Below are 72,089 nucleotides of genomic sequence, written 5' to 3'. Positions count from 1 at the left end.
ACGTGTTTGAATTGAATTAACTCGAAAAACTGCATCAAATTTTGTCGAAATTGATTTGCAAGTTGAATTGAAACTCAAACCGTCTTTTGAATTTAAGACAAAGTGAAACTGAAAGAAGAGTTTGTAAATGTGCTGATTTTCGAATTTGCGAAATCGAGAATCGAATTTGCGAGAGCGATTTTTGACATTTGTAAATCGATTTTGCGAAAAAATTTCATCAAGGAAACGATCTGTCGCGGATGGGGGTGACTAGACCTTCCCCCCCTTTTTAAAAAAAGAAAAGGAAACTCGTATGTTTAAAGGTGAGTCGTGAAAACCGTGCCAGATTTCGTAACACGTGAATCCAAGGAAATATGAGTGTGAGAAAACACAAAAAAATTTATGGGCCAGCCATAAGAGGCGCGAGCATTATGGCGGGGAAAAAGAGGTGTCAGGAGAAACACAACTTCAAGGACAAGTCAAGCTGTGAATCCTTAGAACCAACCTAAAGAAACGCAAGCATCTTGGCGATCCAAGGGGACTCTCCTTTTTTCTGAAAAAAGCGTTGATTTCTTTGCATAAATAGCGAGTTTTTGCTTCATTGCTTCATCATCCAAAACACAAAAATCTATACGAAAACTTCCCCTCTTCTTCCCTAAAAATACATGGATACTTTTGAAGGTAGGTTGCGACATTGGTCTCGAGATTTATCGCCTCTCGAAAAATATCAACTCGATGTAATGAGAGTTGGTCAATTGTTGGTGCTTCGCCAAGTCAAGGTTCAATCTTCAATCCTTGATACATACTCTCGGTTTTGGGATACGAAACATCATGTTTTCGTCTTCCCGAAGGGCAAAATTTGCCTGCGTGCCGAAGAAGTAGGTGCTATTGAAGGGTGGTCGGGTTATACTCCGGTGCTTCCTCGGACTCGGTTGTGCTATAAGGAGGCATTCTGCACCATGCTTGGCTTGTCGGTATGCCAAATGAACTTCCTTCTTGCCCCTCATGGTGTTGACATATTGTCCTTTATCAACATCTTTTCCAATCGGTTGGATGCTAATGTTTCTGAGGTTGTTAGAAAAAGGACCATTGCCTTTTGCCTAGTGCATGTTTACCTTCTTGTTGATGTTTTGAAGAATGAGGGACCGAAATGGTATGATAGAATGGCCTTCATTCACATTGTTGAGAAAATGGAGCATAGGCGGGACCCGTCTTGATTAGTGCTTGGTGAGATCGTTCAAGCCTTAGATAACAAGGTGCCTTGTGGAAATTCACCATCATTTGGATCTCCTAGAATCCTCCAAGTATGGCTTATGAAGAGGCTAAGGTATGTTGAGCCTCCAATTGATGCTTCTTCTTACTCCTTCCGACATCTTACCATGAAAGAGAAGTTGTATGCGGATAGCTTTATATGCACCGAGGCCTATTCGACCTCGAAGTTGGTGGTGGAGGGCGGTTTTACGTCCGTTGGGTGGTGTCGTGGTGGTGCTTGAGATCCTTCACGGGATTGCTCGCTTTGGCCGCTTCTTCCCGCTCGTTGATGATTGTTAGTTTGAAGGTTGCTTCCTTCATTTATTTGAAAGGGTCATGAGGCAAATGAGCCGCCAAAAAAAGGTGCTCGCTCAAGATACTCTTTTCCAAGAGACTATGCTCAAAAACTCCAAACTAGTGGAGGCTTTTGAGAGGTGGTGGGCCACTCGGCCAACTTAGGAGGTGTTGAATCCCTCTCTTACGACATGAGTGACTCCTGCTTATGCTAAATGGTCAAGAGCTTCCACCTTGGAAGAAAGGTCAAAGTTCAGCAAGGATGAAGTCAATGACTTGAAATACCGAGATGCGGCCAAGGCAATCGTGCTTTAATTGATGATTTTGATAATGATATGAGCACGAGCGTGATGAGGCAGCCAAAGAAGAGGAGCTTGGGTCCCAAGGAGGCTTAGGGCCGTGTGTGGGCTAGACTTGGGCCATGTAGCAGCCTGAGTGCGGTAGTTATTACGGATCCATTGAGGGTCTGTTCCGAGGAGGAAATTCGTGCTAGGCGAACTAGCAAGAAGAACAAGGGGGAGATGTATCCGAAGGCAAAGGCAAGGGTAGAATGGAGGAGTGAAGATCTCCGTCCCCCTTTTTATTATTATGTTGTATTAGTATTTGTGTGTGTGTGTGTGTGTGTCATTATTATGTCGTATTAGTTATGTTGTGTGCTTGTGTGTGTTAGTTTTACTATATAAAATGTCCTAGTCGGCGCTTTGGCTTTGGAAGTCGGTGACTCGCTTAGCCTCTTATTGTTGCCAATTTGTAATTCCGCCTATTATTAATTAAATAAGGGAATTATACGTTCCAGAAAATGTTGTGAACATTTGTTGTTCCCTCATCCATTTTGTCAAGGCAATTCAGTTTGAATTATCCTAAACTTGCACATGTGAAGGGGAGTTTGTTTTGGAAAGGGAGAAAGGCTTTCTTTGTTTGTTTTTTTTTTTGCTTTTTTTTTTAGAGAAAAGGGTGTATGTTTTTTTTGTTTTGGAATTTGTATTGGTTGTCGTTTTTTGTATGTGGGAGTGGTTGTATCCTTCTTGTGTAAGAATGGATTGCCTACATATTCGCCTAAAAAGGCGAAATCAAACCATGCTCGTAGTTCAAGGGTTTCTTTTTCTTGTTTGTTGATGTTTGGTTGGTGGGATGCTTGTGTCCTTCTTGTATAAGAAAGGACTGCCTACGTATTCGCGTGATGCAAAATCAAATCATGCTCGTAGTTCAGGTGTTTTTTATTTGTTTGTGTAGATGGATGATGCTTTTGACATATAAAAAGCTGCTGGAAACATGGCATGGTGTCCTAACTTAGACTCGATAAACATGCAATTTCAAATCAGAACTTTTAAGGAATTGACTTGAGAGTTTGGGTGCGGTCGTTAAAAGGTTTGTTGATGCTGAGTTGTGGCCACTAGTCGTGAAACTAGGCCTCGTTGTTGGTGCTAAGTTTCAAAGGTAGTATTTCTTGAGTTGGTCTAGGTTGGTTAGGTTTGTGAAGTCTTCCCTGTCTAGGCCACTCAATCTCACTGCGCCCCCCGAAAGGATTTTCTTGACTAGGTATGGTCCTGCCCAATTGGCTTTGAATTTCCCTCTCGGATCGACAAGTAACGGTGCTCGAACTGACTTGAGGACCAAGTCGCCTTCTTTGATGTTTCTGGGTTTTACTTTCTTGTTGAATGCATGTTGTATACGTCGTTGGTATAGCTAGACGTTGCGCAAGGCGTTGAGTCGCCGTTCGTCTAGAAGGATGAGTTGCTCGTACCTTCGGCAGGTCCACTCTGCTTCCAGAATTTGGCTTTCAAGTAGGATGTGTAGATATAGGACTTCCAGCTCTACTGGTTGCACTAGCTCCATACCGTATGCTAGGTAGAAGGGTATTGATCTTATTGGTGTTTGAATGGAGGTTCGGTATCCCAGAATGCAATTGGGAGTTTGCTCGGCCAATCGCGGTAATTGTCTTGCATTTTCTTGATGATTGTGATGAGTGTTTTGTTTACTGCCTCTACCACTTTGTTCGTTTGGGGACGGTAGGGAGATGAACGATGTCGTTTGATTTTGTATTTGTCTACCAAGGCTTTTGCTTCGGCTCGGATATAAGAGCCTTGGTTGCTGATGATTTCATGGGGTACCCCATATCTGAAAATGATGGTGTCTTGGATGAACTTGGCCACTTGTTTAGCGATCAAGACTGTGTAAGATTGTGCTTCCACCCACTTTGTGAAGTAGTCGATAGCGACTAGGACAAAGTAGTGCCCTTTGGTGCCTATTAATTTGACTTTGCGGAAGATGTCGAAAGCCACGGTCGAGAACGGCCAGAGTAATGTCATGGTGTATAGAAGGGATGGTGGAATATGTTGTATGTTGGCGAAGATTTGGCAATTGTGGCAATGTTTGACGTAGTTTCTACAATCGGCTTCCATGGTGGTCCAATAGTAGCCTAACCGCATTATTTTTCGAGCTAGCATCATTGCGTTCATGTGAGGGCCACATTCTCCATTGTAGACCTCTTTCATGACTTTCTTGGCTTTGTTGTGGTCAATGCAAAAGAGAAGGATTCCTTGAGGTGTTCTTTTGTAGAGTTGATTTTGATTTATCACGAATTGTGATTCAAGTAAGCGGATGGCTCTTTGGCCCTGTTCTTTCTGGCTTTTTAGAGCTGAACTTAACTGAATGGAGCTGAACTGAACTGAACTGAGCTGAACTGAACTGAAAGGAACTGAATAGAGCTGAACTGAACTAATGCTGATAGTAGTAGTAGTAGTAGTAGTAGTAGTAGTAGTAGTAGTAGTAGTAGTAGTAGTAGTAGTAGTAGTAGTAGTAGTAGTAGTAGTAGTAGTAGTAGTAGTACTAATAATAATAAATATATTTATTAATATTAATACTATTACATTAATATTAATACTATTAGTATATTACAATTATTACAATTATTACTACTATTATTCTTGTTATTATTATTGAAGAAGAAGAAGAAGAAGAAGAAGATTACTACTACTAATAATATATATACTAATAGTTATATACTAATTTGAGTGTTTAGGTAGCCACCACAAACTACCTTCTATCCTAATTAGATGGAATAATGGAGCACCAATTTGCCATATTGTTGTTTAAAGTGTAGCTCGTGTAAGTATCATACTAATTTGAGTGCTTCGTTAGCCACCAAGAACCACCATCAATCCTATTTAATTAATTAAATAAATAAAACTTAACAAATCCTAATTTTATCTTTAAAAAAACAAATAAATTCTGAATGATTAATTAAAAATCAAAAAATAATATTAATAATTGATAAAAAAAAAAAGTAAAATACTTTATTAATTGTTAAATTGGAATCAATCTTTTGAGTCATTTGAGCAATTAGAATAAGTTTTAAGAAAAATGATGATTTAAGAGTTCATTTGGTTGGGTTTTATGTAAAAAAGGGTACTAAAGGGAATGTTTAAAAAAAATGTATGTGAAAAAATAAAGTTCGTATTTGAAAAAAAAATGTATTTATAATAAAAGTAATAATAGTAATATTTTTAATAATAATATTAGTTTATTAAAATTAATAGTAGCAATGTTATTAATAATATTATAATTAATTAATAAGATTATTCATATTAATAAGAGTATTAGTAATTGTATTATTTATATTAATATCGATATTATTGATTGTAGTAATCACAATATTCATTATAATAATAATAATTGTGTTGATTAATTAATTAATAACAATAATAAAATATTAATAATATTGATATAATAATTTTAATATAATAATAACAATAACAATAATAAATAAATAAATATTAAAATATTAATAAAATCTGTAATTTTAAGATAAATAGAAATGAAATGTGTTGAACATAGTGGGGCTGAACTGAACTGAATGAAGCTGAACTAAACTGAACTAAACTAAACTGAACTAAACTGAATGAAGCTGAACTGAACTGAGCTGAACTGAGCTGAACTGAACTAAACTGAACTGAATAGAGCAGAGTTGAACTGAAGTAAGCTGAAAAAAAGCCAGAAAGAACAGGGCCTTTGTCCTCTTGGATCGGAGTTGGGAGGGAATTCATTTTTTGGTTTTGTAGTTAAGGATGCCTTGGTACCAAGGTTCAGCATGGTTTTCTTCGTCGTTGTTGTTGGCGCAGATATGAGATGGCTCACTCCTTCTCTCGACGCACAAAGGCATGGATGTCATGTCGCTAGGTGTATTGATGAGTGAGGCAAGTTTTGCTAGGGCGTCGGCAAATTGGTTTTCTTCTCTAGGCAAGTGGAAGTAGTCAATTTGGTCAAAGAATTCGGCTTCTTAATTGATTTTTGCTTAGTAAGGTGCTAGGCTGTCGCTTTGGATTTTCCATGATCCGGACACTTAGTTGATGATGAGAGAGGAATCATCGTGGACCCTCAATCTTTTGATACCAAGTGTTATGGCTGCTTGTAGGCCGATGGGGCATGCTTCGTATTCGGCGGTGTTAATGGTGACAGTGAAGTCCAGCTTGACTGAGATCGGGTGATATCAGAAGGAATTTGAGGGGTAAAAATTTGAGGTCGAACTCAGATAGCATGAGTGTCCATCTAGATACCCTTCCGTACAATACGGGCTTTTCAAAAATGTACTTGATGGGGTCCATCTTGGAGTAGATGTGAACCGTGTAGCTGAGCATGTAGTGTCGTAGCTTCTTTGTGGAGCACACCAAAGTGAGGCATGTTTTCTCCAATTGGGTGTATTTGGTCTCATAGTCAATGAACTTTTTGCTGATGTAGTAGATGAATCGTTCTTCGCGTTAACTGTTTGTCCTAGCATTAATCTCATGGCCGTGTGGGTGACGGTCAGGTATAGAGATATGGGAGTTCCATGCTGTGGCGGCTTGATGGCGGGAGGCTTGGCTAGGATTTCCTTTATCCTGTCGAAGGCCTTTTGGCAATCATCATCCCAATCGGTGTGATCGGTGACCCAGAGCTTCTTGAAGATAGGTTCACAAATCATGGTGAGCTTGGCTATGAAACGGCTGACGTACTGAACTTGAACCAGAAATCTCCGAATCTCTTTCTCATTCTTAGGCCGAGTCATTTGTTGGAGAGCTTTGATTTTGGTTGGATCGATTTCGTTGCGTCTTTTGCTGACAACGTGTCCCAGGAGTTTTCTGGAGGTGACCCCGAAGGCACACTTCTGAGGATTTAGTCCTATGTGGTATTTCCGGAGGCGGGTGAAGAATTTTCGAATGGCGTCAATGTGGCCACCCCGTTCTTTTGACTTAACGGTAATGTCGTCGACGTATACCTCTATTTCCTTATGCATCATGTCATGTAGGAGAGTGGTGGCGGTTCGGTGATAGGTTGCTCCGGCGTTGATTAGACCGAAGGGCATGACAGTATAGCAATACGTCTCCCACTATTTAGTGAATGCAGTTTTGTGCATGTCTTCCTCAGCCTTTTGGTTTGTGTATCTGGCGTACCCGTCCATAAATGATAAAAGGCCGTGTTCGGCGGTGTTATCCACCAAGACGTCAACGTGCGGTAAGGGGAAGTCATCCCTTGGACTTGCCCTGTTTAGGTCGACCCGGATTCTCTAATCCTTTTTTGGTACAGGGACTTAGCCACCCAATCGGAATACTCGGAAACTTTGATGAATCTGGCTTTGAATTTCTTATCAACCTCGGCTCATGCGGTGCAGCTTTTGTTTCACAGGTTTGGCTCCGGGCTTAATGGGTATCATGTGCTCTACGATCTCAATGTCAATCCAAGGCATATCTTTGTAGGACCGTGCGAATACGTCCTTGTATTCGAGTAAGAGGTTGATGAATTGTTATCTTTCCGAAGGGTCGAGCGTGGTCCCTATCTTAAGTTCTTGAGGTGTTTGGTCAGTCTCTATGTTTATGGGCTCAATCTCCTCAATGATGGGTGTTCTAAGTTCGCATTTGTCGAGTTCTTTGGCTAAATGAGGTGGGTAATCACTCAAGTCAAAATCGTCATGTTCATTTAGAATTGCATTACAGTTAAAATGAGACGAGTCGTAAGCAAACTTGGCATTCATTAAGTCAATCTGAGTGGAGAGCTCGGACAGGACAGACATCTCGTTGGAAGTTAGAGGCGACGCTGTAGAGGAGGTGGCCAGTGGGACAAGCTCCAGGTTGCTACCTTCCATGGGAGTAGGAGTGATAATAGTTAACTCGGCCTCTGAGACATCCCCAAGATTGTGATAAAATAGCGGAAAAGGGACTTTGTTGGTGGACGGGGGAACGATTTCTGGGACAGCCCCCAGTTTATCGTAGAACAGTGGAAATGGAGTTTTAATAGGGGTTGTTGTGAATGTTAGGACCCATGACAGACTGTGTCTCTAACTTGTCATCAGACTCGAGTTCAAACTCATCTCCACTTCCCTCCTTGAAGATAAGGCCTTCTCCGGTCGTGATTTTGAGAATGCGGCCTCGGCGATCAGTGCATTTGATGGTCTTCCTCCAGCATTGGATAATTTTCTCTGAGTCAGCATCAGAAATAAAATCAGTAGGGTCGAATTAGTTGTGTTTGATGAGGGCGATAGTTATGATCTCCTCGTTGTTGAGGTGCTTGGTGTTGTCTTCTACAAAAAGGAGGCTTACAGCTTGCCCGTCAAGGTAAGGGGTCGACTCAGACTTGATTGGTGTAGCATTGATTTTGCTGTCAAGGATGAAGTAGCAGTCTTGAAAGACTTCTTTACCCGGATGTTTGACCTTTAACATGGGATCACTGATCGGCTCAGAAAAGCCGTTGTAGGGTTCAGATTCTCAATCAAGGACAAAATATCCGTTGAGGGTCAGATGGTATGGGCGAAGGATGACCCCGTACTTTTTGCGCTTCCTCACGAGATGGCCCATCTCCCGGATGTCTTCATCAGACGGTTCATAACCTATTCCGAAAGGGATGTTGGGGACCTTGGCCTTCTTCAGAGGAGGCAAAGTGCTGTTTAGTGGGTTGAGGGACATGTTGGGGAAGTACCCATCCGCATCAGGATATGGTTAATCGTGAGGTTTGAGAATGGGTCATAATAAAAAGATGTTGGGTCATCATTTAGGGCATTCACGGCTTGTAATCCCCACATTTCGTCGTTGAATTCCTCAGTGACTTGAGAGGCTATCCCCTTTTCCATGATAGCTTTGATAGGGGATGCAGGAATGGTGATCGTTTTTCGGTTGAAGGGGACCCTGATCTTCTGCTGAAGGGTTGAAGTGACAGCTTTGGTGGCATGGATCCAAGGGCGCCCTATGAGCATGTTAAATGATGCTTCAATGTCGATCACTTGTAAGTTGACTTGTCTTTCTAGGGTTACATTCATGACGGTTAAGGTAGTCAGACCGGTGACTTTGCGGCGAGTTCCGTCGTAGGCGCAGACTCCTTGGTTGGTTAGGACAAGGTCAACTTCCTTAATTCCCAATTTACGTGCGGTTTTGAGAGGGATGACTAAGATCATGGGTATATTCCTCTACAAACATTGGACCATTATGTATAATGCCAGGTTGTGGTTGCTTCTGAATGGAGGGATATCCTTGTCGGAGAAGATGACGGGGTTCCTCAACTTGGGAATGTCTTTTTTCATGTGAGCTACCTCTTCTTCAGGTGAGGAGGTGAAGGTGTAGGGTGTTAGGTTCATATACCTCTTATAAGACATTTCTTATTGTGAACGAATTAACATTTTAATATGAGTTCATTAAGATCTAGTGCATGCATAACTAAATAAGATATGAAAGAAAGATAATGTTCCTTACATTATATTGGTTCGAAATAAGGGCAATAACAAGAACACCTTCCTTGTTTGTTCTTGAGCTTAAGTGTAATGGATGGTCCTCCAAAATCCCAAATATAGAGATCCTCCTCTTGTTGCACCCAAAACAAAACTATTAAAATAAATCACCCACTATCCACTACAACCCCTCCATTTTCGGTTTACATATAAAATGGACTTCCATTTTATTTTGTCATTTGTCACACAATATGTCACATGTAGCATATAACATGTTATTAATTAATTTAATGCATATTTATCAAATAAATATCATTATATACATTAATTAAATTACATATAACAAATTGTCTAGTAATTCTTGATCACATAAATAAAATGGCTCATACAATTATAATTCACAACATTTTGAAATTATAATCAATCAATCATTCTTAACTTAATTGTTTCTCAAACAATAATGAATTTTAGTAATAAAATCTTTTAATTACTAAAATAAATCTTATTTAATCAAATTACAATAAGATATAAAAATTCTAACTCACAAATGAATTGTTCAAATTTAGGGAATTGATTAACTTGTATCGACATACAATTAATCAACTTATCCATTAAGGGAATTGTCCTATAGGTGTGACCTTAAGGGATCAACTGATCACCACCGTCAAACTATAGTAATGTTAAACTCTAGTTAGCTAATCATTACCGATTAATGTTAATTAGTTGACTATATAATAAATCATCCCTTACGTATTCTTATTATGAGATTTAATAATGATTTTAAATCATGTGATAGCACTATTGTTGAGGACACTTACTCCAACAATCTCCCACTTGTTCGAGACAAGTGTGCATCACCAATTCTCTTCTCCTATTATAATCTCCCACTCAATACAAGGTGTCTTGCAGGTTGTACTTGCATTTGATCATATCTTGAGTGGTTTCCTCGATCTGGAGAGTAACTGTCTGACCAGAATTATCTACCGTAGATACCTTCCGAGCGTGGCCACGCATTTTCAGTTCACTTCTCCTCGAGTGGCCCTGAGATTTTCAACAACCCTGACAAGAGGGTGGACAATTCCTATCGCACTATTCCCTTCGTATAGCCACAGTTCATCGTGACCCAAAACACACACATTTGACTTCAGTTACGACAGTCGTAGACTATAGATTAAAGCCAATCAGAAACTTGTGCCAACTTGGGCGAATAGTCTCTAGTTAAAAGAATTGACTCGTAAGAATACTATAGTAGCTCTTTCCACGACCAGGCTTATGAATTTCCAGAACTCTATAAGCGGTCACTGCCCGACAGAGTGTCTCATACAGTCTGTCTATGTGATCGACCAATCATCCCATATGACCTTATGGCACTTGAACTTGCCATCAATCGCATCACACTCTAGTCACTTCGAGACGTCACCTCCTATAAATAACCAGGGGCGAATACTATGTTAATCCAGTTCACTTCAATGGGGTTCAATATTGTCTCAACAACCCATTTGGATACAACAAAGTAATGGATGAGTTTAGAGAAACTCGAACGATAAATGCGATTATCATATATGAATAGTCAATACCCTATTACTTCTTTATATCTTATAATCTATAGTGTACATTTTACACTAGTTAAAATGCAATAAAAGCTTGGTAAGTGGATATACCAGGTATCCATACATTCCAACTTTATAAATTGCTATTTCCTTCTATTCAATGTAATTTCTAATGACATGAATTTATCTAAGTAGATGTCTAGTCTTCTTACTAGACTTGGGCTCTTATACTTGGAAGATGCTCCCACTGTTAGCATATAACTTGTGATAAAGTCTACGGTAGAGGGATCTACTCTTACTCCCTATGTTGACCATCTTATCACAATGTACTTAGATTCTATTTGTAGAACTTGCAATGGTTGAAACTAAAACATTTCTCTAGTCACTTCCTCCTAAGTCAATAAAATCAGCCTAGGATTTCGATAAATCCTTATAGGTTTGTAAACTAAAGTTTGTGTAACTCTTCAACACACAATTTAGTATATCATATAAACATAAGAACGAATCCCCAATTCTTCTCAAGAATCTTAAAGGATGTTCTTTATGGCTTTCAAAAGACCTTTATTCGAATTAACTTGTTATTGACTTATTATGCTCCAAGCATATGATTCATCACGGCGTGTACATTTAATGGCATACATAATCATTCTAATGGCGGAAACATTAGCAATCGATTTCATGTGATCAACAACTTATTAGGTTCAGTGAACGACTATGACTCTATCATAGTAATTCCACTTTCATCAATATGAATAACCTACTCAACCTTGTTGATGTTAAATAGATAAAGAATCTTATCATTATAGGATACTTATCTAAGTGCCAATCCAAAGTTCCCTATGTCATAATACATTCGGAATTTTGGAATGCAATATGTCTTCTTTCATTGCGAATTGAAAACAAAAACACTCCCTCATAGATGGTAGTGTTAGCGTGTTATTCTCAATGAGTAATATGACATCAATATGGAAACAATTTCTCCCACTGAATTTCATGTCTATACATGGCAATCTTGACTCCTGATGTGACCATAATTAGAGCATATTTAGTCCCCAAATTAGCCTTGTTCCCATGCTTTTTAGTGCATATTTGGGTCATTTATTGTCCTTAGTTCTTTGTTTTGCATATTCTTTGAGGTTTTGTGTCCTTGGTAGGAAAGGAGTGCAAACCTTGCATTTTCATGGCAAAATGAGACTAAATTGATTGAATTCAAATGACCAAGCATCAAGGAGAGACAAGATTAGAAGGCCTTTGTACATACTATAGTAGATGGGCAATGATGAGAAAAGATCCTTGCATCACCAAGGAAATCCCCAAGGATTTTATGAAGAAAAGGGAAGAAAAGAAGAAGAAAGCACGCTGCATGACAAACCGAGCGTCTTCCCAAGAAGACACCCGTCCACCAAGCTACAATCCGTGCGGCTTCCTTACAAGACGCCCGGGCAGCAGCATCCAGAAGACGCCCGTCTTCTCCCAAAGACGCCCGGGCAGAGACCGCAGAAACCGCCCGTCCCGTGCCTAAGACGCACGGATTCCAAGGCAGCACAACTTCGTTTCTTCAAGCTTCAAGAAAGATGCCCATCCTTCTAAAAATACCGGCGTTTCCTTAAGTAGGGACTTAATCGTCATTTAAGCCCTTAGTTAACCCTAATTCCTACACCTAATCCCCACTATAAATACCCCATTAGTCTAATTGGAAGAGCATGTTCTTCTTAGCAATCTCTAGTGTAGTTAATATCAATCAAATCTCTCTTTAATTTTGTAATCAACATTTAATCAAGTTTTAATACAAGTTTTATTTCCTTAATCTCTCTTTTGTTCATCCTTTATTTTCGGTAATTGAAGATTATTTGGGTTATTATTGGGAGATTGACAACCTCTCAATCAAGCATCAAGTAATTCTTTTATTCTTTGCTTTATTATTGGAATCATTAGTAGGTATAATTCTCTTAATCCCTTTTTAATTATTGCTAATTACTTTCATTTATTCATCATGTTTCACTTTGTTGGTATGATTGACAACCTTGCTAGCATGTTCAACATGATAATGAGTGAGTAGTCACCTAGCTAGGGTTAATGGGTAATTAGGGGAAACCAACATGGGGAATGATTTATGCTTAAATTAATATGCTTTCATGGTTTATTTGCTTGCTTGTTATGATCTCAACTCATGCACATGTTATGTTTGATGAAATGTGAGCCTATGAATCCTTGCATTTTTTACCCATCACCTATCTTTTCAATGTGAGTTGTAAGACATAAACCAACTCGAGTCTCATTAGACCATGCATGTTGTTGAGTAGGGAAGACTAAGTCGACTTGTAGGTGTTGTACAGTCTAATCGATTCGGCTCCAGGACCAAAACTTTCCTAGGATTGTAAGATATAACCCTATTGCTTTTTATCAATTGTTTACAACCCTTTTAATTCAACTTGCTTGTTTACTTTCATTGTTATTTAGTTTAGTGACCTTCTACATCAACCCAAATTGTGACACCCCTAAGACACCACTAGTTGCAATAGAAATCTTATCTCAATTCCCGTCCCTTGGGATCCGACCTTTACTTGCCTCTTTACTAATTGTAGAGTTGTTTGTGAAGCTATAAATTGTGTTTTGGTCTAGGTGCTCCTAACGACAAGTTACCGAAAAGACGTGTCCGACCATAAATGGCGCCGTTGCCGGGGACTGTGTTAACTTGATTTAGATTTTCTTATACTGTCATTAGTTATGTCTTTCTTTGCCTTGAGGAAGTAAAACTCCTCAAGGTTTGTTCTAATTGTTTTCGAGTTGTTTGATATTTTGCATGTCTAGAAGGTCACAAGGTGATTTGTTACCTTTTGATCGTGAAATTGAAAGAACTTTGACAACCAATAGAAGACTTGCTAGGAGAAATTTGAGAGGTATTGGTGAGGTTGTAGATATTCAACCAACTATTGAGTTCATCAACCCTTTTGCAAGAGAAGGTGAGGAGAACCCAACACAAAATACAACACAAAATCAACCCACAATGCCTAAGTTTTCATCACATTCCGTACCCACCGAGGAGAACCTACCCAATGGTACTCCCACACCACAACATCTAACCGGAAATTTTATTTCCAAATCCGCATTTATCCAATTAGTCGAAAGAAGCCAATTTGGGGGGATGCCTAGTGAAGACCCTCATTCTCATATGGAAACCTTTTGTGACTATTGTGATGCGATTTCTCAAACCGGTATAACTCAAGACCAAATTCGATGGGTCTTATTTCCTTTTTCTCTCATTAGCACCGCGAAACAATGGTTGAAAGGCCTTGATAAGGCTACTCTCGGAATTGATTCTTGGAAGAAGTTGGCTCTAGCTTTCTACAAAAAGTTCTATCCACCGGAAAAGACTAACATGCTAAGAGCTCAAATTACGGGTTTTAAGCAAAGGGATTAAGAATCTTTGTATGAAGCTTGGGAGCGGTTCAAAGGAATTTGTCGCTCATGTCCTCACCATGGACTTAGCGAGTGGTTCTTGGTACAACAATTTTGGAACGGTCTATATGAAGATTCAAGGAACATTCTCAACATGGGATCAAATGGAATGTTCACCGAAGTTGATGACAATCAAACTTGGAACAAAATTGAGGAAATGGCGGTCCATAACTCACAATATAGTAGACCTCGCAAGGCTACTAGAGGAGGAAAGCATGAAGTGGACTCCGTTACTCAATTGGGTGCTCAACTTAGTGCTCACATTGATACCATCAATTTGAAATTTGAAAAGGTTATGGCTAGACTTGAAGAAGACTCAAAATCACCAAAGCATCATGTTAATGCCATGACGGCATCTTCATCAATCCCAAGTGGGATATGTGAGAATTGTGGAACTTTGGGACATGACCAAAGTGAATCTAGGGGAACAAATGAACAAGTAAATGCTTTCCAAGCATACAAGAGTGGTACCCCTTATTCCAACTATTACAATGAAAACACCAAATTCCATCCAAATCTCTCATACAAAAGCCAAAATGTTCAAAACCCTCAAATAACATACACCCCACCTCCCATGAGAAACCAAAATCAAAGACCCTTTTACAACCAAAACCAAGGTTACCAAAATCAATCTCCATACAATCAACAAAATGACCAAGGTTTTGATGTTCAAAAAGCGGTCCTTCAAATGCAAAAGAATCAATAAGAGTTTTTCACTCAAATGCAAAAAGATAGTCAAGCAAAAGAAACCACATCAACAACATCCTAGCTCACACCAAAATGTTGGAAACCCAATTGACTCAACTAGCATCTTCAAGCTCACAAAGACAAAAGGGGCAATTACCACCTCAAAGTAATCCCCCAAGACATGAAACGGTTAGTGCCATTCACTTGAGAAGTGGTACAAGGTATGAAGCACCGAAGAAGCAAGTTGAGGATGAAATTGTGGAAGCTAGTGACAAAGAAGAAATTGTGCAACACTCCAAGGATGGAGAACCATCAAAAGAAGAAATTTCAAAGAAAAATGAAGACAGGGTCAAGGAGAAGGAGCCCATTGTGATTAGACTTCCTTTTCCAAGTCGTCAAGCCAAGCCCAAATTTGATGACCAACTTGGAAAATTTATGGAAATTGTGAAGAATTTGGAAGTCTCAATTCCTTTCACGGAATTAATAAATCACGTGCCGGCCTATGCGAAATACATGAAAGACATCCTCACAAAGAAGAAGTCGATCCGGAAGCTTGAGACTATCGCCTTCACTAAGGTGAGTAGTGCAATACTTCAAGGAAGTTCACCTCCAAAACTCAAGGATCCGGGAAGCTTCTCAATACCGTGTACCATTGGCGACACCACGATCAACAAAGCCTTATGTGATCTAGGGGCTAGCGTGAGTGTTATGCCGTACTCGGTGAGTAAAAGGTTGGGGATGGGAGAGCTTAAATGCACCAATATCACACTCCAAATGGCCGATAGATCGACGAAGACACCATTAGGGATATGGGAAGATGTTTCCGTACGAGTTGGGAAATTTTTCATCCCGGTGGACTTTGTCATTGTTGATATGGAAGAAGACTCCAACATTCCAATCATCCTAGGAAGACCTTTCTTACACACCGCGGGTGCGGTGATTGATGTGAAACATGGAGAGCTCACTCTAGAAGTGGGAGATTAGAGTATAACTTTCAATCTTGACAAGACCATGAGAGCTCCCCGTTTGCATGAACCATGTTTTATGATTGATCATTATAGCCGGAAGGATGATAGGAAGAAGTCGGAACTCTAATGGAAGAAGAAAATTGAAGATGCTCCATTCAAAGAGCAAGTGAATTGTAACAAAGAGAGCTTGCAAAACTCACCAAAGTCAAGCAATGAAGAGGATGGCCTCATTGCCCAAGACAAGAAAATGGGAGAGTTGTCTCTATCAACTCAAGAGATCTTTAGTGATCAAGTAGATGAAGTTTGTGGTCTTTGGGATGACGAGTTTGAAGGGATTTTTAATCCCTATATTGGCAATGCTATCGATCAAGATCGACAACAAGGGCAAAGATCTATTGAAGATCTTTATCATGATAATGAACAAGCTTTTGATTACTTCTTCAAGGTGTTGAGCAACATCAACAACACCTTGAACATGCCCCCATGACATCTCTATAAGGATGAGAGTTTGGTGGAGTCCTCCCTAAACCACCATTTGTAAATACTTCTAACTCCCTAACTCGCATTTCAATTCTTGTATTGCATTTTTGTTATTTTTGGATTTCTATACTTTGATCAAGATAATCATCATTTTTGAGAGAAGTGAGGGAGGGACTAATGATTTCAATTGATGTGTAGTGCTTTAGCTTAGTGTGGGGATAGCAATTGCCTAGGCTATTCATGCCTTAGTAGTGCCCCCACAATGAAGAACACGAGATTTTGAAGAATGAAAAGTGACAAGGGATATGCAAGTACACGGATGGAACTGAATCCAGGTAAAAAGGGGTAGAATCCGAGCAGTTTCAAGAGAACCCGCCCGTCTTCAGGCAATCCGGGCGTCTTGGTCAGAATCCGCCCGTCCTTCATAAGCTGATTTTTTGAAATTTTGGGACTGTTAGCAAATCCGGGCGTCCTGCAATAGAATCTGCCCGTCTTCAGAAAGACGCTCGTCCTGAAAGGAAAGACGCCCGTCTTTTTGGCTGAGAAAAACAAGAAAAATCCCTGGAAAGGAATCCGCCCATCTTCTGTGAAAGACGCCCGTCTCGCATTTACAAATCCGAGCGTCTTTACTGAAAGACGCCCGTCTTTAGGCGAGATTCCTGAAGCCCAGAACAGACAGAATCCGGCCGTCCCGAAGGAAAGCCGCCCGTCTTCCCCCTGCATTTCAAATTTTTCGGGTTTATTATAAACCCCCTCCCACATTCATTTCTTCATTTCTTCATTCAAAACACTACCCATAAACCCCAAAACTCAAAACCCTCATCCTCTCCATCACAAAAACAAGATTTCCTCAACTACATTCATCAAAATCAAATCAAAACATCCTTTTAAAAAAAAAAAATTAATCACTCCTCTTTCAACAAAAATCAAAACCAAGCACCAAAATCTTCAACCTTTGAGTCGATTTTTGAATTCATAAAGGCGAAGCCTTTCATCTTTAAATCGATTTGGGTATACTTGTAAATTGAAGATTTTCACTCTTTTCTTGGTTTAATCATCAATGGCAAGGACAAAAGGAGCAACAAAAGGCACCAAAGGCAAAGGCACTCTCAACAAGACAAAAGAGTCTTCAAGCAAAGAAAGCCTCATTGGCTATGGTGGTAGCTAGCTCAAACTTGGAAGTGCAACAACAACAACCTCCCTTGGAATAAACAACATCTACAACTCCGGAAATTGCTCAACTTTCGAACTATCCGGAGGTAATTTTCATTTCCAAATCCCATAGGGACACTTTTGCCAAGTATGCTAGAAAATTATTTCTATCCACCAAGTTTATTTGTGAAGATGCCTTAGATAAGTTGGGTGTCCTTGAGCAAACTAGAGCCTTCTTTAAAGCCATGGGGTTAGAAGAATTGTTTACAACAAAAGAATTGACATACCCCTCCCTTACCTTAGAATTCTTGAGTTCTTTGAAAGTTAACAAGGTTGAGACTATGGAAAACATCGATTTCCGCCTAGCTAATGTGAGTAGGCGCATCTCCTTTGAGGAAATAAGTAAATCTTTGGGTCTTAGTGATTCACCGAGTTATTTCAAGAATGTTGGCAAGTATGACCTCGCTCCTCTTTGGGAGGCGATTTCCGGAAGGAAATTTGAGAACTATCATGCTAGTCGCGCTCTATTAGTCTACCATCCGGGCATTAGAGTGTGGCACAAGGTCATAGGGAATACCATCATTGCAAGAAAAGACACCAACCACTTTACCAAACTCGATTTTGTTCTTCTTGAGTCGGCCTTAAACATTGGAAGGAAATTCACCAAGCCTTTCAACTCTCTAAGGCTTTTGGTGGATAGATGGTTAAATGTTGATTGTGGGAAGCAAGGCACTACCGTTATTGTGAATGGAGGTCTAGTCACTATTTTAGCTAAATACTTTGATCCGAACTTCAACAAGGATAGCAAGTATGTGGCGAAAAAGGGTGGTCACCTCATTGATATTGATACTATGATAAACAAATACAAGTGGGTCTCTCATAACCCTCTTGACACCAAGTATGGGTGGCTCACTAGTGAGGCTAGATCTTTTACTTTGCCTTCGAAGATTTGTCGTTTAAGTGTCCACCGGACCAACTATCTCCTTCTCCTCTCAAAAGAGGCCGAATACATTATCCGACAACAAAGGGATGAAATTGAAATGCCCTCCTCTTCCATTGTCACACCACCCTATCCTTTCAAGTACCAAGAGTTCAAACCCGAAGGTGTTGAAGCAAGCAAAGATTATATGACTCTTCTTATGCAAGAGATGCACAAGCAAGCTTTCAAGGACCGGGAAGATGCTTACTTAGCCCAATATCCACCCCTCCTTCACTTAGCTAGGCAAGGACTACTTAATCCTTCATGTCCTTTGCCTAGTTGGGCGGATAGGGAAGTCTTCTTTCCGAGTGCATCTAGGGGTGAGATTCCGGGTGACAATGAGGTTGTCGGTGATGAAGATGTTGATGATAACATTGATGAAGAGGCTAGTGAAGAAGAAGAAGAGGATGATGAACAAAGTGAACAAGAAAGTGAAAAGGGAAGTGGTGATGAGTCCACTTCTATTGAGGAAGATGATGCTAGTGATGATATGATGGAAGATTAGCAAGCTTTGGAGGCTCCTACCCTCTTGAGGTTTGTTTACTTATTTGTTTTATTTATTTATCTTGATCATTGTTGGAGTAGTCCTAGCACCATAGAGGACTAACACCTCGGCCCCATTGAGGTGTTCTTATTTCATTGTTCCCACTTTTGAAAATCCAAAATGACAAATTTAGTTTCATGCATTGCATCGTGTGTGCATGAACTACACCCAACCTTAGGACATTAGAAATAATGTCTAACTCGGTTTGGGGAAGTACATGCATACACAACGGGAGGTAATCTAAAATTATCCTCTCCGTCATAAACAAAAAACCCATGCATCATGTAGTGTAGATTAGTGTAGCTTGCATTTAGTGTAGAAATCATGCATCATGTTTGCATAACTTCCCATCATTTTGGCCATTGAGGACAATGCCCATATTAGTGTGGGGATGGGGAATTCTCACTTAACTTTTATTCAAAAATCCAAAAAAATTTGAAAAATTTCGAAAAACCATAAAAATTTGAAAAATTGAAAAACCAAAAACAAGTTCATTTCCTTTGTAGTGTAGTCTTGTATATATTGTTGTGTATATTGTGTTTGTTCTATCCTTGTTCACATTGATCGACTACACCACATCCGAGACATGAGGATATTGAAGACCGCATGGTATGATCTTTCCAATCTCCTTTTTCCTCTTTATGTTAATGACTATGTGGCTTTATTTTGATTGATGCGGTATAACAATGTGAACTTAGGACTTGCATTTAGTTTATATGTCATATTAGTTGGTAGAATCATTTGCATTAGGATGTTTATATGGTAGTTGCATCATGGCATGTAGTTTGCATGTTAAAAAATTTTGCGAAACCGTCTACTTGGGAAGCTTGACAAGTGTATATAGGCCCTAGTAGATGCTTTTTGTTCTTAAGACTTTGCTTGTTAGAATACTTGTAAAACACCCTAGGATGTGTCATGCTAGTATCCTTTGACCCATGGATTAAGGCCTAATCAAGAGTACCTTGTGGTGTGATAACTCCTTGGTTACCGTTTATTCCAAGGTGACCCTTGAAACCATGCATCCATCCATCCATCATCCATGTTCTACCACATTTTTGTCATCAAAGGGAATGGGCACAAAAAGAAATCAATTTGAGTTCAATGAAATGAAAAGTGAAAGAAAGTTTGCAAAAAAATGCATCAAATGAAAAGAGGAGCAAAAATAGAACTCCTAAAGCTTCAAATATAAGCCACCCTCACTACATATGGGGTGACTTTGAAAATGTTCAAAAGAAATGCAATGAAAAGTTGAAAGTTGTCAAGTGTTGAAATGCCAAAAATCAAAAAGAAATGGCAAGAAAGTGTTCTCAAATGTTATATGCCACAAGAAATTGGGGGGAAAAACAAAAATGAAAGCAAACTCCCAAAGTGAAACTCAAATGTCTATCGATCCCTTTATCCATCGTATCCATTTTTGTGCATGGTAGAGAGGGGACGACCCTTCTTCTTGTCTAGGCAAGATGGGGAATACCGCGATCCTCCAGTGTTTCTAACACCATAGGGAATATACTCTTGACAAAAGCATTTAACGATTGAGGACAAAGGTACCCTAGCTTGACACAACTTGGAGGTGCTTTATTGGTATCCTTCTAGGCTTAGTAGTTTGAATAAATTGCATCTATGAAGGAGTGTGTACCCTTGAATTGCTTCCCTTGTAGATAATTTCCGCCACTTAGATGAGGAAAGTGGCTATTCTTTTGTAGATGCATCCATTATTTGATTTTGTGTGCTTAATGTTTGGATGTGTCGCCATTTTGGCAAGACCCACCTTGCCTTGCAAGAAGGCATCCTACCTCATGGTTGTCTTGTTGTGAGTTGAAGGGGCGGAGTGAGACCCGCTAATTGTCTCATATCGGCTATGTTATTAGGTTAGTTTAAATAATGGTCCTAGTCTTTGTCACCTCTTTACTCGGGACGAGCAAAGGTTCGGTTTGGGGATATTTGATGTGACCATAATTAGAGCATATTTAGTCCCCGAATTAGCCTTGTTCCCATGCTTTTTAGTGCATATTTGGGTCATTTATTATCTTTAGTTCTTTGTTTTGCATATTCTTTGAGGTTTTGTGTCTTTGGTAGGAAAGGAGTGCAAACCTTGCATTTTCATGGCAAAATGAGACTAAATTGATTGAATTCAAATGACCAAGCATCAAGGAGAGACAAGATTAGAAGGCCTTTGTACATACTATAGTAGATGGGCAATGATGAGAAAAGATCCTTGCATCCCCGAGGAAATCCCCAAGGATTTTATGAAGAAAAGGGAAGAAAAGAAGAAGAAAGCACGCTGCATGACAAACCGAGCGTCTTCCCAAGAAGACGCCCGTCCACCAAGCTACAATCCGGGCGGCTTCCTTACAAGACGCCCGGGCAGCAACATCCAGAAGACGCCCGTCTTCTCCCAAAGACGCCCGGGCAGAGACCGCAGAAACCGCCCGTCCCGTGCCTAAGACGCACGGATTCCAAGGCAGCACAACTTCGTTTCTTCAAGCTTCAAGAAAGATGTCCATCCTTCTAAAAATATCGGCGTTTCCTTAAGTAAGGACTTAATCGTCATTTACGCCCTTAGTTAACCCTAATTCCTACACCTAATCCCCACTATAAATACCCCATTAGTCTAATTGGAAGAGCATGTTCTTCTTAGCAATCTCTAGTGTAGTTAATATCAATCAAATCTCTCTTTAATTTTGTAATCAACAATTAATCAAGTTTTAATACAAGTTTTATTTCCTTAATCTCTCTTTTGTTCATCCTTTATTTTGGGTAATTGAAGATTATTTGGGTTATTATTGGGAGATTGACAACCTCTCAATCAAGCATCAAGTACTTCTTTTATTCTTTGCTTTATTATTGGAATCATTAGTAGGTATAATTCTCTTAATCCCTTTTTAATTATTGCTAATTACTTTCATTTATTCATCATGTTTCACTTTGTTGGTATGATTGACAACCTTGCTAGCATGTTCAACATGATAATGAGTGAGTAGTCACCTAGCTAGGGTTAATGGGTAATTAGGGGAAACCAACATGGGGAATGATTCATGCTTAAATTAATATGCTTTCATGGTTTATTTGCTTGCTTGTTATGATCTCAACTCATGCACATGTTATGTTTGATTAAATGTGAGCCTATGAATCCTTGCATTTTTTACCCATCACCTATCTTTTCTATGAGACTTGTAAGACATAAACCAACTCGAGTCTCATTAGACCATGCATGTTGTTGAGTAGGGAAGACTAAGTCGACTTGTAGGTGTTGTACAATCTAATCGATTCGGCTCCGGGACCCAAACTTTCCTAGGATTGTAAGATATAACCCAACTCAATCCATCACAACAATAATTGCTTGCTTATAATTTGAGAACATGTTTGTATGATCAATTCCCATGATTTCCCTATGACCCCATGATACTCTAGTGCTTTTTATCAATTGTTTACAACCCTTTTAATTCAACTTGCTTGTTTACTTTCATTGTTATTTAGTTTAGTGACCTTCTACATCAACCCAAATTGTGACACCCCTAAGACACCACTAGTTGCAATAGAAATCTCATCTCAATTCCCGTCCCTTGGGATCCGACCTTTACTTGCCTCTTTACTAATTGTAGAGTAGTTTGTGAAGCTATAAATTGTGTTTTGGTCTAGGTGCTCCTAACGATAAGTTACCGAAAAGACGTGTCCGACCAACTCCCACTCAAATCCATGTCTACATATGGCTTCTCGACAACTCGGGTGAAACCGTTTTCTTTTCACATGATTGAAAGGATAATTGCTATCTTAAGTGATATTTAAAACTGTGTTTATGTCACAAACATACACCCACTTCTAAATACCTATTTAGAAATTGGTTTTAACATCTATCTTGATCATACACACTATGAGGTGTAACAATGATAACATGGATCTTAGCATGGTTACACGTTAACTTAGCTTTGTAGACATCTTATATGTCTGTCTATGTAACTTTTAAACATATTTACTCTTTTGCACAGATTTTACTTTGGCTCATATGGCTCTCATGTAAAATAGAATTAAATTTGCTTGATACAACCACTTTATAATCTAATATCTAAAGAACATTTTCTTTCGGTCTCTTCACTAGTCTGAAGATTTACCTAAGAAAGCTTTCTTTTGGTCTCCTCACATGACATGAGTTTCACTTTAGAACGCTTTCTTTTGGTATACCACGCTTTCTTTTGGTCTCCTCACTAGTTCCCAACTAGTTGTATGTTTGTTGCTATTTTTCTCCCACTCTATCTTTTGAAAAATACATCTATTTTTCTCGAAAGATAGCCTTATAAGCAACAAATAATTTCAGACTTATGTTTGTGAAGGAAGAAAATATTGTATATTATGACCTTAATAAATGACTATTTTGTAAAGACATTATAATCTAGCTTCAAGTTAGACTAATCCTTATAAGGTAAAGGATTGGATTTATATCCATGTCATATACAATCTTAAGGTCTTAAGCCCTCTCATAGCCCGTATGGAGTCTTATAAGTGGTGTTGCCAATTGCTTTATAAATTTTCCCTTTTAAAGTTCAAATAACTCTCTTTCACTTTACAATCATTCTTTCTTATTTCAAATAAGATGTGACATGAAGTCACAAAGGCATAAGTGAGAATCAAATTCATGGCTTATGAACTAACTACAATGATCCAATCGTTATAATTCTTTTATGATTGATTTAAGTCAACATAATTTCTGTTTTGATGTAAAGGGTGTATAATGACAAGTTTTAGAACGAAACATTTCCATAAACCGAGTGACTTGGGTTGAAAACCAAGCCACTAAAATTCAAATAAAACTTCTTGTTCTTGAAAATAAAAGGAAATAAACTAATTTCCATGTCCAACTAGGAAATTAAAAGAGTTCTAAAACAACAACTTCAAAATACAACAATAAAGCGAAGACTATCAAAATAAAGGCCAAGCTTCCATAGGTCTTCTACTATGGGCGGCTACTCTAGCTTCCCTTGAAGAGCCTCCTTAGGCTTGCTTGTCTTTGCCTTTGTCTTTGTTCAGATGCCCTTAAAAACAAATTAACAAGGGTAAGAATCACAACTTGTATCCAAATACCAAAGTTGAGATCAAAACATAAATGATATGGAGAATTTTATTTATTACCTACTGGAACAATCTTTCCAGCTTTGATATCACCAAGATGCTTCGGGCAATTCCTCTTCCAATGTCCCATGCCCTTACAATAATGGCATTTGTCTTCGCAAGTAGCACCCTTTTTAGAAAAGCTTTTCTCAATTACTTTTCCTTTTCCCTAGTACTCCTCTTAAAATTTCCTTTGCTCTTGTTGTTAATTGCGAGCACATCCTTGGTTGAGCTAACATTTAGACCTATATCTCTCTCGGCTTGCACAAGCAATTTGTGCAATTCATGGAGAGAAGTCTTCATATTTTGCATATTGTAGTTTACCCTAAACTGCACATATGCTTTGACTTTGTTCAAGGAATGTAAAACTCGGTCTACAACGAGTTGTTTGGGAATGTCAACCCCTTGGATCTTAAGAGTCTCAACAATCTCAATCAACTTGAGCACATGAGGGCTAACCTTTTGGCCCTCTTTGATGTTGATTTTGAAAAATGCGGAGGCCGCCTCATATTGGATGATCCTAGGACCTTGCGAAAACATGGTCACAAGCTTGGTGTAGATCTCATAGGTCGTGCTTATCTTAATAACACTCCTTTGGAGATTGGGCTCCATAGAGAAAATCAAGATGTTCTTTATGGTGGCCGACTCTTTAAGGTAGGCCTCATAGGCTTCCCTTACGGCGCAGGTTGTGTGGATACGGGGGCCACGGGGGCGCTTGGGACAAGCGTTTGCATTTGTGGAGTCGCCACCAATTTTTATGGGAAATTAGAACCGTTCGAATACTCGTGTCATGTCAAGACACAAAGTAGTGACATGAATACTAAGAACTCGTTACCCTTAGTATTCTATGTCTAGAATGACTCTCATGGATGCCAATGAACACGGATATTCACAGAGATCTGGAGTAAGGGGTGAGGGTACGTATTAGGAAGTCCTTTTACTGAACACCTAATCCCGCCCGCCTCGATAGCGGCCTCTACTAATGATTAGGGAAGTTGTTCGTATTTGATATGCTATCGATTATATACATGCAATGCAATATCCAATGTTTTGATCCTAGCATGTGAGAATTAACTAAGTCGGTGAACAAATAATTAGCACTTATTAATGTCGAAGTAGGGGTTAGAATTAATTACATGTGAAAAATGAATAAACATCCACCATAAATAAATAAATAATGATAATTGAAATTACAATAAATTACAATGAATTAAATGATTTACGTTAAAAATATACTTAAGACGGACAATTTGAGGAAAAGAAAGGAAAATAAATAAAGTTAGAAAATATGGACAGATTAAGGGTGATATTACGGCTAATAGTCGATTAATTACGTAATTAAGGGATTAGGTCAAAGCAAGAACGGAAATTCAGAGACAGAACTCATCCCGGAACAGGCGCAGCATTGCTGCGTCCTTTGGAAGAGGCGCAGTGGTCACTGTGTCTGTTCCTGAGGTGCGTTCTGGCTATGAAGTCAGAACTGCGAGTTGTTAATGTTCGTTGATGGATTTAATGATTGATTACTAATATTTGACTCGGATAAAAGTGATTTAACATGTTAATAACATATGAAATTGTCATAAAAGCAATAATACGAATTAAATAGATCAAAATGAATTATAGACGAATTATGACTAATTAGGTTAAATTATGAAGACGGAAACGAGTTGAAGGACGTGACAAACTGGAAATAAACGGTAAAAATATGTACAAAGGCGAATCTCGGAAACTTGAAATGAACAAATCGAGTCTCTAAAAATCCGGGTTTGATTTAATGGCGAAAACCCGCAAATATTGATTATAAGGGATTTAAACCGTAAATAAAACACGATATTTATTAAGAATATGTATTATGTTTGGAAAAAGGAAGAAAATAAGAAAAGGAATCAAAAGGGAGCGAACTAACAGAGAACTGAGGAAGAAGAAGAAAAGCATGAACTGCGGCAGCCTCTGGAAGAGGCGCAGCAGATGCTGCGACTCTTCGAAGAGGCGCAGCAGTTGCTGCGTTTCTTCTCGACGTCTGCCCACTGTTAATCCTTAAAAATAGTTTAAATAAAGGGTTTTAGAAATCGGTTTTAAGCATGCTTTTGACGTAAATCTTACATTAATTAGTACAATAAATAAAATACAATAAAAAATATGGGATTTACACCCTCAGACTTACATGTTTGACGAAATGAGATTAACTAAGTTAACGTATAGTGATTACTCGACTCGAATGTATGTAGAAAGTGTAATACCCCGTACTTTTAGAATAAATAATTATTTTAATAGAATTTCATGGGAATTGTACGATATAATAATAATAATAATAATAATAATAATAATAATATAATAATAAAAGAAAGAAAGACTTTTACCTATACTGAATATTACATACGGAGTATATAAGAAGCCCAAGTGCCCAACCCTAACTTGGTCGCCATTCATCCACCTTCTCGTTCAATCCTTACCTTGTAACCTTCAGTCCCTATCACTTCCAATCAAGCGTATATTATAGAGAACCAGGAATCGTGTGCTGCTCTCCTTTACATTGTTCGATACGAGCATCGTCACTTGTGTCTTCAAGGTAACAACTTCATCGGTTCGTTTTGGTTTTCTACGACTCAGTTAGTTTTTAAATAAAGATTTCTTTAACATATTGTTTATTATAGATTATAGATAGATTATTGATTATCAGCATTGGTAACATCACATAAACTATGGGCGTGCATTGACATCGGGTCTTGTAGGCGAGCCTGTTTTAGAACTTGTTTCGGGCTTGATTTGGTGGTGGGTTGTGGGCACTTTGTTGTTGATCGTATGTTGATAGGTGTACCTTTGAGGATGGTCTTAGTAGCAGATTCCAAGTCTTATACTAGACCTTAGGATGATCAAAGGGAGTATGTTAGTATTGTTTTCGAGTCGTTTCATCGTCATTGTGAGGGAGTCATATTGCCCTGTTTTAGGCGTGTGATGAGGGAGGTCAGAGTGCGGTTTCTGGTTAACCGAGGATTTGTTCATTGTTAGTAGTTGTGTGCTACAGTCGGATTGGTCTTGCGTGGTGTGTGTAGAGTAATAGAGGGCTAATGTTATCGTTTGTAAACTTGAGTAGTCGGTGCTGCTTAATCAAACATACACCTTGGTTGTTTAATAGGATAATAGATGAGTTTAACAATAAAAAAAGGACGTGCATGGGATAGGGATTACAAGATCATGTAGGTAGTTTAGATGTGGAATGCTAGAGTATTATTATTGTTCATTAAAAGAAAAAAAAAGTGATTAAGTGGCATTAATAAAATGAGTATAGTTTGTAACTAATTGAGTAATGCCGAAAAAGTGTTTTATAATTTGAGTCTCGTATTCAGTATAACGCCAATTTTAGTTAAGTAGATCTCTTGCGAAGGGAATCGATTATAATTGCATCTGGTATATTTATATATTATGTAGGTTGAATTTGGTAAAGCACCGCTATTACTTCACTTTGCTAATTGAATTTGCGACCGTCTCAGGTAGGGATTATCCTACTCAACTTATATTTATCTGTTTGTTAATTGTTCATATATGTGGTTGCTTATATATTGCGATTGTGATTACGGATGTGGAGTTGAGAACATGGAGTCAAGGGTTGCTTATGAGTAGTGGTGATTGTTGTATTGTGATTGAAGGGACCGAACTGCTAGTCCTTGTGAGTAATTGTTGAAGGGACCGATATACCGCTAGTCCTTGGTTATTAATTGAAGGGACCGATATACCGCTAGTCCTTGGTTATTATTTGAAGGGACCGGTCTGAGCAACCGCTAGTCCTTGTGGCGTCAGTTGATCACTGGCCGCCTCTCAGAGTCTCTTCTCTAGTAGGCTCACTACTAGGGAGATGTGCACATTCGGAGCTGAGGAAGCGTTAAGACGGAGTTTGGAGGAGTGGGATGTGATTGAGTATGTTGTCGATAAACAAAGGTTATGGGTGCTACCGTAACATGTGATTTTTATAACTGAGCTGGTTTTATTATTGTTGTGTTAACACTACCGTCTTTATTTATGTCGTTAATACTGTTGTTTGTTTAGTCCCTACTCAACCTCGTGGTTGACAGTGTATTCGTGAACACCTGCGGTGAATCGTTTTATGGGGAGCAGTTTTGACAGGTACTAAAGATTAGCCGACTTGGGAGCATTGGGACGTGAGCTCGACTTGGACCATAGTTGTTGTCTAGATCACATAGAATAATTATATAACTTTATTTATTTCCGTTGCGAGTTGTATTATTTTTATATTAAGTTTTAGTTGGTTAATTATTAATAAACATGTATTCACTAAAGTTTTAATTTAAAGTACTTTGGTTTGTTGTACTTTGTTATTCACTACCTCGGGAAACCGAGATGGTAACGCTCTCATTTACTTGGGATGTCTAGCTAAAGACTCCTGAATAAATGAGGGTGTTACAAAGTGGTATCAGAGCAAAACGATCCTCAGGCCTAACCAATGAACAATAATGAACATAGGATGTGTCTAATAAAATGAAACCGGATAGAAACTGTTAGGAGCCCACTTAAGGCTTGGGATGAGTTAGGGGCCCCCTCACACCAAACTTCTGGTCCTTTCAGTTTTGAACCGGTTACCTTGAGAGATATTACAGAGTGGGATAATTTAAAATGAATATTGTTTATTTTGTCGTAGGAGTTTTGGTTGCCTTGTTTGAATATTGTTTTCATTGATGACTGAGGTTACGGGACGTAACCTTTATTTTAAGGAGAGTGAAACGGTTGAAATGAGGAGTTGATGTTGAATTGTTTTGATCATGAGCATGATAACAATTATAAATTGATATTGAATTTGTGGTTGGATGTTGTGTGATATTAGAATCATGTCTAGTGATATGCGGTTGTGTGAATCCCAAAGCCATGTTATTTACAATATATTATGAAATGATTAAACTTCTGATATAAATGATTTAGAGTAGATACTAGTCGTGTGTGAAAGTTTACTGACCAAGTTGTGTTGGTATAGGAGTAGGAGGGTGTTAATGAGGGCGTGTGACCTAGTAAAAAGGAACCCAGAGCTGAACTTTATTCCGTCAGATTTTACCCCTATTTGATTTAGTTGCCATTTGACCTCCGTTTATCATAAAAAGTTGAAATATTTATGAGTAATAACCCAGTGAGTTAGCTTACCAATGCCGTTGGTTTCATGTTTAAAAGTTTTATGGTTTGGGAGAAATAAATAATTTAGTGGACAGTGGTCAGAATGTTCCTGTGCAGTTATGTTTTTGACAAACAATTTTGTAAAATTTCTTATTTAATACCTACTTAATCTTTTTGCTTAATTCCAACTCCACTGTTTAAAAGATTCAAATATGTGTCCAAATTGATAAGGCACGATACAAGGTAAATTTATGACAATTAATAGTGATTTTTACAAATTGACTTTAGTTTTTGACAAATTGCTGATCGGGTTTTGTTTGGACCAACTGGATTGTAAAAAAATCTTTATAAAATGGTTGAATGAGATTTCGGTTTTATTCTTTTATCATGGTTTGATAATTCCTTATATTTTCTGGAAAGTATAAAAACTCAATGTAGAATGTAACGGTTATTTAATGGTGATTTTTGAAAGTTACAGCTTGACTTTGATTTCCGAAAAAAACGCGAGTTTACCAAAAGTTTAATATAAATGTTTTGTCGATTCCTAACCTATGGTAATTGGGAGGTAGGAGTGATGATAGGAGGACCTAAAGAGGGGTGAGAAAGGATATAGTTGACCAAACCTTGTTTTGTAAGTATAGAATATTTAAAAATGTTGAGCCATCTTTACTCGGATAGAAACTTATGTTGTCTTGTTTTAATTTTATAGAACCATGCCTCCAAAGAGATCTACACCTACACCCTCTACCATGTCCCAAGAAGAGATTGACCGTTTGATATCTATGAATGAGGCTTTGACTGCGGCACTGAAGGCTAAGGGGTCGATTCAGATCCAAAGAAAGATGAGTGCTAATATTGCAAGACACAACCCGACGAAATATGACGGATTAGGTGAACCATCTTTACTTGGGGATTGGCATAGGGAGTTTGATAACCTTTTTGAGTTGCTGGGTTGTCCTGCGGAGTTGCAAGTAGATCAAGCTGCTTATTATTTGAGGGGAAAAGCAGGTTTGTGGTGGAATCGTAGTAAAGAGGTCTTAAGGGAAGCTTGGAGGGAGAGTGAGGAACCTTTTATCACTTGGAAGGGTTTTAAGGAGACTATGAGAGCTGTATTTGTACCAGAACATATTAGGAGTAAGATGAGAGCTGAATTTGATTCTTTCAAGATGACTGAGGAGATGACAGTAGAGACTTATTACAATAGGTTTATGGAATTGGCAGAATATGTGTCTGATTTAAACTTCAGTGAAGAGATGTTAGCATTAAGGTTTGAAAAAGGATTAACAACCACTATTAAGAAGAGGCTTGCAGCTGGTCAACCAAGTACCATGGATGATGTTTATCAATGAAATGGACATGCAGAGAGGATCGATATCTTTGAAGGAGGAGAAGAAGGAGAAGGGGGAGAAAAGAAAGAATGAGTGTATTGGTGAAATGAGTGGGAGCGGTAAGAAAAAGGGAGGTGATAATAAATCTCGAATTAGCTCACTAGGAAGGTTTGGGAATGGAGGGAAAACGCGTCAGGGCACTAGTTGGAACCGTGGGTCGGAGGTTAGGATATATAATTGTAGGGTGTGTGGGAATAATCATCCAGGTAAGGATTGTGAGGGGAAGTTAGTGAAGTGTTATGCATGTAACCGGATGAGGCACCGAGCATATGAATGTAGGAGTACTCCGAGGAATGACAATGGGAGTCAGGGAAGAAGTTACCGAACTGGCATGTCAGGTTATGGGAGCAACCAAAGAAATTTCAGTAACAAACATGCTAATCAGAGTCGCAACAACCAAGGAAATGAGGGTGACCGGAACAATGATGGGAAGTCAGCAGCTACTACAGTGCAAGGGGGGAGGAATACCTAGTTATTGAGTGACTTAGAATTATTATTTTTACTATTATTATTTAGGCATTTTCTTTATTTTGGTAGCACCTTAATAATTATTTAATGGGAAACTTCGGGACGAAGTTTATTTTTAAGAGGGTAGAATGTGACATCTCATGTTTTCAGTTTATTTTTGTGGTACATTCCGTGTTTCGAGTTATTCTGTAATACAATTTCACGAAGCTTGATATGGCTGGATAATAATGAATGGTTGATTGTGTTTAAGTGGTGATAAGCTGGAATGGTATTCAGTTGTACGGATGTTTATAGAGGCTTTTGTAGCATTTCTGGGTGAACTTCGGGACGAAGTTCTTTTTAAGGAGGGAAGAATGTAATACCCCGTACTTTTAGAATAAATAATTATTTTAATAGAATTTCATGGGAATTGTACGATATAATAATAATAATAATAATAATAATAATAATAATAATAATAATAATAATAATAATAATAATAATAATAATAATAATAATAATAATAATAATAATAATAATAATAATAATAATAATAATAATAATAATAATAATAATAATAATAATAATAATAATAATAATAATAATAATAATATAATAATAAAAGAAAGAAAGACTTTTACCTATACTGAGTATTACATACGGAGTATATAAGAAGCCCAAGTGCCCAACCCTAACTTGGTCGCCATTCATCCACCTTCTCGTTCAATCCTTACCTTGTAACCTTCAGTCCCTATCACTTCCAATCAAGCGTATGTTTTAGAGAACCAGGAATCGTGTGCTGCTCTCCTTTACATTGTTCGATACGAGCATCGTCACTTGTGTCTTCAAGGTAACAACTTCATCGGTTCGTTTTGGTTTTCTACGACTCAGTTAGTTTTTAAATAAAGATTTCTTTAACATATTGTTTATTATAGATTATAGATAGATTATTGATTATCAGCATTGGTAACATCACATAAACTAAGGGCGTGCATTGACATCGGGTCTTGTAGGCGAGCCTGTTTTAGAACTTGTTTCGGGCTTGATTTGGTGGTGGGTTGTGGGCACTTTGTTGTTGATCGTATGTCGATAGGTGTACCTTTGAGGATGGTCTTAGTAGCAGATTCCAAGTCTTATACTAGACCTTAGGATGATCAAAGGGAGTATGTTAGTATTGTTTTCGAGTCGTTTCATCGTCATTGTGAGGGAGTGATATTGCCCTGTTTTAGGCGTGTGATGAGGGAGGTCAGAGTGCGGTTTCTGGTAAACCGAGGATTTGTTCATTGTTAGTAGTTGTGTGCTACAGTCGGATTGGTCTTGCGTGGTGTGTGTAGAGTAATAGAGGGCTAATGTTATCGTTTGTAAACTTGAGTAGTCGGTGCTGCTTAATCAAACATACACCTTGGTTGTTTAATAGGATAATAGATGAGTTTAACAATAACAAAAGGACGTGCATGGGTTAGGGATTACAAGATCATGTAGGTAGTTTAGATGTGGAATGCTAAAGTATTATTATTGTTCATTAAAAGAAAAAAAAAGTGATTAAGTGGCATTAATAAAATGAGTATAGTTTGTAACTAATTGAGTAATGCCGAAAAAGTGTTTTATAATTTGAGTCTCGTATTCAGTATAACGCCAATTTTAGTTAAGTAGATCTCTTGCGAAGGGAATCGATTATAATTGCATCTGGTATATTTATATATTATGTAGGTTGAATTTGGTAAAGCACCGCTATTACTTCACTTTGCTAATTGAATTTGCGACCGTCTCAGGTAGGGATTATCCTACTCAACTTATATTTATCTGTTTGTTAATTGTTCATATATGTGGTTGCTTATATATTGCGATTGTGATTACGGATGTGGAGTTGAGAACATGGAGCTGGGTTGCTTATGAGTAGTGGTGATTGTTGTATTGTGATTGAAGGGACCGAACTGCTAGTCCTTGTGAGTAATTGTTGAAGGGACCGATATACCGCTAGTCCTTGGTTATTATTTGAAGGGACCGATATACCGCTAGTCCTTGGTTATTATTTGAAGGGACCGGTGTGAGCAACCGCTAGTCCTTGTGGCGTCAGTTGATCACTGGCCGCCCCTCAGAGCCTCTTCTCTAGTAGGCTCACTACTAGGGAGATGTGCACATTCGGAGCTGAGGAAGCGTTAAGACGGAGTTTGGAGGAGTGGGATGTGATTGAGTATGTTGTCGATAAACAAAGGTTATGGGTGCTACCGTAACATGTGATTTTTATAACTGAGCTGGTTTTATTATTGTTGTGTTAACACTACCGTCTTTATTTATGTCGTTAATACTGTTGTTTGTTTAGTCCCTACTCAACCTCGTGGTTGACAGTGTATTCGTGAACACCTGCGGTGAATCGTTTTATGGGGAGCAGTTTTGACAGGTACTAAAGATTAGCCGACTTGGGAGCATTGGGACGTGAGCTCGACTTGGACCATAGTTGCTGTCTAGATCACATAGAATAATTATATCACTTTATTTATTTCCGCTGCGAGTTGTATTATTTTTATATTAAGTTTTCATTTAAAGTACTTTGGTTTGTTGTACTTTGTTATTCACTACCTCAGGAAACCGAGATGGTAACGCTCTCATTTACTTGGGATGTCTAGCTAAAGACTCCTGAATAAATGAGGGTGTTACAGAAAGTGCCCTCGTTAGAGGATTTAGATTAAATTGATTGATGTGTAGTGGTCAAATTGGTTGGTCATGCAACGTAACTGGTACTCAGAATGATCTGAGCTTACGTGGTCTATTGATCAAGCACGTAGGCGTCGAATGCTTAGAGCACGGTCTTAGAATGCAAAGGGAGAAGAGAAGGGGGGACACTCGCGTGAAAAATATGTTGAACGAAGGTCCCTATTTATACTAAAAAATATGAAGAGTTATGGAATGACTCAAACTTTGGAAATAAATCACGGAAAAATCTGAAAATACGCAGAAAAGAGCTGGGGAAAAGGCGCAACAGCTGCTGCGATCCTTCAAAGAGGCGCAGCATCTGCTGCGTCATTTCCCCAGAGGTTTCCTCCTGTGGAAGAAAGAATTTCGCGTTTCTTTTATCGAATTGCGGTGGATATCTACTTCCTTATTCTTTATAATAAAATTTTCGGGATATATTTTACCAAAAGATATAATTTTAATTTATGGAATAAATATCCGGAATATTCTAGGACATTCCGACTCGGCATTTTAAACGGTTTCTTAGAAAATGAAGCGGTTTTTGACAAGGACTCCAAATGAACTCTAATTACTGTCAAAACGATCGTAATGGCGCGTACATGATGACCAACGGGTAGACACAAGTATTTAAGCTATCACTTGACGATAAACTTACGAACTGTCATAAATCATTCCGCGTACCAAACATGCGGCCCAATCATCACTGGGTGGCTGGCGGGAGGTGTAGAAATGAGGTATCTACAGAGCCCCCACTTTGACTGAGGCTTGGACAAGGCGAAAGTCAAAGTATAGCCATCAGGTCAATCGAAGATTACAACCTGACGACTATGGCGACGCGAGGCGGCTCAAGGGGTCTGAGCCAAGGACCTGTCGTCGGGAACATTTTAGAGTCTGTCGACTTCCGAGGAGGGTCGTTTAAAGTCCATTAGACTACGTAAGGAAGCTCGCCAGCCATAAGAAGAAACCATACTTGAGACACCCCTGGGTGAAATGAGACTGAAGGCGCTTCGACAAAACTCTTTGGTCTGAAGATAACTTGATGTCTGAAGGCATTAGGGAACACAGGGATTCTAAAGGTTGCTGAAAGTTGTCTGAAAGGATAAAGGATCATTTGAAATGAATAATATTGAGAACAGCAGGACTTCGATAGAAACTGCTGGAAGAAATTGCTGATGATCCTGTCCGGATTGGATCATGTCTGGGAATCTGCTTGTGTCTGTTGGAGCTTGTGTCCTCCACAAATTAGTGTGATAACATTTGTAAATCTCTTACAGGTTCACAAGGGTATACTTTGTATTTTAATCAGTTGATTAACGATTACCTAATAACGGTTGGCTTGCTAGAAAGTTTGACGTTATTATCATACAGATGGCGGTGATCAACTGGTCCCTAAGGTCACACCTATAGGATGTGTTTGAGAGATGTGGTTATGGAAACGTAATCACATTGATGCCTTATATGACTAAACAGTTAGTCAATGTGTTGATGAGACAATTATTTAATGAAGATTAAATAATATTAGTTGAGACGAATTAATCAATCAAATTCGTAAATTGAATATAATAAGTTATATTTAATTAAATGTATGTAATGTTAGCTTGGACGAATTAATATGTTAATTCGTAATTAAATGTAATCAGTTATATTTAATATCAACAAGATGAATGTGTCATAGTGGTAATAGTGAGGGTACACATACCAAGAGGTCATGGGTTCGATCCTCACTAGATGACAATTTATATTTAACAAATTTATACATTTTTGGAATAACCGAAAATAAGGATTTTAATCCTTACTATTTCGGTTCATATGGGCCGATTTTTGGAAAAAGAAAATCAACCCTATTTCTCCATATACTCGGTTATAAGGAGAGTTAGGGGTTTTTTTTCTTAACCTAATTCTTTTTCCCCATTCATGCCTCTCATCTAAAAACACAAAAAAACGATAAACCCTAATTTAATTTACTGAAATTTGGGGATCGATTCTAGCAACAAGTTAAGGGCATTTCTCATATCGTCTTGGGTGCAACCAATAGGCGAATATCATTGCGATATTGTTCTTAGGCCGAATTTGCTAGGACCGAAGGTTATTTCTTAATCCTTTACGATCTTGTTTATGCATTTTATTTTATGACTAATAATTCATCATGTTATAATTCGTTATAGTCCTTAAATTTAAAGGGATGCATACAGATAAATCCCACAAGTGGTATCAGAGCCAAGGCCACGAATTTTAATTTTGATGATTTTCATAAAATTGTTTGTAAACATGATTAGGGTTTCGAAAAAAAATTTACACGGTTGAAATTTTTTTTGTGCCGAGAATTTTTTTTTTGCAGCCATGTTGTTGCGGTTTTTGTTATTGTTTTATTTCCATTTGATTTTCATATTGTTGTTTTTAATCGGTTAAGATAATAATATGATAATTTGTAGATGTTTCGATTTATAAAATCGAGATGTAAATGGAAATCGGTTTTGCCGATTTGATAAAAATTTTGGGGCTGTGTTTATTTTTTTTTTTTTGCCGAGACATAAACAAAATTAGAGTTTATCTTTATTTTTGTTGTTGTTTCGGTTCATCCAGCCGAGAAAAAGAGAAATTTTTTTTTTCCTGTTTCGTTACTGTTCACAGAGAACAGATTTAAAAAAAAAAAATTTTGTTTTGTTTCGGTTTTTACAGATAAAACCGTGAATAAAATAAGAAACGGGCTGTTTTTTTGTTCTTGTTGTTACAGCCGAGAAAAAAAAAATTGAGGTTTTTACTGAAATGCCGAGAAGAAAAAAAAGGAAGAATTTTTTCCTTTGTTTTTTTGCTGTTTTCTTATTTTTGCCGAATGCAAGAAGAAAAAAAAACAACGGTGTTTTTGTTTTGCTGTTTTGCCGTGGGCAAATTTTAATTTTTTTGTTTTGTTTTTGGCTAATTAATTATTGTGAAGCAGTTCATAATTAATAGATACCTAATTATTTTAAAGAAGTTTAAAATATTGATGGATTAAATTCATATTACAAGTTTAATATGAATTAAAGTTGAAATTAATGTGATTAATTGAGGAATTGTCACTTAATTTGATTAATAAATAGGTGGTTTGGATAAAATTAATCTACATAATTAAAGAATTATGTCTTGCATATTTAATTTTTTTTAGTTGATGCTTTTCTTTTGTTGAATGAATCGTTGAATGAATTTATTTACGTATTTTTGCAATCGGTTGTAATTTGTAATACTTAGTGTGGCCTTAGTTAATTATGTTTTCGTAATGAAGGAAACATAATTTTTATGTAATTATGAGATCTCGAATCTCCTTTATTTTTCTTTAGTTTTGGGTTTTGAAATTAGAATGTAATAAATAGGTTCATTATGTAAATTTATTTATTGTATTTTTCGAAGAAGAATAAAGATGGAGATTGGAGCTCACTCCCGCTACATGGATCAAGATGGAACATCGAGACAAGCTTCTCGGGTCCAAGGATGGATTCCAAACTTGTATTTAATGTTCATTTTGATAGGATAGGCCACACTAGGACTTTTTTATTGCTTTTACGTTTTTCATTCCAATTGCTTTTCATTCACATGATAGTTTATGCATCATTTTCCGCCTAAAACCAAACCACCTACTAAAATGCATGAAAATTGACACATATAGGTTGTATGTTAGTTTTCATAGACATACAGATGTCACATGTTTTTAAGCCATCATCTTAGTTTTATCATTCACGCATGCTAGATATTAGTTCACTTAAAATGAATTAAAATAAAGTTGATGGGATCTTCCTCTAAAACGGAAATTGAGATTAGTCTTTATGAGGGCAAACAACTATGAATCCCTTCTTCGTCGGTAGGCATAATATGACCCCTTATACGTTGGGTAAGTAGTTTGTGTTGACTTAGTTTATCTCAACATTATAGTCCGAAGAGTTTCTCGTAATTATGATGGACTAAAGATAGAATTTACAGAAATTTATCGACCAAGAATTCTAACGGTAGAATTAGCTAAAAGGTTAGCTTATCAATTTACAGATAATTGAGTCTTGGGATCATTTATATAATTCTTGAGGAAGGTCAATTGTATAAATGTTTTGAGTCTTCGCGTTATGACATTAGATCATTAGACTTAAATTAAAATCGATGCACATGCTTATTATTTATTCTTCTTTTCGCAGTGTAGAACACGTTTATTTTACTGTTACAACAAAATGGCGGGAAATAACGCAATCCCAATGCCTGGTGCCACACTTGGACACGAGTCCTGGCTGAAAGCTTTCATGGACCACATGAATCAGTCCACGCGACTGAAGAATGATGGGTCCAACTTTGCGGACTGGGAGGCGGCACTACGGAATGCTGCCATTGCTGATGGTAAGCTCAAGTACTTAACTGAGCCAATACCGGTCAACCCAGGCCCCAATGCAGGAGTCAACGAGTCACTCGCTTATAGTGACTTCGTTATGGAAGCGGGTGCGATAAAGAATGTACTCATCTTTGCAATGGAAACCAATTTGCAGAGACGCTTCATTGCTCAAGGTGCAAACAAGATTTTCACCACGCTCACTAACGAGTTCTCAAAAGCACCAAGAATCGTTACTTATGAGCATACCTGTCGCTTCTTTGATGCGAAACTCCAGAAGGGCCAACCGGTTAGCCCACACATTCTTCACATGATTTAGAATGTCGAGAAGCTGGAGGCACTTGATTGTAAAATCAGTGAGAGCATTGTCATTGACCGAATGCTTCATTCTCTTCATGATGGTTTTGCCCTTTTCAGGGCGAACTACTACATGAATGACTTGAAAAATAGTCCTCATGAGCTACACTCCCTTCTCGTACAGACCGAGAAGGATATGAAATTGAGTGGGAGTATGAAGCAGGATGTTCTCACGATTTCCAACAAGGGTAAAGGTAAGGGCAAGGCTCATGGCGACCTAGCTGTAGGTAAGCCAAAGTTTAAAAAGCCAGGAAACGGTAAGAGTGGGCCCGGTGAGACTAGTGGCTCACAGGGCAAGGCAAAGAGCAAGGGCGGTGACATTGAGTGCCACCATTGTCACAAGACTGGACATTGGAGGAGGAACTGTCCCTTGTACCGTGAGGACATCAAAGCGAGCCGCGTCGTTCTGTTGGTATGTCATCTTATATTCATATGATTGAGATTAACCATGCAAGTTTTGGAACTTGGGTACTTGATACTGGTTGTGGTTCTCATCTCTGTGTAATCATTTGCGGGGCCTAAAGAACATCATACCTCTCGAAAAAGGTGATGTGGACTGCGAGTCGGGAAATGGAGCACGAGTTGCTTTGCTTTCTCGAAGAGAACATATGTAATCCAACTCCCTAGTGGTTTTGAGTTATTTTTAAATAACTGTTACTATGTACCCAGTTTGTCTAAGAACATTATTTCTGTTTTCCGTACTTGCTAAAGACGGTTTTGCATTTTCAATAAAGGATAATAGCTTTGTATTTTCTCTCTTTCAATGAAATGATTTATGGCAAAGCAGTTTCCATGAATGGAATTTACATCTTAGATCAAACCACGGAAGTATTACACATGAATAATAAGAAATTAAAGGTTGGTGACAAAGATCAAACCTATCTATGGCATTGTCGAATGGGACACATAAATGAGAAACGCGTAAAGAAACTCGTCGATAATGGGACTATTCCCGCATTCGAATTTTCTACATATGGCACGTGTGAATCATGTCTCATTGGCAAAATGACTCGAATTTCCTTCAAAGGTGTTGGAATGCGCGCTAGTGACCTATTAGGACTCATACATACTGATGTTTGTGGACCTATGTCAATTACCGCTAGAGATGGCTATGAAGGAAATGTAGATCTATATACATACTAACATACTCATATATGTTTAAATTAATTTGTCATAAAATTAAATATGGATTTTATGCATGCAAACAAAAGATAAAATAGAGGAGAAATCATGTCCTTACATTGGTGATTTCGGTTTTATGGGCACAAAAGAAATCTCCTTTTCTTTTGTTCTTGAGCTTTCCCTTAATGGAAGAACAAGATCCAAGTGTAGGATCTCTCCTTAGGATTAATACCCAAAGCTAACCCTTAATAAAATTAATATTATAGAAGCTAGTACAATATTAATTTGGAGAAAATTGAACCAAAAATATTATGTAACACTTTAAATATTTCGGTTTTATGAAGGAAGAAGAAGAGAGCTTTTTATCTCTCTAGAAATCTTATTTTGGATGATGAAAAGAATGAAAAATCACTAACACATTTTTAGTGTAATATTAGGTAAAAATTAGATGAAAAACCATAATGGTTTTCTCATCAAAAACCGGGTGGGAGGGGGCTTATTGGGGAGCCAATGCATGCACACATTTGTCTTCACAATGAATGTTAGGGTTGCATGGCTAGGAATATAGGTAATCATTGTGTTCTTATAATAATTAAACAAACACAATATTAGCTTCCACCACCCCTTAATTTCGGTATACTTAATAATATGGGATCCATATTATTTTTGTCAATTTGTCAATATGTAACATGTCACATGTCACATAAATTTATTATGTATTTTTAACAAATTAAAAATCAACGTATTAATAAAAATACGTCACTTACAAAATCGACTCAGTAATATCATAATTACTTGTACCAAAATATTTTACCATTTATAAATCACAACAGATTGTATTTATAATAATTCATTCAAATTTAATTGTTACCTTAAACAATTATTTCATCCGAGTAATGATACGATTCAATTACTCAGACCGTATCTTATTTAATCACATTTCGATATGATACGTAAATTTTACTTCCAAAATCGTCCGTCAATTTTCAAGTAATTTAATTAACTCGTAACATTATACGATTAATTAAATAATCAATTAAGAGTGTTGCCCTATAGGTATGACCTAGGGGTCAATCGATCACCACCGTCACACGACAAGTAATGTCAAACTCTAGTCGACCAATCATTACCGATATATGTTGACCATTGATGAAGAACAATATTACTTCCCAATTGTATTCTTTATAATGAGATTTAAACATGTGATCATCATGATCAACAGTCGTGATCGCATTATTGTCGGAGGACACATATTCCAACAGGCTATAGATATTTTATCACTTTCACGGACGATTTGAGTAGATACGGATATGTCTACTTAATGAAGCATAAAAGTGAGTCCTTTGAGAAATTCAAGGAATACCAGAACAGGGTTCAGAACCAACTGGGTAGAAAGGTTAAAGCACTCCGTTCAGATCGGGGTGGCGAATATCTTTCAAATGAGTTTGATCAACACCTGAAAGACAGTGGAATCGTTTTGTAGTTAACTCCACCTGGAACACCTCAATTAAATGGTGTATCCGAACGGAGAAATCGAACCTTACTTGATATGGTTCGATCCATGATAAGTCACACGGTAGTGCCTGATTCATTATGGGGTTTTGCTCTTTTCTCAGCTGCTCTTATACTTAACCGAAGTCCGACTAAAGCTGTCGACAAGACTCCATATGAAATGTGGAAGGGAACGGTCCCTAACTTGTCCTTTATTCGGGTTTGGGGCTGCGAGGCTTATGTCAAGTGGAGACACGAGGATAAGATCGGCCCGTGATCGGTCAAGACATACTTTATAGGTTATCCAAAAGGAACATTTGGTCATTACTTCTATTCGCCTACCGAACATCGAGTTTTTGTTGCGGCTAGTGTGACGTTCTTAGAGAAAGAATTTATCGAGAACAAGACGAGTAATAGAACCTTCGAGCTGTCGGAGATTCTAGAACCAACAACCGAGGAACAGATGGAGGAAGTTGTTCCTCCAACTGATGATACCGTTAATATTCCTGAGGAACCTAGGAGGTCGGGTAGAGTCTCTCATCCTCCGGACAGATACATTGGTATGGTCAAGGAGAATGACGTTTTACTCCTAGAGAGTAATGAACCCGCTACCTATAAAGGTGCTATGGCCTGTTCCGACTCAAAGCTATGGCTCGAAGCCATGCAATCCGAGATGGACTCCATGTATGAGAATGACGTATGGGATCTAGTTGATTTACCTAATAAGGTAAAACCTATACAGTGCAAATGGCTTTACAAAATAAAGCATTATGTAGACGCGCAACCAGATACCTATAAGGCACAACTAGTGGCAAAAGGTTTCACTCAAGTGCACGGATTGCATTATGATGAGATTTTTGCACCTGTAGTCATGCTACGTTCCATTCGGATAATCTTAGCGATTGCCGCTTTTCATGATTATGAAATTTGGCAAATGGATGTGAAAACCGCCTTCTTAAACGGTTATTTGGAGGAAGAGTTGTACATGGTGCACCCCGAAGGTTTCATAGATCCTGAACATCCTAAGAAAGTATGCAAGCTTAAGTGCTCCATTTATGGACTTAAGCAAGCTTCTCGGAGTTGGAATCATCGTTTCGACCAGGTGATAAAAGAGTATGGTTTCACTCGATCGGTCGAAGAACCATGCTTATATATATCAAGTCGAGTGGGAGCAAGATTGTATTCTTGATATTGTATGTCGATGACATACTCCTGATTGGGAATGACATTCCTCTCCTATCTTCGGTTAAAGAATGGTTGAAGAACCATTTCCAGATGAAAGATCTGGGTGAGGCACAACGCATTTTGGGAATCCGTATCTACCGAGATAGATCACGATGGACGTTATCACTTAGTCAGGAGTCTTATTTGGATAAGATTCTTGAGAAGTTCAGCATGACCAACTCCAAGAAGGGGAACCTTCCAATGACGACCGGGGATGCGGTTGAGCAAGTCTCGATCACCCACGACGCTGAAGGGATTGAGCGCATGAGTCGTGTTCCTTATGCATCTGCAATAGGATCAATCATGTATGCCATGATATGCACACGTCCAGACGTGGCATATGCATTGAGTATGACGAGTTGGTACCAAAAGACTCCAGGTGAAACACACTGGATAGCTGTTAAAAACATCCTCAAGTACCTACGGAGGACTAAGGATTGGGTATTGACTTATGGAGGCGATACTAACCTATGCGCAATCGGTTACGCAGATGCTAGCTTCCAAACGGATCGAGATGATTCAAAATCTCAGTCCGGGTTCGTCTTCACTCTTAATGGTGCTTTGCGGTCAGGCTGGAAGGGTTCCAAACAGTGTTGTAGCAGATTCTACTACTGAATCGAGTACTATGCCGCTTCGGAGGCAAAGAAGGAAGCGATATGGATGCGTCAATTCTTACAAGGACTTTCGGTAGTTCCTAGTTCGAATGACCCGATCACCATCTATTGTGATAATAGAGGTGCCATCTTCCAGGCTAAGGAGCCAAAGTCTAGCAACAAATCTAGACATGTACATCGGAAAGCTCACCTGCTCCGTGATTATGTGGAGCAAGAGGAGATAGTGATTGACAAGATTGCGACGGATGATAACATCGCGGATCCTCTCACTAAACCGTTGAATTATGATAAGCATGTAGGGCACGTTATTTCCATGGGAATTAAACGTGTTCCTGAGTTGTAGTAGTTGATTATGGATTTGATACATTATCTTTTTCATATACTATTTATAACTTCATCGGTTTTTATAAATAATATTTTGTTTTTCATGTGGATTGTACTGACAACATTGAACACCACAAAGTGAACTGAATTACATTATATTTGTTTTGGTCCGTAATCGCCTACAAGAGCTGATAACTCTGGCTATTATATTGTGCAGTCGATTGATGGTGGGTTCAACGAGCCATAAGTCAAACGGTTGACTGATCGTTCACAAATACGAGATTATAACGATACCTCGTAGGACAAATTTTTGTGACAATATAATGGAGTCCTAAATGTTTAAAAACATTCGGTGCCAGGTCGTGGATAGGACATCCATTGTGTTCCTAGAGTCGATTCTTTTGACTATCGACTGTCTCTTAAGATTAAGGCAGTTTTTGGGTGACTTTGGTTTCTTTCTCACGGTCTGCCATAACTGGAGGCTAAGTAGATTTTTTCTGGGTCATTTCATACTGTGCTTACATCGGCAGGATTCGAGTTGAGGAAAATATCCAACCCTTATCAGGTATAGTTATTTCTCAGGGCCACTCGAGGAGTTGTAACTGAAATGCATGGCCATGCTCGAATGATGATTCGTTTATCAATTAAGTTACTCTCTAGTCGGGGAAACCACTCTTGATAATGATCGCTTGTAAAATACGATCTTTGTGAATACGGATTTGCAAATTGTTTTACATTGAGTGGGAGAAATTTTAGGATATGAGAATCGGTTATCGCACATATACTTGTGAGGACAAGTGGGAGTTTGTTGGAGCTTGTGTCCTCCACAAATTAGTGTGATAACATTTGTAAATCTCTTACAGGTTCACAAGGGTATACTTTGTATTTTAATCAGTTGATTAACGATTACCTAATAACGGTTGGCTTGCTAGAAAGTTTGACGTTATTATCATACAGATGGCGGTGATCAACTGGTCCCTAAAGGTCACACCTATAGGATGTGTTTGAGAGATGTGGTTATGGAAACGTAATCACATTGATGCCTTATATGACTAAACAGTTAGTCAATGTGTTGATGAGACAATTATTTAATGAAGATTAAATAATATTAGTTGAGACGAATTAACTATCAATTCGTAAATTGAATATAATAAGTTATATTTAATTAAATGTATGTAATGTTAGCTTGGACGAATTAATATGTTAATTCGTAATTAAATGTAATCGGTTATATTTAATATCAACAAGATGAATGTGTCATAGTGGTAATAGTGAGGGTACACATACCAAGAGGTCATGGGTTCGATCCTCACTAGATGACAATTTATATTTAACACATTTATACATTTTTGGAATAACCGAAAATAAAGATTTTAATCCTTACTATTTCGGTTCATATGGGCCGATTTTTGGAAAAAGAAAATCAACCCTATTTCTCCATATACTCGGTTATAAGGAGAGTTAGGGTTTTTTTTTCTTAACCTAAATCTTTTTCCCCATTCATGCCTCTCATCTAAAAACACAAAAAAACGATAAACCCTAATTTAATTTACTGAAATTTGGGGATCGATTCTAGCAACAAGTTAAGGGCATTTCTCATATCGTCTTGGGTGCAACTAATAGGCGAATATCATTGCGATATTGTTCTTAGGCCGAATTTGCTAGGACCGAAGGTTATTTCTTAATCCTTTACGATCTTGTTTATGCATTTTATTTTATGACTAATAATTCATCATGTTATAATTCGTTATAGTCCTTTAATTTAAAGGGATGCATACAGATAAATCCCACAGTGTCAGCTTCCAAGCGAACTCTCGTCGGGGAATATATTGATGATTCTGTCTGGATTGAATCATTTCTGGGAATCTGCTTGTGCCGGCTTCCAAGCGAACTTCGTCTCTTGAGAAGTGCAATCGGTCGTCATGAACTCTCGTTGGGTAAAAGGATATTGAAATGTTGATAAAGACGTCTACGAAACACCGTGGGAAATCTGCTCGTTGTTGCAAGCGAAATCCCGATAAGAGGTCTTTGCTGGGAGATAAAATACTGCGACGGTTCACCGTCTGCTTTAGAGAAATACGGGTCCGGACAAAAATAAATGCCCAAAAACCAAATATATGATATAGGATGTCGGGGAAGAGGCGCACCAAAGATAGGCCCACAAATAACCAACTTATAACGAACTTTTGAAAATTGAGCTGGAGGGAAGCTGGGGAAGAGGCGCAACAAGAGCTGCAAGTCTTCGAAGAGGCGCAGCAGATGCTGCGCCATTTCCCCAGCAAGTCAGTTCTCGACCGAAATTAGGAAATTGCTTTTAGTATAAATAAAGACTTCGGGGAAGCTTTTATTCACACAATTCCTTCATCTTTATTCCGTCTATCTCACAAAAACTCCCATATCTTCTAAAAAAATTTCAAAATCACGGATGCCTTTGAGAACCGTCTCAAAGAGTGGACAAATGAGTTCACGAACGTTGAGAAACACGACATGGGTGCTTTTAATTTGGGATCGATCTTGAGTCTCAAATTAGTGAAAATTGTGAAGCCTTTCTTAGATGCTTGTCTTGACTATTGGGACCCAAATTTTCATGTATTTGCCTTTCCTGAAGGCGATATTTGTTCTTTCCCTAAAGAAATAGCTGCTATTGGAGGATGGGATCCGGAGAGTTCACCCACTATACCCTTTAGCTCTCAAGGATATAAAAGTAAATTCAGAGACTTGGTTGGATTGACTAAGGCTGAGGTAGACCGTCTTGTGACCTCGAAAGGAGTCCGTATGTTTGACTTCATTGACCAATTTATAATTAGGGAAGACCCTTCTATTTCTTATGTTGCGAGACGCAGGGCGTTCGGGTTTTATCTATTGCATTGCTATGTCTTTCAAGGGCATGTCGACAAGGAGATGAGAGGGGATCCTCGTTTTCTGAGCCTAGTGGAACAAATGAAGCTGCGCAAGAACCCAGCATGCCTTTTCTTAGGAGAGATCATTCTTGGTTTAGACAACAGAAAGGCCAACCGTGAGCTTCCTTATTTGGGAAGTCCCATCATTCTACAGGTAAGAACCCGTTTTCATCTTATACCAACCGTTTTTTTTTCGTTTTTCTTTTTTTTCGTTTTTTTCTTTTTTTCGTTTTTTTCTTCTTTTTTTTCGTTTTTCTTTTTTTTTTTGCGGTTGATGAAAGGGACATTAATTTCCGTCATCTTTTGAGGTTTGGTTGATGGAGAGGCTGCGATTGATTGAGCCCCCAGTTAACGTGCCCGGATATCATGCTCGATCGATTTCGATGAGAACTAGGCTCTATATGGTAGACTTCACTCGGGTTTGCAATTACTGGGAAAACAAATTGAAGAGTGAAGGGGGACCATTGATTTGGTGGATTGTGCCGTGGTGGCATCTCAAGTCAGTCACTGGAGTCTCTTATTTGAACCTAACACGGCCAGTTCGCATCCCCGGCTTGGAATTCATGATTTCCATCTTTCAGGAGAGGTTGATGAGGCAAGTTGGCATGAAGCAGAAGATTCTGAAGCTTGATACCGTCTCTCAAACCGCCGCAGCATATACTACAGAGACTTGTCGGGAATGGGCGATTAGATGGGCTCAAAGGAACATGTGGTTCATACCATTTTCTAATGGCTCCCTATGGGTATCTGACTCATACTTGCAATGGAGGAAGGCTGGCACTCCTGAAGAACGTGAGAAATTGAGGAAGCGCGTGTTAGGTTCATATACCTATTATTAGACTCCTCTAATAGTAAACTAATTAACTTTTTAATTATTTGTTCTTTAGATCTAGTGCATGCATAACAAAATAAATAATTTATGAGGAAAAACAATGTTCCATACATTGTTGGTTGGTTCGAAATATAGGGCACAAGTAAGGTCACCTTCCTTCACTTGTTCTTGAGCTTAATGTGTTGGATGATCCTCCAAAGACTCCAAGTATAAAAGTCACTCCTTAGATTGCACCCAAGACTTACCCTTAAACTAGTATACTAATTAACTAGATTATTATACTAGTACCCTTAAAATGATTCTAATATTATTACTATTACTACACTAGTAATCTTATTGTGATATTAGAATGGATGAACAAATGCTTGTGTATCTAAAAAACTTCTTTTAGAAAGATGGAGAGCATAAGAGTTTTTGCATGTGAGAAATGTATGAATGAATGAACAAGTAAAAATGAGAACAAAAGTTCTCATATTTGAAGCATGCAACCGGTGGGAGGCAAGGAGAACAAGCCAAAAATGGAATCTCCTTTATGCTTTTACTCTTATCAAAATGTAGGTAGTGTAAGCTAGATTATGGTAGGTTCAATTATTTATATTTTATCACATGAAATAAAATAATCACAACCCACTTACACTCCCCCCATTTCGGTCCATGTACCATAAAATGGACTACCATTTTATTTTGTTAATTTGTCATTTGTCACACAATATGTCACATGTAGTATTTTACATGTTATTAATTAATTTAATGCATATTTATCACATAAATATCATTTTATAAATTAATTAAATTACATTCAACAAATTGACTAGTGATACTTGATCACATAAATAAAATGGGTTATTTAATTATAATTCAGAACATCTTGTAATTATAATCAACCATTCATTCTTATCTCTATTGCTTCTCAAACAATAAACAATTTTAGTAATAAAGCATTTTTATTACTAAAATAAATCTTATTTAATCCCATTACAATAAGATAAATATATTCTCTCTCACAAATGAATTGTTCAATTTTAAGGAATTGATTAACTTGTATCGTCATACAATTAATCAATTTATTTATTAATGGAATTGTCCTTTAGGTGTGACCTTAAGGGATCAACTGACCACCACCGTCATACGACAGTAATGTCAAACTCTAGTCACCCAATCATTACCGATTAATGACGATAGTTGATTATATAATAAATCATCCCTCATGTATTCTTAATATGATATTTAATTATGATATCAAATCATGTGATCGCACTATTGTTGAGGACACATTTTTCAACAATCTCCCACTTGTCCGAGACAAGTGTGCGTCACCAATTCTCTTGTCCTGTTACAATATCCCACTCAATGCAAGGTGTCTTGCAGGTCGTACTTACACTTGATCATATCTTGAGCGGTTTCCTCGATCTGGAGAGTAACTGTCTGACCGGAATTATCTACCATAAATACCTTCCGAGCGTGGCCACGCATTTCCAGTTAACTACTCCTCGAGTGGCCTTGACATTTCAAACAACCCTGACAAGGGGTGGACAATTCCTATCGCACTATTCCTTTTGTTCAGCCACAGTTCATCATAACCCAAAATATACCCAGTTTGACCTCATTTACGAAGTCGTAGAGTATAAATCAAAGCTAATCCGAAATTTGTGCCAAACTTTTGCGAATAATCTCTTGTTAACAGAATTGACTCATAAGAATACTATAGTAGCTCTTGCCACGACCAGGCTTTATGAATTACCAGAACTCTATAAGCGGTCACTGCCCGACAGAGTGTCCCATACAGTCTGCCTATGTGATCGACTAGTCATCCCATATGACTCTATGGCACTTCAACTTGCCATCAATCGCATCACATTCTAATCACTTCGAGACGTCACCACATATAAGTAACTAGGGGCGAATACCATATCAGTCCAGTTCACTTTAATGGGGTTCAATTTGTCTCTACAACCCATTTGGATACGACAAGGTAACGGGTGAGTTTATTGAAACTCAAACGATAAATGCGATTATCACATATGAATAGTCAATACACTATTACTACTTCATATCTTATCATCTTTAGTGTATCATTTACAACAGTCGAAATGCAATAAAAGCTTGGTAAGTGGATATACCCTATATCCATGTATTCCAACTTTGTCAATTGATATTTCCTTCTACTCAATGTTATTTCTAATAACTTGAATTTATTTCTATATATTTGTCTGGTCTTCTTACTAGACTTGGGCTCTTTAACTTGAAAGATGCTCCCACTGTTATCTCATAACTTGCGATAAAGTCATTTGTAGAGGGATTCACCCTTAATCCCTACATTGACCATTTTATCACAATCTACTTAGATTCCTTTTGTAGAATCTGCAATGCGTGAAACTTAAAACACTTTTTTAGTCTCTTACTCCTTAGTCAATAAGACATCCTAGGATTTCAACAAATCCTTTTTGGTTTGGAAACTAAAGTTTGTGTAACCCTTCAACACATAGCTTAGTTTATCATCCAAACATATGAACGAATCCTTATTTCTTCTCAAGAATCTCAAGGATGTTCTTTAAGGCTTTCACAAGCCATATCATGGGAATTATCTTGTTATTGACTTATCATGCTCTTAGCATATATCACATCATGGCATGTGCGTCTGTTGGCATACATGATCATTCTAATGGCGGAAACATTAGAAATCGATCTCATGTAATCAACAACTTAATAGGTTCAGTGAATGACTATGACTCCATCATAGTAATTCCACTTCCATCAACATGAATAGTCTATTCAACTTTGTTGATGTACAACAGATACGAAAGATCTTATCCTCATAAGACTCTCAACTATATGCCAAAATTATCTCTCATAGATTCAAAAATCTAGAATACTTTGCATCCCTTTCCAAGTCTCCAATCACTCTTTCACAGAAGAGAGTATTGGTACATTATTCTCAATAAGTAATATGTCTTCAACATATAAGACATGGAAAAATAATTCTAGCTCCCACTTAACTTCATGTATAATCATGATTCTTCAATCATGTGAATGAAACCATCCACTATTATCACATGAACGAAAAGTATAATCCTTTAATGCTAGCTTAAGACCATCTTGTGATCACTTAAGATAGCTAAGCATAATATGTTAGGTTTCTTAGATCTTCATCTAAGGTTTCGTGTTTCAAACACTTCCTTCTCTAAATTCCCATTTTAGAAAAGCGAATTTTAATATGCCATTCATCATCAAATGAAATGTGGCAATTCCTAACATGATTTATTTTGATCAACATCTTCATGTCGATCTATGCCTTTATTTACTCTAAAGCTCTATTCACTTTAAGGAGACCCTTGCCTTTAAGTAAATCTACTCTTTGAGTAACTATCTTTTGATTGTAATGCTATGACTCGTATGTAACAAAGTCGATTTAGGACAATACCATTACTTTCGCAAAGCAACATTTTAACAACAAGACATGTGTGCTAAACTCCCACTGAACTATACTCCCACTCTGTCTTTATAGATTATAGTTCCATTACTTTCACAAAGTAACATATTAACTATAAGACATGTTTGTGGCGATCTACTCCCACTCTATCTCTTAGAAATACTCCTAATTTCTTAAGAGATAGCTTTTGTGAGTCACAAACATATATGGTGGAGTAATTGTAGTTTGTTTAGACTGACACATTAGCTCATAAAAGACCAGCTCTTTTATGGCAGTTTGATTCACGTAATATGCGAATCTGATCCATGTCATTTGTTAAATAGATTCTCTATTTTAGGTATCTCCAGGTTGACCCTCCAGATTAAAATAAATTCCCCAAAAGTGAGTTCAACAACTCAACCTGACTCATATGGGTTTGATCTTATGGGAATTGACACAAGGTCATAATCCATATATAATAAATCAAATTCATTACTTAGATCTTTGCCACCATGATCGGATCGTAATGCTTTAACTCTTTTTGTGCAATTTGTTCTCTACTTCATTTCAGAATTTCTTTAAATTTCTCAAAAGCTTCACTTAATATTTGATCAAGTAAATATACCCATATCTACTTAAATCATTGATAAAAGTGACGAAGTAGTCATAATTTCTCCTTGTGGTGATGCTCATATGACCACATACATCGGCATGTATTAGTCTTAACAAATCACTTGCTCGTGTTCCTTTACCACTAAAGAGAATACGAATTATTTCGCAAAGGAGATAAGATTCGCAAATTCCATATGATTGATAAATAAAATGGTTCAATAAATCTAGTCAACACTAGCCTTTAAATGCGTTTCTTATTTATGTAACCTAATCGAAAAAGCCAAATGTACAAATTATTTGGATTATTAGTTATGAGTCTTTTGGATTGTATTATGAAGATATCTTTGCTTGAGTTGGAAGTGCCTAAAACTTGTATATCATAAAGATAAGTGACATGGCTCACATCCATGTCTATTTTCAACAAAATACAAATCCTTTCATGTCTAACATAGAAATGGAAATAATGTTTTAGACAAAATGGGTACATCATCACCATTATGTCGATAACAACTCAAAGTTATTAGCTAAAACAAGTACACAAGTCCCTCTTGAAGTGGCGGCTACCCTAGCTCCATTTCCTTGTCGGAGATTTATATCACTCTTGTTTAGCTTTTCCACATTTCCAAGTCCCACTTGGAGTGATAAGTCCAACATTGATATCTTTCAAATACTTGGGGCAATTACGCTTCCAATGGCCCATGACATTACAATAATGACATTCGTCGTAGAATTTGGGCACCCTTCTTGGTTTTGGTGGTGGTAGCCTCACTATCAACTTCCAATTCACAATCGGATTTGGGTTTCTTACCCTTCTTTGCTTTTCCTTTATAAAAACTATTACCCCTTTCGGTTGCAAGGACATTCTTGCTAGAACTCCCACTCAATTTGATATTTCTCCTTGTTTCTTCAAACAAGGATGTCTTAGAATTTGTGAGATTATCCTCATATGATTCTCTCACCAAGGATGTGTTGGGCATGAGTATGGGAGTGGGAGGTGTAGAAGTAGTAAAAAGACAAAGATTTCCATCCTCACCAATGCCAAAGTGTAGTTCTTTAATCGGGTCATCGTCATACGAGGAACATTTTTCACTGAATGATTGGAGCCATGAATTAACGGTGATCGGTGTAAGATTATTAGATGAATCGATTGGAAATAAATAACTACAAAAACGGAAATTAAGGAAACAATTAACATCTTTCGTTTTAATAATACTTGTAAACAAGTATTGCATTTATATAGTGACCTCTACCCAACTATTATAAATGATCCCGAGATCCAAATTCATATTAATACGGGTACGGTGGGCCGAGTCATCCCTTATTAATATAACTCGGTGGATTAACCACTTAATCGATTCTACTTCTAGAACTCTCGGTCGATAAAAATTACTCTAATTTTCATCTTTAACCCAGAACACATGCGATTACGATCACGAATACTTCCGTTGAGCTCAATCCAAATTTCGATGTAATAACATTTTACTGCCCACTTACCCAACGTAACAAGGTTTGTATTACGGTGAAGCCGGATTAACTCCCTTATGAAATTGGGTTTCGTGGGTTCTACTATTTGGTAAGGCTAAATCTCAATTATTAATTTAGCGAGAGGTCATGTCAATTTATTATCTATCACGTTTTAAGTGAACTAAAGCGGTGAACTACGATAATTATAATTGACACGGTCGATGACTCGATATGATATGCATGTGTTGTTATGGCGATTTGGCAATGCATGCAACATATTAAAAGAAATGCAAAGCAATAATAAAAATTCCTAGTATGGCCTTCCTAGAAATAGAAAATCAAATAATCTATTACATATTCGGAAACCAACTCCTTTGGTCCCTTGAATCTTCAAGTGGCACGCCTCCCAAGAACATCGTCTTTGCCGGAACACCTTTCCGAATGGCACCGTCTTGAAGAAGCTCCATAATTACAAATAATAATAAAAATACAAAGTTATTCCTATTATACATTTGTAAAATGGAAAAACTAATAAAATAAAAGTGATACGAGATCACATTAAATTACAACCGAATCAATTTTCCCTTTCATTACGGGTAATATCGATTAAAAGTAAGGCCATACTAAGACAAATTACATAATTCAAAATAATATAAATAAAAGACATTCAACAATTGAAATATGCAGCATTATAATATGTACCTATCATGCCAAATTATGTGCCAAATCGCCCTATTTAACTTGTATCGTATATATAACCCGGTTTTATGAAAATGCGTGATCGTAACTTCTTAAAATCACAAATTAACACTTAAATCACATCTAAGCTCAAGTTAATTATCCTAAGACTCTTAGGACTCAAAAAGTAGTCATCACTCAATTTTTGACAATAATTTGACTTTATTTAAGTTTTATGCTCATTTTTTACCTTAAAATCATAATATCTATGAAATAAATCCAAATTAAATTATAATAATTTCAAATTTTGAATTTTAAAATTTTAAACATTCTGGATAATTCCATGACACTCATAATGTCAAAAATCATGGTTAAAATTTTTGAATTAATTTTGAGAAAATATAGTTGCATTTTATCGGTTTTATCTCATAAAACATCTAAAGTATCCAAAAATTACTCCCATTAATTTTCCAACTTTATATCTAATAAGTGGGATATTTATGCAACTTAAAATAATTTTCTCATGCCATGCAATTTGTTTTAGCTATTTATGCTAAAATAGTCACTATTTATGCCATTTTTACTCTAAAAATTCATAAATCATGCTAAATGAGATCATTTAATCTAGAAATTTACATACACTTTGTAAATCATGCATGTGACAACATATTAAAGTTTCATGGCCCAATTCGAAGTTTAACTATTTTTAACCATTTTACCTCCTTTTTTTTTGTGGTGAAAAGTGAGTGTATATATATATTTCAAAAAGACATATCCAATTACAAAAGGACCAAAAAGCTTTCTACAAATAGAAACAAAACATTTCTATTAACAGAAACCAATCCAAGTCCTTGCATTCAACTCATTTTGTCCTCCTCTACGATCAGTAAATTTGCGAATTTGTTGTTGGACCACCATCTTCATCCGTTCTGCCACTAGCACAGGCCTGACAACACTGAACTGAGTTCGAGCAAGATTGCGTTGATGCCAAATCGTGTACCCGTAGCAAGACAAAGACACCAAGGCTAGAGCCTTCCATTTCATGCTTCTTATCGAAACATTCAACTCACTCACATCCATCGGGAAAGGACGTTCAATCCAATCTTCAACATATTTCTGAACTTGACAACTGAATTTACATTCAGCAAACAGATGCTCATTAGTTTCAGCTTGTTCTGCACATAGGACACACATGTCATCCTGACAGCATCCATACGAAAAGAGTTTGGCTTTAGTATTCAGTCCACCCTGCATTATCAGCCAGGAATTGAAGGAATGTTTGGGCACATTCCATTCATTCCAAACTATTTTTGTCCAATGTTGAGTAGGAGTTATTCCCATAAGCCATTCATATCCATGGCTAATTGTATAACCTTTTTTATGAGGAGCCCAACAATTATCAATGAACCCATGCTTAAGCTGCTCCTTCACCTTACAAATAGTCTTCCAGGTCCAAGTAGAGTCATTTGTGTAGATCTTTATACATGTTAACATACTCATATATGTCAAAACTAATTTGTCATAAAATAAAACGAATCTTATGCATGCAAACATTAAAATAAATAGAGGAGAAATTATGTCCTTACATATTAAATTTCGGATATTTGGGCACAAAAGAGATCACCTTTCTCTTTTGTTCTTGAGCTTATTCCAATGGAAGAACAAAGATCTAAGAGTAAGATCTCTCCCTAAATATAATACCCAAGGCTCCTCTTAATAAAATTAATATTACAAATACTAGTTATAATATTAATCTATGAAAAATTGAACCAAAAATATTGTTAACACTTTGAATATTTTCGGTTTAGAGAGGGAGGAGAAGAGAGCTTTTTATCTCACTAAAAATCTCTTATTTGATGATGGAAAATAAGAATGAATATCACTAAACTAATTTAGTGTGATAATAGGTAAAATTATATGAAAAACCAATGATGGTTTTTCACATAAAAAACCGGGTGGAAGGGGGACTTTTTAGGGGAGCCAATGCATGAACATTTTTATCTTCACAAGAAAATTAGAGTTGCATGGCTAGGATATAGGTAATCATTGTGTTTTCTCAATAAATTAATCAACACAATATTAACCTAATAACCCCATAATTTCGGTACAAATGATAATATGGAATCCATATTATTTTTGTCAATTGTCAATATGTCACATGTCATATGTGACATAAATTGTTATGTATTTTTAACATATTAAAAATCAACGTATTAATAAAAATACGTCACATACAAAATCGACTTAGTAATCTCATAATTACTTGTACCAAAAACATTTCTCCATTTATAAATCACAACGGATTGTATTTATAATAATTCATTCAAATTTAATTGTTACATTAAACAATTTATTTCATCCGAGTAATTATACAATTTGATTACTCAGACCGTATCTCATTTAATCACATTTCAATTTGATACGTAAATTATACTTCCAAAATCGTCCGTCAATTTTCAAGTAATTTAATTAACTCGTAACATTATACGATTAATTAAATAATCAATTAAGAGTGTCGCCCTTTAGGTATGACCTAGGGGGTCAACTGATCACCACCGTCACACGACAGTAATGTCAAACTCTAGTAAGCCAATCATTACCGATATATGTTGACCATTGACAAGAATAATATTACTTCCCAATTGTATTCATTTTTAATGAGACTTAACCATGTGATCATCATGATCAACGATTGTGATCGCATTATTGTCGGAGGACACATATTCCAACAATCTCCCACTTGTCCTCGACAAGTGTGCGTCACCAATTCTCTTGTCCTATTACTATCTCCCACTCAATGCAAGGTGTCTTTCAGGTCGTACTTGCAAGTGATCATATCGAGAGTGGTTTCCTCGATCTGGAGAATAACTGATTGACCGGATTTATCCACACTGGATACCTTCCGAGCGTGGCCACGCATTTCCAATTCATTACTCCTCGAGTGGCCCCGAGATATTGTTATAACCCCGACTAGGGGTGGACAATTCCTATCGCACTCATTCCCTTCGACTAGCCACACCATCATAACCCAAAATATGCCCATTTGACCCCATTTACGAAGGTCGTAGTAACACAAATCAAAGTTAATCCAAATCGTGCCATCTTAGGCGAATAGTCTTTAGTCAAAAGAATCGACTCATTTGAATACTATAGCAACTCTCGCCACGACCAGGCTATATAAATTTTCCAGAACTCTATAAGCGGTCATAAGGCCCGACAAAATGTTCCTAACAATCCGCCTATGTGATCGACTAGTCATCACACATGACTCTATGGCACTTGAACTTGCCATCAATCGCATCACACTCTAGTCACTTCGAGACGTCACCTCATATAAGTAACTATGGGCATAAACAATGTTAATCCATGTTCACTTTAACGGGGTTCAATTGTCTCCACAACCCGTTTGGATATAACAATGTACCAAGTGAGTTAATAATAACTCAAACGACAAATGTTGACATCACACTCGGGTAGTCAATATCATATTACAACCTTGTGATGTTCATCATAAGCGTAAACACTTATCGATTGCAATAGAAGTTTAACATCCCATGTGTCCACGTGTTCAAACTTCTTACACTTGCAATTTCCTTCACATTCATGTTCTCATACCATGAATTTTACCAAGCATACATCAAGGTTCTCGACCTTGGTTTTGGTTCTTTAACTTGAAAGAACTTTCTTATCGATCATCTCATAATGAACGAATTTGTGATGAATAATACAACTTGTACCGATCAAGTATTCCATCCACACACAATGTACTAGGTATATGTTTTGTAGAATCTTGTAACAATTGACAAGATTATTAGCTTAGTACTTCTCACAAGTCCTAGCTTTATTAGGAAAGATTGTTTTGAATAACCTCTTATTTAACCAAGTATCTTTCCAAAACTCCTCATTTCACTTTCTGGGCTTGAAAGATTTGGGATTCTCATAAATCCTCATATGTGCTCGGATTTTCTACAATATGTGCAAACTCTTGACACACAATAGAACATCCGTCAATCAACAAATCGCTCATCGGATTCTGCTCGAGAATTCATGACGCTTCTATTATGGCTCACCAAGTCAATCATCATGCTCTTATGCATATGATTCATAATTGGACATGTACATGATTATTCTAATGGCGGAAACATTAGTTACTAATAATCATGAGATCAACCGTTCATAGGTTCAATGAACTACCATGACTGCTAATGGTAATCCCATTTTCATTCATACGAATAACCTACGTGTATGTTGATGTGATGTGTATCTCTTAATACTAATCCAACATCCCATGATGTAATTGGATTCATCATTGTCCATTTTCATCCAGAATTGAAAACTCAAAAGCTTCTTTAGGAAAGAAGATATTTGCTCGTCATTCTTTAATGAGTAATGAGTTTTATACATTCAAGGATGATAGCTCCCACTAAATTCTATGTCTTCACATGAGAATTTCCTAACTCCCACTCAATTCTACATATTTCTAGATGACTTCTTAATCGAAATTTGTCAAGAATATAAATATAAATTGCTTTGCCAAGTTACTAGGATAAAACCATATATGTTCCCATCATATCCTTTCAAAAATGCCTATTTTGAAGTGGTCTCATCTCAACCTTACGGAAAGAGATTTTAAATCTCTAACACACTCATGTCATAATGATGTGTAGTAATGTCATTATTCAAATACAAATAATATTTAGAATAGGTCCTTCGGAATATCCTTTCGGAAGGAGGTTTAACCATTTCATAGCGAGGTTAAACAATGACATTTGCGTGGTTAAAACGTTGGCCATTGAAAATATCGTAATATCAATCTTTGCAACTTGATCTTAACTAGTATGTTACTTTAATTCATTTAGGCTCTTAAGTAAAACTCATGATTGAAACTATTGGTCAAATGATTCATAACCTTAGTCAAAAGCTTGTTAAGACTTTACATTAGTCATTTTTCTTCCAAAACTTCTTTTGGTCTCCTCGTGTAGTTATCTTGAGAATAAACTCTTATGATTACTTCACTTAGTCTCTTAAGTCATTTAGAACTAACTTGAGACTATAGATCTCATCTATTTGGTATACTATGTAAGTAGATATACCTTTATTCAACTCATTCTCTCTTGTGTAGATCTTTATATACACAAGTACACAATTATATCTTGCCTTGTGTGTTGTGTCCTCATTTTTCTCCCACTCTATCTTTAGAATGAATACACTAAGCATTCAAAGATAGCATATGAGACACAAATAATGATGTTGAAGTATAAGGAGAACTACCTCATAGGTTGACTAATTGTTATTGATCTCATATGTGTACTTGGTGGTTGACATACCTTTAAGAGAGTTCATAGACTCAAAGTCACTTAATAAATGATCATACACAAGCCTTAAGCATGTGGACATATAATGAAACCCGTCATTATAATTGTCTATTAGATCACTTTTAGTGAATGATCTTATGTTTCAAAACGCAAGCAATTAAAGATGAAATTTTAGAACATAAAGGATAAATGATAAAACGGGTGACTTGGGTTGCAAACCAAGTCACTATCATCCAAAATACAAACCATTATCCAAAATACCTTTCCATGTCGAACACGGAAACTTAAAGTTCTAAAAATTTAAAACATAACTTGAAATAAGACAACGAAAAACAAAGCTCCATAAAAGCTATCCTTAGCTTCTTCATGGTTTCTTATGCTTGCTTTTCTTTTCCTTTGTCTTTGCTTGGTGGAGGCCCTATTTACAATAAAAAGGGAGATACATTATCACAACTTTGCATCATAATACCATAGTTGAATTTAGAAACATAAAAGAAGGTTAGTCATTTACCTACTGGAGTGATCTTTCCAACTTTGATATCACCAAGGTATTTGGAACAATTCCTCTTCCAATGTCCCATGCCATTACAATAATGGCATTTGTCAAGAGGACCCTTCTTGACTTTGGAGGTGCTAGCTTCACAAGACTTAGCTTTGGTGAATGTGGGAGCTTGCTTCTTGCCCTTTCTCCCATTCTTCTTGAACTTCCCCTTACTCTTTGTGCTTATGTTAAGCACATCCTTGGGAGGGTTCACATTTAACCCCATGTCCCTCTCGGCTTGCACAAGTAACTTGTGCAACTCCTCAAGAGACACATCCTTGTCTTGCATGTTGAAATTCACCCGGAATTGCACATATGCCTTGACTTTGGATAAGGAGTGTAGAATCCTATCTACGATGAGTTCTTTGGGGATTTCAACCTTTTGAATCTTCAAGGTCTCGACAAGCTCCATGAGTTTGAGCACATGAGGGCTAACCTTTTGGCCCTCTTTGAAGTCGAGATCAAAGAATGCCGCGGCCGCCTCATATTGGACGATCCGCGGAGTTTGTGAAAACATGGTCACAAGTTTGGAGTAAATCTCATTAGCATTGCCCATTTTGAAGGCTCTCCTTTGGAGCTCCGCCTCCATCGCAAATATTAAGACATTTTTCATTGCGGCGGACTCCTTTTGGTAAGCCTCATAGGCTTCCCTAGTGGCCGCGGTGGACCTAGTGGAGGGTTCGGGTGGAGAGGCCTCGGTAAGGTAACGAAGCTTGTCGTCACCTTCGGCGGCTAATTTGAGTTGGGCATCCCACTCGGAGAAATTTGACCCATTCTTTTCAAGTTTACATCGATCCATAAAGGATCGGAGCCATGATGAAGTAGCGAGTGGTGTAGCATTAGGAGTTGGTGTTGCCATTTGTTATGAATAAGAAGTGGTCTACAAAACAAAATATAAGGAGTAAAACAATTGTCGTTTTAATAATACTCGTAAAAATGAATGATTTAAACAAGTTATATGCATTTTTCTAGTGACCTCTACCCAACTAGAATAAATGATTCCAAGACCCAAATTCATATCGACTTAGGCACGGTAGGGCCGATTCATCCTTTATCAATATAACTCGGTGGATTAACGTTTAATCGATTCTACTTTTAGAACTCTTGGTCGATAATATTACATTAACTATTATCTATAGCCCAAAACACATCGACAAGGGCACGGTAGGGCCGATACATCCCTTATCAAAAATTTTTGTTGAGTTCAATCCAAATTTCGAATAAATGTGTCCATGATCCAAATCCATATCAACTTGGGCACGGTAGGGCCGATACATCCCTTATCAACATGAATTCGGTGGATTTAACATTCATCACCCACTTCCCCTACGTAACAAGGTTTGTACCCCGGTAGGGCCGAGTGCACTCCCTCGCGAAATAGGTTTTCATGGTTTCTACTATTTGGTAAGGCTATATCTCAATTGATTGTTTTAGCGAGAGGTCATGTCAATTTATCATCTATCACGTTTTAAGTGAACTAAAGCGGTGAACTACGATAATTCAAATTGACACGGTCGATAAACTCGATAAAAGAAGATGCATGTTATAGTTATGGCGATTTAGCGATGCATGTAACATAAAATAAAATGCAAGCATAAAGATAAATAAATCCTAGTATGGCCTTTCCTAAAATAGAAAAACTATTAATCTATTACATATTCGGAAACCAACTCCATTGGTCCCTTGAACTTCGGTTGTGGCACGCATCTCGAGGTAACACCGTCTTTATGTATCGCCATTCTTGAAGTAATCCGTCTTTATGAACTCCGGAATGAATAAAATTACATAATAAAATACATAATTTCCTATTATACATTTGTAACTAAAATAAAATAAATCTATTAAATATTACAAAACGGTGATACGAGATCACAATAAAAATTACAACCGAATCGATATTCCCATACATTTCGGGAAATACCAATTAAAATCTAAGGCCATACTAAGTAAAATTACATAATTCAAAATTACATAAATTAAAATTATGACAATCATAAATAAAAATGCAGCATTATAATATGTATGAACATGCTCAATTTTTATGCTAAATCGCCTTTAAATTGCCAATATCGTATATTACTCGGTTTTTACGGATTTGCGTGATTTCAACATTTTATAATCACAAATATGCATAAACTCATATTTATGCACTAGTTAATTACCCTAACCACTTAGGACTCAAAATATAGTCTTCACTAGTAATTTGACCATAATTAACTTTTATTTACAAATTTGTTCATAAATGGACCAAAATTACAAAAATAAGCTATTTAACTTCAAATAAATCACAAAATTTCAAATAAATTCAAAATTTGAAATTTAAAATTCATGAACATTCTGGAAAAATCCATGACACTCATAATGTTCAAAATCTTAGGTTAAAAATTTCGAAAATTTTCCTAAAAAAATGTTGCGGTTTATCGATATTTAATAAAATAATCATAAAAACATGGAAAAATTATTTTCATTAACTTTTCAATTTTAGATCTGAAAAATATAATAAAATGCAACATTAGACGTTTTTCCTAAGTCATAGATTATATTTTATTAATTTTCACTAATAAAGTCACTATTTATGTCATTTTTCTTCAAAAATTCATAAATCATGCTAAAAGACTTCTTTATAGCCAATTATTTTACACACTTCTTGTAAAATTGCATGTGACAACATATAAATTTTCTATGACCAGATTCGAAATTTAACTCATATTAACCTATTTTTCTCTTAAATCCGAATTTAATAATGAAAAATTCATTTTTTGAGCATAACAAGTGCAAAAATTATGAAAATTTACAGGTTATCTCAAAATAATATATGTAACAACATATCCAAAAACCAAGTGAAAATTCGAAGTATAGCTAATTTTCGACCAAAAATGACATTTTTACTCATAAAATCACATTTAAATGTCATTATTATTAAATATGAACAATAAAAAATCCGAAAAATTAACCAAAAATCCTAAAACACTTTAGGACCAGAAATATTAACATGCATGTAATTATTTCGTGATATATCATAATAACACAAATTTTACAAGTTTTATTTCGTTATTCATATAACTCGGAAAAACTTTTAACCAATTTGCATGCAAACAACCGTGGCTCATGATACCGATTGAAGGAAATGTAGATCTTTATACATGTTAACATACTCATATATGTCAAAACTAATTTGTCATAAAATAAAACGAATCTTATGCATGCAAACATTAAAATAAATAGAGGAGAAATTATGTCCTTACATATTAAATTTCGGATATTTGGGCACAAAAGAGATCACCTTTCTCTTTTGTTCTTGAGCTTATTCCAATGGAAGAACAAAGATCTAAGAGTAAGATCTCTCCCTAAATATAATACCCAAGGCTCCTCTTAATAAAATTAATATTACAAATACTAGTTATAATATTAATCTATGAAAAATTGAACCAAAAATATTGTTAACACTTTGAATATTTTCGGTTTAGAGAGGGAGGAGAAGAGAGCTTTTTATCTCACTAAAAATCTCTTATTTGATGATGGAAAATAAGAATGAATATCACTAAACTAATTTAGTGTGATAATAGGTAAAATTATATGAAAAACCAATGATGGTTTTTCACATAAAAAACCGGGTGGAAGGGGGACTTTTTAGGGGAGCCAATGCATGAACATTTTTATCTTCACAAGAAAATTAGAGTTGCATGGCTAGGATATAGGTAATCATTGTGTTTTCTCAATAAATTAATCAACACAATATTAACCTAATAACCCCATAATTTCGGTACAAATGATAATATGGAATCCATATTATTTTTGTCAATTGTCAATATGTCACATGTCATATGTGACATAAATTGTTATGTATTTTTAACATATTAAAAATCAACGTATTAATAAAAATACGTCACATACAAAATCGACTTAGTAATCTCATAATTACTTGTACCAAAAACATTTCTCCATTTATAAATCACAACGGATTGTATTTATAATAATTCATTCAAATTTAATTGTTACATTAAACAATTTATTTCATCCGAGTAATTATACAATTTGATTACTCAGACCGTATCTCATTTAATCACATTTCAATTTGATACGTAAATTATACTTCCAAAATCGTCCGTCAATTTTCAAGTAATTTAATTAACTCGTAACATTATACGATTAATTAAATAATCAATTAAGAGTGTCGCCCTTTAGGTATGACCTAGGGGTCAATCGATCACCACCGTCACACGACAAAGAATGTCAAACTCTAGTAAGCCAATCATTACCGATATATGTTGACCAGATTGACAAGAATAATATTACTTCCCAATTGTATTCATTTTTAATGAGACTTAACCATGTGATCATCATGATCAACAGTTGTGATCGCATTATTGTCGGAGGACACATATTCCAACAATTTGCAGGTGTATAATCATTCCAGTTTGTTCCTTTGAGATAAACACTATCTATCCACTGAATCCAAAGCCTGTCAGCCTTCACATATATCCAGTTCACCAATTTTCCAACTGAAGCAATGTTCCAAGTGCTGGCTTTTTTAATCCCTAGTCCCCCTGCAGCTTTTGACATGGTAACTCTGTCTCAACCCACTAGAGGAACTCTATGATATTCAGTGGAACTATCCCATAGGAAGTTCCTACATATAGCCTCAACTCTCTTAATAGCAGCTTTAGGAATGACAAACATTGCAGCCCAGTAATTGTACAAAGTATTAAGCACTGAATTTATGAGAACAGCCCTACCAGCATAAGATACCTTTTTAGCACCAATACTTCTGATCCTTGTCACCATTTTCTAATCCATTTTTATCTCATAAAAATCATAAATCATGCAATATTAATCCAATTAATACGAGATTTTACAAAAAACTTTTAAAATATGCATGTGAGGTCATATAAAATTTTCAAGGTCAGAGAGTAAGTTTAACCATTTGTAGTCATTTTAACCTCCATTTATGCCATTTTGACACTAAAAATTCATAAATCATGAAATATTAATCACATTAATATGATATTTTACATACAATACATAAAATATTCATGTGAGGTCATACTAAAATACCACGGCCATGAGTGAAGGTTAACTTATTTTAGTGAATAAAAGTTCATTTTACTCATAAAAATATAATAAAATCACTAAAAATCATTAAAATGAGCAATAAATTTCCATAAATCATAAAAATGACCTAAAAACATTTTAGGACCAGAATATATTACATGCAACATGATTTCGTGGCTTACTCATATAAATCACAAATTTTTAGTTTTATATGTTAACTTTTTAACTCGGAAAAACAATAACCGATTATGCATGCAACATCCTTATGCTCTGATACCACTTGTTAGGTTCGTATACCTATTATTAGACTCCTCTAATAGTAAACTAATTAAATTTTTAATTATTTGTTCTTTAGATCTAGTGCATGCATAACAAAATAAAAGATTTATGAGGAAAAACAATGTTCCTTACATTGTTGGTTGGTTCGAAACATAAGGCACAAGTAAGGTCACCTTCCTTCACTTGTTCTTGAGCTTAATGTGTTGGATGATCCTCCAAAGACTCCAGGTATAGAAGCCACTCCTTAGATTGCACCCAAGACTTACCCTTAAACTAGTATACTAATTAACTAGATTATTATACTAGTACCCTTAAAATGATTCTAATATTATTACTATTACTACACTAGTAATCTTATTGTGATATTAGAATGGATGAACAAATGCTTGTGTATCTAAAAAACTTGTTTTAGAAAGATGGAGAGAATAAGAGTTTTTGCATGTGAGTAATGTATGAATGAATGAACAAGTAAAAATGAGAACAAAAGTTCTCATATTTGAAGCATGCAACCGGTGGGAGGCAAGGAGAACAAGCCAAAAATGGAATCTCCTTTATGCTTTTACTCTTATCAAAATGTAGGTAGTGTAAGCTAGATTATTTATATTTTATCACATGAAATAAAATAATCACAACCCACTTACACTCCCTCCATTTCGGTCCATGTACCATAAAATGGACTATCATTTTATTTTATTAATTTGTCATTTGTCACACAATATGTCACATGTAGTATTTTACATGTTATTAATTAATTTAATGCATATTTATCACATAAATATCATTTTATAAATTAATTAAATTACATTCAACAAATTGACTAGTGATACTTGATCACATAAATAAAATGGGTCATTTAATTATAATTCACAATATCTTGTAATTATAATCAACCATTCATTCTTATCTTTATTGCTTCTCAAACAATAAACAATTTTAGTAATAAAGCATTTTTATTACTAAAATAAATCTTATTTAATCCCATTACAATAAGATAAATATATTCTCTCTCACAAATGAATTGTTCAATTTTAAGGAATTGATTAACTTGTATCGTCATACAATTAATCAATTTATCCATTAAGGGAATTGTCCTTTAGGTGTGACCTTAAGGGATCAACTGACCACCACCGTCATACGACAGTAATGTCAAACTCTAGTCAGCCAATCATTACCGATTAATGACGATCAGTTGATTATATAATAAATCATCCCTTACGTATTCTTAATATGAGATTTAATTATGATATTAAATCATGTGATCGCACTATTGTTGAGGACACATTTTCTAACAGCGCGAGCCTGTTGACTACAAGATTCGCGAGGTGGCAAAAGAGAATCAGAAGAACTTGACTGAGGAGGAAGAAGAGGCCGGATTCCGAGTCGTTCATCCGTCGAAGAAATCGAGGACTGCTCCTGCCGTAGAAATGGTGGTGGATCGAAATGGCAAGTCTAGACCGCGAGAGAGACCTTTGGTGATTAGGTCGGAGATAGCACAAGAGCGCCCAGCTCGTGGTCGAGACAAGAAGTACGATAAAAATGACAAAGGCAAAGGAAAGATGGAAGAATAGCCTTAGTCGTATTATTATTTATTATTATTATTTAAGTTGTAATAAACGGCGGGGTTTCTAGCATTTACTTTCAGCATTTATATTTTTTGGCATATTATTATTATTTATGGAACAAATGAATAAAAGATTTATTAGTTAAGAAACTATTATAATTTTCTTTTATTATTCTTGTCGAATTTCAAATGCAAATGCAAATGTCCTTCTATTTACATTTAAAATAATGGGTTGTATCCTCTGAAGGATTGCCTACGTATTCATTAAAAATGAAATCAAACCCTGTGCGTAGTTTGAATAAATGTAAATAAATAATTGTTCGAAGCAAGAGCTTGTAATGAACTTTAGAAAATAAGCATGAGCTTTACTTACTCCCAAAATACAGTTCAATTTATTTGATGACGTGAGGATGTCGAAATGTCAAAACGCAAGAGCATAGTGACATAAGCTTTCTTTCAGCGAGCGAGGCGTGTTTCCTATCTTATGCTAAGGGTAGTGTCGTTTCAGTTGGTCGAGGTTAGTTGGGTTAGCAAATTCATTCCCGTCTAGGTCTGTAATCCTAACATCACCCCCTGAGAGTATGGACTTGACTAAGAAAGGTCCGGCCCAGTTGGGTTTAAACTTTCCACGTGGATCGACAGGTAGGAGAGCTCTGACCGATTTGAGAACCAAGTCTCCTTCTTTGATGTTCCTGGGCCTAACCTGTTTATTGAAGGCTCGTTTGATACGTGCCTAATATGTTTGCACATTATGTAATGCACGCAATCTTCGTTCATCCAAGAGGATGAGTTCTTCATAGCGATCCCTATTCCATTCAGCTTCTGGGATTTGACTTTCGAGTAAAATGCGTAAGGACGGGATTTCTAGTTCCACAGGTTGCACAACTTCCATGCCATAGGTCAGAAAGAAAGGAGTGGCCCAAGTGGGCATTCTGAATGATGTGCAATAACCCCACAACGCGAAGGGTATTTTGCTAGGCCAATCTCGATAATTGTCGATAATTTTCTTGAGGATCATGACGACGTTCTTGTTAGCTGCTTCTACCGCGCCATTAGTTTGAGGTCTATAAGGCGAGCAATGGTGATGGTTGATTTTGTATTTGACTAGCAATTGTGCAGCTTCAGCTTGGAAATGTGACCCATTGTCGCTGATGATTTCATGTGGGCAACCATATCGACATATGATATTGGTTTGTATGAACTTAGCCACGTGTTTAGCCGTAAGAGTAGTATAGGATGCTGCTTCGACCCATTTGGTAAAATAATCGATAGCTACCAAAATAAAACAGTGACCTCCTGTTCCAGGTGGAGTGATCTTCCCAACGATGTCGATTCCCCAAGCAGAAAATGGCCAAGGAGAGGACATGGTGTAAAGCAGTGAGGGAGGAACGTGTTGCACATTCCCGCAGATTTGGTAATGTCTGACATATTTGATAAAATCTGACTCCATTATCGTCAATTAATATCCTAGACGCGTTATTTTCTTTGCCATCATTGGTCCACTCATGTGGGGACCGCATTCTCCATTGGAACGTTTTCCATCACTTTTTGTGCCTGTGAATGATCAAGACAGCGCAAGACTACACCAAAAGGTGTTCTTCTATATAATTCTCCCTGCATGAAGAGGTATTAAGAGGCTAGTAGGCGTACGGCACATTGTCCTCTCTAATCCATATCTGGTGGATAGGTACCATTGAGTTTCATGTTTAGAATGGCTTGAAACCAAGGTTCTTCTGGGCTCTCTTCTTCGTCTGTAATTTGGTGTACATAGGCTGGTTCTGACCGCCGTTCGATGCATAAAGTCATTTTTATCATGTTGTCTGGCATATTAATCAAAGATGCAAGTTTTGCAAGAGCGTCTGCAAATTGATTCTCTTCACGAGGTAGGTGTAGATAAGTGACCTGATCGAAGAATTGGGCGACTTGATCTATCCTAACCTGATACGGTGCTAGACTTTCACTTCGAATTTTCCAACATCCCGTAATCTGGTTGATGATCAAGGGCGAGTCTCCATGGACTCGAAGATTCTTGATACCTAAAATTACTGCTGCTTGTAGACCAATGAGACAAGCTTCATATTCTGATGCGTTATTTGTCACCTCGAAGTCGAGTTTGACAGACAGTGGTGTATGCTCACCTTCAGGAGAAATGAGCAACACTCCTATTCCAAATCCTCTTAGATTTGATGCTCCATCAAAGTAAAGGTCCCAGGAGTCTATGCTAGTTTATAAGATGTCCTCATCTGGAAATGACCACATGTCTATTGTTTGGGTGTCGTTGATAGGATTGTCTACGAAGATCTCGGCAACGGCGCGCCCCTTTATGACCTTTAGAGGTACGTATTTGAGATCGAACTCTGAGAGCATTAGGGTCCATCTTGCCAATCGACCATTGAGAACGGGTTTCTCAAAGAGGTACTTGACGGGATCCATTTTGGAATATACCTTGACAGAGTAGCTAAGCATGTAGTGGCGTAGCTTCTTTGTCGCCCACACAAGTGCGAGACATGACTTTTTGAGAGGTGTGTATTTACACCCACATTCTATGAACTTCTTACTAAGGTAGTAGATAGCTCTTTCTTCTTTTCCAACAGTTTGTGCACGCATAGCCCCCATGGCTGTTTCAGTAACTGTGAGATATAAACCAAGAGGTTGATCTCGTTGAGGAGGTATTAGCACTGGTGGTTTGGCTAGTATCTCCTTGATCTTGTCGAACGCCTTCTGACAATCGTTTTCCCATATGGTGTGATCTGTCTTCTTGAGCTTTTTGAAAATGGGTTCGTATATCATAGTAAGCTTCGATATGAATCGGCTTATATACTGTACTTTGCCTAGAAATCCTCTAACCTCCTTCTCTGTTTGGGGTTGTGGCATTTCGATTAAAGCTTTGATCTTGGATGGATCAATTTCTTTTCCTCTCTGGCTGACAACGTATCCCAGAAGCTTGCCTCACGTTACCCCGAATTCACATTTCTGAGGATTGAGTCTCATGTTGTATATGCGCAATCTTAGGAAGAATTTGCGAAGGTTATCGATATGCCCCTTCCTATCCTTGGATTTAACAATCATATCATCGACGTATACTTCTACTTCTTTATGCATCATGTCATGTAGCAAGGTGGTTGCAGTTTGTTGATATGTAGCTCCAGCATTGATTAGCCCGAATTGCATGATAGTATAGCAATATGTGCCCCATTGAGTAACGAAAGTTGTCTTATGCATGTCTTCTATGGCCATCTTGATCTGATTATACCCTGCATACCCATCCATGAAGGACAACAATGCATGATCTGTTGTATTATCTACCAATATGTCGATGTGTGGTAGAGGGAAGTCGTCTTTGGGACTTGCTTTATTTAAGTCTCTGAAATCAACACAAACTCAGATTCGCCCATCCTTTTTGGGTACGGGGACTATGTTAGCCACCCAGTCTGAATACTCGGAAACTTTGATGTACCCGGCTTAGAATTGTTTATCGACTTCTTCTTTGATTTTAAGAGCCCATTCGGTCCTCATCCTACGAAGCTTCTGTTTTACGGGTTTGAAACCTGGTTTGATTGGAATTCGATGTTCTGCAATATCCATGTCGATTCTTGGCATGTCCTTGTAAGACCAAGCGAAAACGTATTTGAACTCATGTAGGATGTCGATGAAACTGGCCCTCTCAGTTGGGTTTAAGGTCGTCCCTATCCTAAGTTCTTGGGGTTCTAGTTCGGTTCCTACATTGATGGGTTCGGTGTTCTCTATAACCGGTGCCCCTTCCCCCTCTTGTAATATTTCTTTAACTATATAGGGAGGTAAATCGATTGAGTCTGGGTCAGGATCATCCTCATTGTCATCGTAAATAGAATTGCATTCAGAATAACACAAAGAGTAAGCAGAATCTGATTTATTCATATTAAATTTTCAAAAGAGTTGAAACAAAGAAGCCATCTGTCAACAAAGAAGCCATCTGTTCAGTAGTTAGTGGCGGTAAAGGGACAGCTGCCGGGACATGTCCCAAGCTACTGTTACTACTCGATGTTATGCTAGGAGAAACAAGGGGATGGGGAGTAACGACAGAAGAAGACTCTCTAGCGACTTCTCTAGACTCAGACTCTGATTCCGACTCTAACTCTGTTTCTGACTCGAATTCGTTGTCTTCAGGCTCTCCTTTGAACATCTCTCCTTCTCCAGTGGTGACTTTGAAGAGCTTTCCTTGGTTGTTAGTCCACTTGATCAACTTTCTCCATCCTTTCTGCTGATTTGGATTAGTTTCAGTAATTAGGGTCGTCGGGTTGAAATGGTCATCTTGAAGTATCATGGTAATGATCTCATCCTGTGCTGTCCTGATGAATCGGTCCTCTCCAAACAGAAGGCTAACAGCCTGTTCGTCTAAACAAGGTGTTTGATGAGTTTTGACGGTAGGAACCGTTTCTGAAGGGATGAAGTAGCAGTCGTGGAAGACCTCGATTCCATCTAGTTGCATTCCCTTATAGTGCCAAGGTTCGGGAAACCCGTGAAAGTATTCTTGACTCCCCTCTCTAACGAAGTATCCATTTAGGGTAGGGAGGTAGGATCGCATTTCGATTCCTTTATTCTTACAGTTTTGAAACTGAGTGAGCATCTCCAAAGCTTCTTCTTTCATGGGTTTGTATCCCAATCCTGATGGTATCCTCTGAGAGTTCCCCTCTTTGTACGGTGCGAAGGTATTTTTCTTGGCAGGGTTCAATGGCATTCCCGGGAAGTATTCCTGGGACTTGAGTATGTGGTTGACCACTAAATTGGAGTATGGATTGAAGTATAGAGGTGCCAGTTCGCTTTCTACAAGGTTTATGCTCTGAAAGCCCCCAAGCTCATATACTGGAATGTGACTACTTGGTTGCTTGATAGTTTCTCTATTACAGCCTTGATAGATGATGAAGTGATCGTTACTATTTTGCCATCTAGAGGAATCTTAATCTTCTGGTGCAAGGTGGATGTTATTGCTTTGGAAGCGTGAATCCAAGGCCTTCCCAGAAGTATATTGAATGATGCTTCGATATCTACTATTTGAAAATTAACCTTTCGTTCAATCGGCCCTGTGGCTATAGTGAGGTTGATTAACCTTACTACTTTATGCCGTGTTCCATCGTATGCTCGAACACCTTGGTTGGTAGGAGTCCAATCTGATTCTTTCATGCCTAGCTTATATGTTGTCTTTAGTGGTATGACGTTGACTGCGGAGCCATCATCTACTAAAGTCATTGGTACGTTCTTCTTCAAGCATGTGACTGTAATGTATAGAGCGAGGTTATGATTGGCGCCAAAGGGAGGCAAATCTTCATCTGAAAAAGTAACTGGGTTACTTAGTCTAACTGATTCTTGGAAGACCAAGTTGACTACGTCATCAGGCGTAGAGTTGTGCGCTACGTTCAATTTAGCCAATGCTTGCAGTAAAGCTTGACGATGGGGAAATGAGCTCGCGACTAGTTGCCAGACTAAAAGATCAGCCTTTGTCTTCTTTAGTTGTTTCAGCAAGTGATCAGTAGATGTATCTTCGCCATCGTTTGGCATGATGACATTGGTGTTAGTAATTGGACCATTAGTTGTAGGACCGTTCTGAGAGACATTTTGATATGGACGCCCTGAACGAGTAAGGTGGTCTATATCTTGATCTTCACTAGCCTTGACTATATCCTCACTAGCTTTGACTAGGTAGTGTTCTGTGAGGTATTCATCTTCATCGTCATTGGCCCATATTCCATTGACGACACTAAGCTTTCTCAATCTGATGATTTCAGCTTCTAGACTGATTATTTGCTCAACCAGGTTATCAACTACTGTGATCACCTCTTGCATCGTAGACCCTTGTGATAGACTTGGGGTTAGTGACACATTTTCCCTAGGTATGGTGTCGGGATTACGTAGAGATGCTACTATAGCTTCCAACTCTGAAACTTGCCTACTCACACTCCTTGCCCATGCGATGAAATCGGCAATGGTAGGGGAGATGGTGGAATATCTCTCTTCTTCTTCTAGAGCATGAATTTCATCTTTGATTGGAGAAATGAGATGTGAACAATCCAAGGTGGATTCTTCATCTGTAGTCATTAGAAATCCAAGAGGATTCTGAGTATTGTTAGGCTTACCTCCATGAGGTATAGGTAAACGACCATCTTCGATCATATCCTAAAGGACATGTTTTAGTTTAAAGCATTTCTCTAT

At 37.2% G+C, this 72,089-nt stretch overlaps 1 protein-coding gene and 1 non-coding gene across 2 annotated transcripts; both read right to left on the bottom strand.

Moving 5' to 3' along the window:
* Window positions 1–14,143: 14,143 nt before the first annotated feature.
* LOC141616681 (small nucleolar RNA R71) lies at window positions 14,144–14,250 on the bottom strand. Its single transcript, XR_012531014.1, has one exon. It is a non-coding gene; the product is annotated as a small nucleolar RNA R71 (small nucleolar RNA).
* A 39,733-nt stretch (window positions 14,251–53,983) lies between these two features.
* On the bottom strand, window positions 53,984–63,796 carry LOC141613784 (uncharacterized). Its single transcript, XM_074432529.1, has 2 exons — window positions 63,596–63,796; window positions 53,984–54,631 (listed from the first exon to the last, which is right to left on the bottom strand). Exons 1-2 carry the CDS (start codon window positions 63,794–63,796, stop codon window positions 53,984–53,986), a joined length of 849 nt encoding a protein of 282 aa, XP_074288630.1.
* Between the last annotated feature and the right edge of the window lie 8,293 nt (window positions 63,797–72,089).

This window comes from Silene latifolia, chromosome 11 (assembly GCF_048544455.1).
Source record: "Silene latifolia isolate original U9 population chromosome 11, ASM4854445v1, whole genome shotgun sequence".
Taxonomy (NCBI): Eukaryota; Viridiplantae; Streptophyta; class Magnoliopsida; order Caryophyllales; family Caryophyllaceae; genus Silene; species Silene latifolia.
The sequence above is the reverse complement of the archived record's forward strand: the minus strand, read 5'-3'. Positions and strand labels throughout refer to the sequence as shown.

Coding starts and splice junctions, on each gene's coding strand:
- LOC141613784 (XM_074432529.1), bottom strand. CDS start 63,796: ATGGTGACAAGGATCAGAAGTATTGGTGCTAAAAAGGTATCTTATGCT. Junction 54,632..63,595: donor AATATCATAGAGTTCCTCTA/GTGGGTTGAGAC, acceptor ACATGTATAAAG/ATCTACACAAATGACTCTAC.